At 38.8% G+C, this 72,089-nt stretch overlaps 1 protein-coding gene and 3 pseudogenes across 1 annotated transcript; all 4 read right to left on the reverse strand.

The window, feature by feature from the left end:
* Positions 1-2,439: 2,439 nt before the first annotated feature.
* Positions 2,440-43,868, reverse strand: LOC105718519 (zinc finger protein 724-like). The gene is given in 5 exon segments (XM_012454267.3): positions 2,440-8,178; positions 8,181-10,013; positions 23,514-23,609; positions 24,763-24,889; positions 43,634-43,868. Coding segments are annotated over 5 exon segments (2,376 nt in total). The 5' UTR covers positions 43,637-43,868; the 3' UTR covers positions 2,440-7,861.
* Positions 43,869-49,317: 5,449 nt separating this feature from the next.
* LOC105718441 (riboflavin kinase-like) lies at positions 49,318-49,844 on the reverse strand (annotated as a pseudogene).
* A 2,525-nt stretch (positions 49,845-52,369) lies between these two features.
* LOC105718430 (protein arginine N-methyltransferase 1-like) lies at positions 52,370-57,530 on the reverse strand (annotated as a pseudogene).
* A 4,533-nt stretch (positions 57,531-62,063) lies between these two features.
* Positions 62,064-62,808, reverse strand: LOC105718429 (complement component 1 Q subcomponent-binding protein, mitochondrial-like; annotated as a pseudogene).
* Positions 62,809-72,089: the final 9,281 nt, after the last annotated feature.

The following is a 72,089-nucleotide window of genomic DNA, read 5'->3' on the forward strand; positions in this document are numbered from 1 at the left end:
AAGCCTATTCTCTACACTTAGAAAATAAACTACTTCTTTCCGGTAAATCCAGTGTGGCAATTGTGACTCAAAATCATAAGCTATTAAAATATTAACAGTATCCATTAGATGAAAGTTTATGTATCTGCATGTTCAAATTATTTAACTTAATAATTCAGAAATTAATTTTTATAAACTATAAAACAAACTAAACATATAAAGTATTATCTTCAGTTTTTAAATATTATCATTCTTTCTTTTTGAGATGAAGTCTTGCTCTGTCGCCAAGTCTGGAGTGCAGTGATGCAATCTCGGCTCACTGCAACTTCCACCTCCTGAGTTCAAGCAATTCTCCTGTCTCAGCCTCCTGAGTAGCTGATATTACAGATGTGCTCCAGCAGATTTGGCTAATTTTTTTTAATTTTGGTAGAAATGGGATTTCACCATGTTGGTTAGGTTGGTCTCGAGCACCTGACATCGTCATCCTCCCACCTTGGCCTCCCAAAGTGCTGGGATTACAGCCATGAGCTACATGCCCAGTCAATATCATTACTTCTAGTTGACATACCACTAGCTTTTAGATGCTGTCTCTGTAGAAACTAAAAATGCCATGATTAACTGTGCTTTATTTTCTGCCTTCCTATTTTACACGAACACACCAGCAAAAGAAAGGCCATTAATGCTACATTTTTGTTGTTGTTGAGATGGAGTCATGCTTGTCACCCAGGCTGGAGTGCAGTGCTGTCATCTTGGCTCACTGCACCCTCCTCCTGGGCTCAAGCGATCTTCTGCCTCAGACTCTTGAGTAGGTGGGATTACAGGTGTATAAGCATGCTGAGCTAACTTTGTATTTTTAGCAGAGATGGGGTTTCACCATGTTGGCCAGGCTGGTCTCAAACTTTTGACCTCAGGTGATTCACCTACAGTGGCCTCCCAAAGTGCTGGGGTTACATGCATGAGCCATCGCAACTGGTCAGAAATGCTACATTTTGATTCAAACACACCAATACCCTTCTAGGGAGAATATATGTGTGAGTATATTAACTTGAAATTAATGCCATCTTTTGTTGAAGTAGAGACTTCTATATGGCAAATAATAAAGTGAAAAAATCTGATACTGCAATTGAATTGCAATTCAATTGAATTGAATCAGAAAAGTGTTCTACAAACACTTTCTAACTCATTGTTCCTTTTTTCACCAGAACAATTATGATGGAGTGAGCATTTGCAAAATGTACCTCAAAATAATAAAAGCTATCTATTACCAATTCTCAGCCAATATTATACCGAACAGGCAAATGTGGATGCACTCTTCACATGAACAGAAATAAGACCAGACTGTTTACTGTAAACACTCCTATTCAACATAGTTCTTGAAGTCCCAGTCAGAGCAATTTAACAAAGTGAAGAAATAAAAGGCATTCATATAAGAATAGAGAAAGTCAAATTATCTTCACTGATGACATAATTTTCTACCTAGATTCCACCAAAAGATTCCTAAGCCTAAAAATGACTTCATTAAAGTATCAAAATACAAAATCAATATACACAAATGAGTAGCATTTCTGCACACTAATGACATTGAAGCTGAGAACAAAACTAAAAACAGTTCTATTTACAATAGACACTAACAAAAATAATACCTAGAAATATTACATCAAAGAAGTAAAATAGCTCTGCAAGGAGAACTAAAAAATACTGCTAAAAGAAATCAGAGATGATATAAATATTAATGGAAAAGCATTCCATGCTCATGACATTGAATAACCAATGTAATTCAGATCTGCAGGCTGGCTAAAGTAACCTGCAGATTAAGTGCTATTTCTATCAAACTATCAATTCCATTTTTTATATAATTAAACAAAACTATTCTAAAATTTATATGAAAGAATGAAACAGTCCAAATAGCCAAGGCAACTTTACACTAAAAGTATGAACCTGGAGACCTCAAATTACCTGAGTTCAAACTGTACTACAAGCTACAGTTACTAGTATAATATGATTCTGTTACAATTATATATATATATATATATCTTCCTGGAACAGTTGAGAGAGCCCTGAAATAAAGCTACACTTCTACAACCAACTTATTTTTGACAAAGTCAACAGAAATAAATGAAAGGGAATTAACCCAGGTGAATAAACAGCCATGTTGCTCACACAAAGCCTGTTTGGAAGTTCTCTCTATTCAAAGCACATGTTTTTCAAAAAAGGAAAGCAACATTCTAAAATCAGTAGGATTTCTAAACACACTAACAACTATCTCAAAATGAAATTTAAAAATAATTTTATCCACAATAACTGTAACTAGATTTTGAAATAAATTCAACCAAAAAGTTGAAACACTTTACACTCAAAAGAGTATCAAATAAAAAATTAAATAATACACAAATGGAGAACTATTACACATTAATTAATTGGCATTAATATTGTTAAATATTTCTATTACAAATAATGATCTACAGATATAATGCAACCTCTATGAAAATACTAGTAACATACTTAAAAAGGTGACAGTTCCTTAGGGAAAAGACAGTATCTTTAATAAATGGTGTTGGGAAAACTTTATATCCACATGCAAAGCAATAAAATAAGATTCTCACCTCAGAATTTAAAATAAATTAGTTACTTAAATGTAAGTCTGGAAACTCTGAAACTACTACAAAAAATATAGACTAAAATCCTGATAACATTGGTCTGGAAAGTGAATTTTTAAATTTAACCTCAGAATCCCAGGAACAAAAGAAAAAATGGATGAGTCAGATTATTTCAAACTAAAAACCTGCGGCGCAGAATCTGATACAATCAACATTATGAGAAGACTGAACAATGGGAGAAAATATTTGCAAATTTTGTGTGTGATGAGAAGATAATATAAAAAAAAATGCAAGAAACTCAAATGACTACAAAACAGAAAACAAGCAACTATGAGAAGCAGGCTTTTTTTTTTTTTCAGATGGAGTCTCACTCTGTTTCCCAGGCTTCAGTACAGCAGCACAGTCTCAGCTCACTGCAACCTACACCTCCCAGGTTCAAGTGATCCTCCTGCTTCAGCTTCCCCTAGTGGCTAGGATTATAGGCATGCACCACCATGCCTGACTAATCTTGTATTTTTAGTAGAGATGGGGTTTTACTGTGTTGGCCAGGCTGGTCTCAAACTCCTGACCTCAGGTGATCCACCCACCTTTGCCTCCCAAAGGGCTGGGATCACAGGCATGAGCCACCATGCCAAGCCCAGGCTTAAATATTTTTCAAGAAAGACACGGCCAAGAGATAAACAGAAAAATGCTCAATGTCAATTATTGTCAGAGAAAGACAAACAAAAAATACCTATGAGATATTTATATAATTTACCTATGAGGAAAACAAAAATACTAAAACAAAAAGAAATACCTATGAGATATTTAGGTAAAATAAAAAGAAAACATTGGTAAAGATGTAAGGGAAATGCTTACACCCTGTTGGTTTGGATGTAAATGAGGACAACCATAAAAAAAAAAAAATAGGAATTTCTGAAAAAAAAATTAAAATTGAACTACCATATAATCCAGCAATTGCACTTTTAGATATATATTCAAAATGAGAATGAAGAAATACTTGCACTTCTCTGTTGTTTGCAGCACTCTTGACAATAACCCAAATATGGCAGCAACAGTTCAACATCTAATATAGAAGTGAATACTATATTCTATATATACAAAATGGAATATTTTTTACTTTTTTAAATAATTCTATTATTTTCAGTCACATGGATTAACCTGGAAGACATTATATTCATTGAAATAAGCCAGTCACAGAAAGACTAGTATCTCATGATTCCACTTACAAATATATTCTTAAAAACCTTAATCTCACTGAAGTACAGAATAACATGGTGACCACCAGGTGCCAAGGTAATTAGAAGAAAAGGGAGGTTGGAAACATGTCTGTTAAATAATACATAATTATTGTTGTATAGAGAAAAATAATTTCAAGAGATTTATTGTACAGTTTGATGACTACAGTTCATTAAAATGTATATGTATTTTTGAAAAATGCTAAGACAATGCCATGTGCTCTCACCAAAAAAAGCTAACTCTGTTAGTTAATGCATTTATTACACAGGGCTAAGTATTCGACAATGTATATATACTTCAAAATATCATGTTTTAAAAAATAAGTACCCATTTCATGTCAAGTTAAAAAATGTGTTTTTAGAACTTTATAGAAAGTTAACAATATTTCAAATATGATCTGTATTTGTCATAAACCTGCCTGAATAGTATTAACAATATATAGCTTTGTGCTATTCTGTCATTTGTCAATTATAACCATAGAAACTTCAATACTTAACATCATGCCCTGGACCCTGCACAGTGCCTGGAAGAAGCCGATTTACTTTAGGACTTTAACGTTAAGTTTGGGGCACCTGAAGTGTCTGGTGCTAATGCTAATGATATAAAAGACAGTAAAAAGTCAGGTGATCCCATGACTGCTGGTGGTGCCATGACTGGCCACTCTGTGAACATACTAAACAAATTTGCATGCAGAAAAACAGAAAATATTTTAATTCAAAAACTAGCATAATCTCCACATATTTTCCAGAGAAAATAACCAAGGAGTTGGCTACAGATTGGTGACTAAGTATAAAAATTGTATGCTGAACTTCACCTCCCAAAAATATATATAAAATTACAGTGAGAAATTCCTTCAAATTCTAATATCAATATAAAATTTCAAAGTTAAAATCTGCAGATGTTATTTTATTATTTGGCAATCTGTAACATTCACACTTAAATATAGAGATTTTGCATGAAAACATAAGTTGTGCCACAAGCATATCATGAAACATTAAAAATTTATTACCATTAACCGTTAGAAATTTAATTATAAAGATATATTTCATATTTGACACACTTTCTGTAAGAATCTTTTAAATTTTTTCTTTAACAAAAAAATGCTAAGTAATTTAATTCTCTCCCCCTCTGAATAGTGTATACCCTTTATCTGATGTCAAAGTTATACTGACAAGCAAACTCTCCAGTTAAAACCAACTTTTACTGCATTAAAAGTTTCAGGCCAGGCACAGTGTATCATGTCTGTAATCTTACCTCTTTGGGAGACCAAGGTGGGTGGATTACCTGAGTTCAGGAGTTTGAGACCAGCCTGACCAACATGGAAAAACCTCACCTCTACTAAAAATGCAAAATTAGCTGGGCGTTTTGGCACATATTTACAATCCCAGCTACTTGGGAGGCTAAGGTAGAAGAAAAACCCAGGAGGCAGAGATTTTGATGGGCAGAGATCATGCCCTTGCACTCCAGCCTGGGCAACAAGAGAAATACTCCATCTCAAGGAAAAAAAAAAAAAACCAGAAACAATTTTCTCATCAAAATCTACAAAGTACCATGTGAAATGACATGACATAAAAACGAAAGTGAGAAAACTGTAGCCATAACATAGAAAAAGAAGGTCTGTGATGCATATATAGTTAAAATACACATAAGAAAACAAACAAAACTGAAAATAATCAGAAAAAAAAAAGAAGCAGAATTTCTCTTTAAATTGAGCAAGTGTCTGCTTTGCAGCCTGGAAAAAATGTTCTCTCCACATGAAGAAGCAACATTATTTCTTTACCATTGATATTTTCCATATCTCACTTGAGCTGGCAAACTAACTCCAGCAAAAATACTTATGGCTTATTATGGAGCACCTGTTACATGAGAAGCAGTATCATGTTTGTTTGCTACATTTCTATATGAAAACATTCTCACTGGGTACAGTGGCTCACACCTGTAATCCCAGCACTTCCAGAGGCTGAGGGTCAGATCAATTAGGTAAGGAGTTCAACACCAGCTTGTCCAACATTGTGAAACTCCGTCTCCAATAAAAATACAAAAATTAGGTTGGTGCCATGGTAGGCACTTTTAATCCCAGCTAATTGGGAGGTGGAGACAAGAATTTCTTGAACTTAGGAGGTGGAGGTTGCAGTAAGCTGAAATTGAGCCACTGTCCTTCAGCCTGGGTGACAGATTGAGACTCCAGCTCAAAAAAAAAAACCCAGAAAGAAAAACCTAAAATCCTCATGATTCATGAAGCCTCCCAAGTAATTCCCTGAATAAATTGGCTTGACAGATAAATTTATTTATGCCAATTACAAAAAGTTAAAGGAACAATAACTAAAGAAGAGTAGGCTTACAGAGATTTCTCCAATTGAAAACAATAAAATGCTCTAAAAACAAAACAAAACATGGCTTACAATGAATACTTCTTATACTGTAAAACAAAAAACTAATTATAAGAAACAGGAAAAGTATGGGTCTGTACAATAATTAATTAAATAAAAAATAGAGTATAGATTTGCATTCAGCATTCTTGAGGTTTTTAGTTTTCTAGTAAACTAGTCAACGTATTAATTTGTTTTGATTCAATATTGCTCTTTGAAAATTGGTAAAACTCATACACACAAAAACACACTTACTCTACAATTCTATTACACTTAAGATATTTCATTAGACTAACATGTATATATTTAACTGTATGTGAATCAAAACTAAAAGTCTGTATGTGTAGGTGGTTCGCATGTTCAAAGAAAAATATATAACAAATTTTTTTAAATACTTGAGACAGAAACATATGAATTTTATTTATACTTCTATATAATTTTTATTATGAACATAAAAATACAATATGCCACATGAAGTAAACTGTGAGTTGAATTATTATTCACTTTCCAAAAATAAATCTGTAAGGTTTTTTAAATAAAAAAAGTATCCTTTGAATGCAACTACAACTCTCCAATTCTCTTTTCTTAAAGTTATATAGAAATAATTTATCTAACAACTTTAGTTTTGGATAATTTCTACACTCAACATTCCAATTTAGTGTAATGCCTGAAGGGTCAGTGTCTTACTTTTTTCTACTGTGAATTATTGATGTTGACATAGACTTAATTTTGAAGTAAATGTTGTTTTCATAGTTACTGCATCTGTAAACATATATTTTATGATGAACTCTCTGGTTTTTTCTTAGCTGTCATTTTTGAACAAGACTTTAGCTAAACTCATTACTTTTATTAGGTTTTTCTCCAATATAATATAAATTCCCTGATGTTGAATAAGTTTTGAGAAACTGCTTCAGGCTTTTTTTCTAATACAAAATTTGTACAATAACATCTATGAAACAAGTAATGGTACTACAACTCTCTTTATATTTGTAATGTTTGTCTTCAGAATGAATGCTCTTCTTCACTTTAATGGCTTATATTTTCTGAAAGCTATTCTGACAGTAATTGCACTTGCAACGCTTTTATTAAGTATAAACTCTTGGATGTTGAGTAAGATATGAGCAGGTATCAATGGTTTTTCCACCTTTTTTCATATTTGTAGAATTTTTCTCTAGTACAAATGTTTCTTGCGCAATAAAATGTGAATACTAGTTAATTCTTTTGTCACATTTTTCAAACATGTAGTTTTCTACAGTGTGAATGATCTTACCAACAATCAAGGTGACAACCATTTAAAGGCTTTGACACATTCTTCACATTTCTGGGGTCTAGGACCATTATGATTTATTTTATATTGTGAAAAGCATTGTCCCAACTTTTAGGTTTGTAGAGTTTCTCTCCAATATAAATTATGTCTGCTAAGAATTGAGGAGTTGTAAAAGGCTTTGACACATTCTTTATGCTAGTAGTATTTCTCTCCGGTATGAATTGTGTGTAATAAATGTTGAGAGCTTGTTAAAGTCTTTGTCACATTTTTCACATTTGCTGGAATTCTCTCCAGTATGAATTACCTTATGTTTAGTAAGGGTTAACAACATACTAAGGGCTTTGTCACATTCTTAACATTAGTAGTTTCCATCCATTATGTATTGTTTCATCTTCTGTAAGGTGTAAGAACTAGTTAAAAACTTTTCCACATTTTTCAAAAGTATCAGGTTTCTCTCCAGTATGAAGTTGCTTATGGTTAGTAAGGGTTGAGGGCTGCTAAAAAGCTTTCCCACATGCTGTAGTATGAATTATTTTATGTTTACTAAGTGCTGAGGATTCAAAAAAGCCTTTGCCACATTCTTCACATTTGTAGGGTTTCTCTCCACTATGAATACTCTTACGTGTGGTAAGGCTTGAGGACAGGTTAAAAGCTTTGCCACATTCTTCACATTTGTAGAGTTTTTCTCCACTATGAATTCTCTTATGTTTAATAAGGTGTGAGGACCAGTGAAAAGCTTACCACATTCTTCACATTTGTAAGGTTTCTTTCCACTATGAATTCTCTTACGTTTAGTAAGGTTAGAGGACCGGTTAAAAGCTTTGCCACATTCTTCACATTTGTAGGGTTTTTCTCCAATATGAATTCTCTTATGTTGAGTAAGGGTTGATGACCAGTTAAAAGCTTTGTTACAGTCTTCACATTTGTAGGGTTTCTCTCCACTATGAATTCTCTTATGTTTAGTAAGGTTTGAGGACAGGTTAAAAGGTTTGCCACATTCTTCACAATTGTAGAGTTTTTCTCCACTATGAATTCTCTTATGTGTAGTAAGGTGTGAGGACCATTTAAAAGCTTTGCCACATTCTTCAAATTTCTAGGGTTTCTCTCCACTATAAATTCTCTTTTGTTGAGTAAGGATTGATGACCAGTTTAAAGCTTTGTTACATTCTTCATATTTGTAGGGTTTCTCTCCCCTATGAATTTTCTTATGTGCAGTAAGGTTTGAGGACCAGTTAAAAGCTTTGTCACATTCTTCACATTTGTAGGGTTTCTCTCCACTATGAATTCTCTTATGTTTAGTAAGGGTTGAGGACAGGTTAAAAGCTTTGCCACATTCTTCACATTTGTAGGGTTTCTCTCCACTATGAATTCTCTTATGTGTGGTAAGGTTTGAGGACCGGTAAAAAGCTTTTCCACATTCTTCACATTTGTAGAGTTTTTCTCCAATATGAATTCTCTTATGTTGAGTAAGGTGTGAGGACTGGTTAAAAACTTTGCCACATTCTTCACATTTGTAAGGTTTCTCTCCACTATGAACTCTCTTATGTGTAGAAAGGGTTGATGACCAGTTAAAAGCTTTGTGACATTCTCCACATTTGTAGGGTTTCTCTCCACTATGAATTCTCTTATGTTTCGTAAGGTTTGAGGACAGGTTAAAAGCTTTGCCACATTCTTCACATTTGTAGGGTTTTTCTCCACTATGAATTATCTTATGTTTACTAAGGTTTGAGGACCGGTTAAAAGCTTTGCCACATTCTTCACATTTGTAGGGTTTCTCTCCACTATGAATTCTCTTATGTTGAGTAAGGGTTGATGACCAGTTAAAAGCTTTGTTACATTCTTCACATTTGTGGAGTTTCTCTCCACTATGAATTCTCTTATGTATAGTAAGGGTTGATGACCAGTTAAAAGCTTTGTTACATTCTTCACATTTGTAGAGTTTCTCTCCACTATGAATTTTCTTATGTGCAGTAAGGTTTGAGGACCAGTTAAAAGTTTTGTCACATTCTTCACATTTGTAGGGTTTCCTTCCAGGATGAATTATCTTATGTCTAGTAAGGTGTGAGAACTGGTTAAAATCTTTGTCACATACTTCACATTTGTAGGATTTCTCTCCACTATGAATTCTCTTATGTTTAGTAAGGTGTGAGGACTGGTTAAAGGCTCTGCCACATTCTTCACATTTGTAGGAATTCACTCTAGCATGAATTCTTTTATGTTGCAGTAGATGTAAAAGCATGCAAAATGATTTGTCACATTTTTCACATTTATAAGAATTCTTTTTAGTACATCTTATCTTAGATTTATTTGAATATGAAAATATAGGAAAGACTTTTACATATTTATAACATAGAAATGTTTTGCTCTGGGTAGCTCTCAAACATTTGTGAAGTTTATTATAAACTCTTTTGTGCATTTTACAATCATCCACACTTTCACAGTCCTTTCTTAGTGGTAAATTTTCATCTCCACAGTTTCCATATCTCCTCATTATCACCTTTTGAAATGGTTTTCTTATATCTTGCTCTGGCCAAATGTCTTGGGCAAAACAAGAACACATAGCTGAAAAGAAAATAAAAATAACAAATTACTTCACTTGCTAGACTAAGATTTGTATACTCTATACATCTAACCTATAAAATTATACAAACTACATGAGTAAGATGGAATAGAAAAGCACCACAGGCCCTACTCCCCTTATAGACATCTAAATTCAATGAAAACATACTGACCAAAACACATCTGTGGAAGATTTATAAATAAGTTACTTGTGTGCAGTACCCCAGGTGAGCACAATGCAAAGAATCACATAGAAAAATAATTCTGTTAAACTTATCCAGCAGAGCTCTTCCTGCTGCCAAAACAGAATGTAGTGCCTTTAGAAGTAAACTGCCAACTTGTTTTTCAATTTTACCAAAATAAATAAATAAATAAAATGAACCCCAGAAAAATGGTGACACATACATTTCTATTTCTAGCATCTAAGAGTCTTTTCACAAACTGGTTTCTGTCTTCCATGGCATTGAATACTAAAGAAAGTGGTGGCTAATACGGTTTGGTTCTCTATTTCCACTTAAACCTCATTTTGAATTGTAGATTTCATAATTCTCACTAGTTGTGGAAGAAACCTGTTGGGAAGTAATTGAATTATGGGAACGGGTATATCCTATGTTGTTCTTGTGATAGGAGTCTCACAAAATCTGATAGTTTTTATAAAGGAGAGTTCCTCTGCCCATGCCCCTTCTCTGACTGCCACCATGTAAGATATCACTTTGCTTTATCTTTATTTTCTGCCACAGTTATGAGCCCTCCTCAGCCATGTTGAACAGTGAGTCCACTGAACCTTTTTTCTTTATAAATTACACAGTCTTGGGTATGTCTTTTTGGCAGCATGAAAGCAGAATACTATAATAGCATTTTTTGGAATGAAAGTTTGAATCTGCTAAGATCTAAGGTAGATGCTACAGCAGTAGAGAGACTGCAGTACTACAGAGAGAAAACACATGTAGCAAACGAGGACTGGCCATTAAGCAGAAGCAGTAATAAATTTCTTTAACTAAAAATAAACATAAATTATCAGATAAGATACATCCTAAGAACATGTCTGAGAAATTCCCAGAATCTCTGGCTAAAACAATAGGTTTTAATTTATGCCAGAAAAAAAAAGCTACATTACAAAGACTATGACAGGTAGATTTTTTTTTTAATGTCCAAATCTCAATCAAAATTGACAATGAATAGAAAATATTACAGCAAAATAGCCCCATATAAAAATTATAAACTGTTCAGAAAGGAAACATAAAAAATGAAGATGTATAAACTGATTTTTTAAAATTTAAATAAATTAAATAATAGTGAGAAAGAGGAACACAGACAACTATTAAAAATCTAAAAATTAGAATAAGCACAAAAATATTTAAAATATCAAAAAATTGTAAAACTAAATGTGCAAAAACAAATAACTAAAAAATTCTGGAAGAAAAAATAATGTAAAAAGGTAGAAGCTCCATAAAACTAACTGGGATATGCACATAGATATTTATTTATTTATTTATTTATTTTATTTTTTCTTTAGGGAAAAACACAATGTGCAAAAGGGTATGAACATATAGTAGGAAGGTGTTTTCTCAGATGACAGTAGATGGAGCCAGTGTGCTCCACTATCTAAACAGTTTTCCAACATTTGTCTGAATATATAAAGCCCTCAGGTGACTGGATAGACAATATAGAGCTCAGTTATATTTACAACTGTAAAACCATCACCCAGAGTTAAAGATTGAAAAATAAAAAGGCATTAAAATCTAGTGAAGCTGAAAAAGTTATCTATATTGCTTCATTGCCCCTGTGAAAAGCCCTCCTGCACAGTCAGCAAATGAGCTAGATGAAGGCTGTAACTGATTTGAGCCTGAAAGCAACCCAGCACTTTTCCCAATGCAAGTTCATATATATATATATATATATATATATATATATATATATATATATATATACACACATTTTTTTTTTTTTTTTTGAGAGAAAGAAGGAAAGGGAAAGAAAAAAGGGGAGAGAGAAGAGGATTCTTGCTCTATTGCCCAGGCTGGAATGCAATCTAAAAATAGGTATTAAAAACTTCTTTTATGCTGATAACTGTGCTTAACAATGGAGACAGGAAGGAATAAGGGAAGAAAATAACAAACAGCCAACCAATATTTCATTTAAGTCTGTGAAATGCTATGCAAATGCTGAAGAATGATTTACTTCCAGTTTTCCAATTATGTGGTCACTTTCAAAATAGGTGTAATGTGATACTGAGAAAAATGTATGTTCTGTGGACCTGGGGTGGAGAATTCTACAAAAATTCATTAAGTTTACTTATTCCGGGTCTAAGTTCAAATCATAGATGTCCCTATTAATTTTCTATGTCATTGATCCATCGAATATTAACAATGTGGTGTCAAAATCTCCCGCTATTATTGTGCAGGAGTCCAGGTCTCTTTATAAGTCTTTAAGAACTTGTCTTATGAATCTGGGTGCTCCTGTATTGGGTGCATATATATTTATAATCATTAACTCCTGTTGCTGCATTGATCCTTTTACCATTATGCAATGTCCTTCTTTGTTTTAGTCTTTGTTACTATTAAAGTCTATTTTGTGAGAGACAAAAGTTACAACTCCTTTTTTTTTCTTTTTTTTGCTCTCCAATTAATTGGTGAATCTTCCTCCATCCCCTTGTTTTAAGTCTTTGTATATCGTTGCTTGTGAAATAGATCTGGATACAGCGTACCAATGGGTTTTGACTTTTTATTCAATTTACCTGTCTGTGTCTTTGATTGGGGCATTTAATCCATTTAAATTTAGAATAAATATTAATATTTGTGAATTCAATATTGTCATTTAATGCTAGCTGGCTATTTTGCCCATTAGTTGATGTAGATTCTTCATTATAGAGATACTCTTTATGTTTTGGTAAGTTTTTGGGATGACTGATACTGGTTGTTCCTTTCTGTTTGTAGTGCTTCTTTCAGAAGCTCTTGTAAAGCAGGCCTGGTGGTGATGAAATCGCTGAGTGCTTGCTTATTCATGAAAAAATTTCTTTTTCCTTTGCTTATAAAGCTTAGTTTGGCAGGATATGAGATTCTGGGTTGAAAATTCTTTTCTTTGAGGATATTGAATATTGACCCCCACTCTCTTTTTGTTTATAGTGTTTCTGGTGAGAGCTCTGCTGTGAGTCTGATAGGCTTCCCTTTATGGGTAATGTGACCTTTCTCTCTAGCTGCCCTTAGAATTTTCTCCTTTATTTCAACCCTAGTGAATCTAGTGATTGTGTGTCTTGGAGTTGCTCTACCTGAGAAATATCTTTGTGGTGTTCTCTGGATTAGCTGGAGTTGAGTATTGTCCTGCCTTACTAGATTAGGAAAGTTTTCCTGAATAATATACTGAAGAATATTTTCAAACTTGGATTCATTCTCTTTATGACATTCAGGATACCTATCAATCATAAATTAGGTCTTTTCACATAGTCCTATATTTCTTGGAGACTTTGCTCATTCCTTTTTACTCTTTCTTCTCTAGTCTTGTCTTCTCATTTCATTTCATTAAGTTGGTCTTTGACCTCTGATATCCTTTCTTCTCCTTGATCAATTCGACTGTTAACACCTGTGCATACTTCATGAAGTTCTTGTATTGTGTTCTTCAGTTCCATTAATTCACTTATATTCCTCTCTAAATTGTCTATTCTCATTAGGATTTCTTCAAACCTTTTTTCAAGGTTCTTAGTTTCTTTACATTGGGCTAGAACATGGTCTTTTAGGTCACTAAAGTTCCTTATTATCCACTTTCTGAAGCCTAAATCTGTTAATGGAATGCACTTGCTCTCCATCAGGCCTTGTTCTCTTGTTGATGAGGAACTGTGGTCACCTGTAGAAGGAGAGGCATTCTGATCTTGAGTATTCTCAGCCTTTTTATGCTGGTTTCTTCCCTTCATTGTGAATTCATCCACCTGTCATCTTTGTGATTGCCTACTTTCAAATTAGGTCTCTGAGTGGACGTCCAACTTGTTGATTCCCAGCACTGAAATCTGAGGAACCCACTATGCCGGCCAAAACAGCAGCATCAAGATTCGTGGTGCTTTTTTGCCCCGGGAATCTCCAGTCTGGCTTCCCTCTTGAGTCCCTTCTTCAATCAGGTAAATGGGTGACTCTGCCTTCCTGGAGCTCCAAACATCGATCAGTCCCATTTACTTTGCACCAAGAACCTCCATGCCTGGGCACTAGCAAAACCGTGATGCCAGCCATAAGAGTTACCCTGGCAACCCGTGGGGCTCCTCCACTGGGAATCTTCCAGTCTGTGGATAACAAATATTTGTCTGAAAGTGTGGCATCCTCTCGTTCTGTGCGTTTTCTCTGGGAGCTACAATCCCGAGCTGCTAGTGATCAGCCATCTTGGATCTCTGCACATAGATATTTATAACAAACACATATATAAATACAATTTCAAAAGTCACAGATGAAAAGAAAATCTTGGGTGCTGCAAGAAAAAAGTGACGTGTCATTTACAAGCATAGTCTTATGAGATAACCAGTGAATTTGCCAAAAAATTTGCAGTACAGAAGGAAACTCTGAGTTCAAAGTCCTCAAAAAAAAAAAAAAAAAAAAAAATCTGTTAAGTGAGAATAATATCAACAGGAAAACTGTTCAACAAAAATTAAAATAAAAAAAAACCTTCGAAAATAACTAAATTCTGAGAAAGTATATTGGCACAGCATGTGTGCTATATATTGAAGAGGATAAAATGAATTTCTTTCACTGAAAATAACATGATTCAAAAAGCAACACTTAATTATTTGAAAATACATTGTTCTGGAAAAGATATGCACATACAAAAAAATTGAATTCCTTAGCATTATCATGATAGTGCAAGAAAATTTATTCTTTAAAATTTATAAAAGCATAGAAATGTTTATAAACATCTGTTAATACATATACAACATAAAAAGATATAATTAATAATACAAATAACAAATGAGAGCAAATGTAATGAGGAATACTTGCTTGCAACTGAAGCTATTTTTTTAATAAGATTAAAGTATATTGTTGTATCTTTTAGAGGATTTATGCAATCTCCAAGGTAACACAAAGAAAATATCTGTATAGATACATGAAAGAAAATAAGAAAGTAAAAGCATATTAATACAGAAATTAAAAAGACACAAAGAAGACTAGAAAGAGAGGAAATGAGGAAGAAAGATACAAGAAAGAAATAAAGCAATAAAATAACATTAGTAAGTCTTTCTATTTAAGAAAATTATATATATGTATATTCACACACACATATATAATTAACTTTCCAATCAAGAGACATACTTTCAATAATGAGATTTATGAAACATACTTTAAAAACCAACACCCAACGTAACTTTCTACAAGTCAGTTCAGATTTCATGACAGAAAAAAAACAAAACAAAACATGAAAGTGGCAAAATAGTAGATGTTCCATGCAAATATTGACCAACTGAGAGTAGAACAGGTCAAAATCATATACAAGCTATATTTTAAGTCAAAAACTATCATATTTTTAAAAATTTATTTTAAGTCCAAACTCCAAAGATACAAAGAAAGATATTAAGTAATAACAGAGTTGTTCACTGGGAACCTATGACACATTTGTATGTATGTTTATTTGGTGTGTGTGTGTGTGTGTGTGTGTGTGTGGTGTGTATCTCACATTAAGGTTCCAAGTATATAAAGAAAATATTGACAAAACTGAATAATCACAGAGCATATATAAATACAGTAGGATGTAATAATTTGATTTTATAATGAAAATAAAATGTTGAAAACTAAAAATCTATACTGATAAAATCAAGTTGGATCATTTTCTTGAGCCATATACAAAAATAGTTTAAATAAAATACTTAGACACAATGAAATAACAAATCTCTTCGAAACAAAATAAGGGAAAGACATGACATTGGTCTTGGCACCATTTTCTTAGATATAACATTAAATGCAGGACCAACAAAGAAAAGAACAGAAACATTGAACTACATTATAATTCAATATTTCTGTACACCAAAGAAAACATTCAATAGAGTGACAATACCTTTTAGAAAATGAGTAAAAATACCTTTTAGAAAATGAGTGAAAATATTTACTAATATTCAGAGTTAATATTCAGAATATACAAACAACTCTTAAAATTTAAAAACAGTTGAATAACTAGATTTAGAAATGGACATATAATTTAACTAAACAGAAAGATGCATTTGAGAGGGTATTAAAAAATTAGCAATTTGTAGAGAAATGCATAAAAATTATAATGAAAACCGAAATCACCTCACACCAATTAGAATGGCCATTATAAATCTTTTAAAAGCAGCAAATCCATTGATGATGCAATAAATGCAACACATGCTGATTGTTGGTGGAAGACAAAAATATAGTCATCATTTAAAAATGTTATAAATGTTTCTCAAATAATTAAACATGATTTGAGAAATTAAATTAAACCAAATACAGCAATTCCAATTATGAATCTATACTCAAAGTATGCAACTCAGGACCTGGAAGATATATTTAGCCATCTATGTTTATTGAACCAGTATTCACAAAAGCCAAAAGGTGGAAGCAACTCGGTTGTTTTTTGATTTATATACACACCACAAAATATAACATATACATACAGTGGAATATCATTTAGCCTTAAAACAAACTTGTCACATTTAAAAATCTTGTCAGATTTTAAATTAAACCTTGAGAATATTTTATTACCTAAACTAAGCCAGTAAAAAAACAATGAATACTATATGATACCACTTATATGAGATATGTCAAGCAGTCACATTTATAAAAACAGAAAGGGGAAGAATGTTTCTCAAGGGCTGAAAAGAGGGTAAAATGAGCAGTTGTTACTTAACAGGTTTTCAGTTTTCATTTTACAAATGTAAAATTTTTTGAAGTTTTTTGAATAACAATGTGAATATACTTAACATGCCAGAAGTGAACAGTGTTTTTCTTGTTTGTTTGTTTTTTTGTTTTTCAAAGACAGGGTAAGGCCAGGTGCAGTGGCTCATGCCTGGAATCCCAGCAATCTGGGAGGTCAAGGTGGGTGGATTGCCTGAGGTTGGGAGTTCAAGACCAGCCTGATAAGACATGGAGAAACCCTGTCTCTACTAAAACTACAAAATTAGCTGGGCATGGTGGTACAAGCCTGTTAACCCAACTACTCAGGAGGCTGAGGCATGGGAATCACTTGAACCCAGGAGGCAGAGATTGCAGTGAGCCAAGATCACACCATTGCACTCCAGCCTGGGCAACAAAAAAGAAACTCCATCTCAAAAAAAATAAATAAATAAAGATAGGATATCACTCTGTCATCCAAGATTCCAAGATGAAGTGCAATGGCACAATTATGGCTCAATGTAGCCTGACACTTTCAGGCTCAAGTATTCTGCCCCATCAATCTCCCAAGTTGCTGGGACCACAATTCCAGCCATGCCTGGCTATTTTTAATTTTTTTTTTGCAGAGAGGGATTCTTTATATATTTACCGGGCTGGTCTCAATCTTTTGGGCTCAAGCACTTAAATCAAATACTTTGAAAATAATAAAGCTATGATGCCTTTTAGCTCATGGCTATCACTCTAGTGGGATGGTTAGCACAGGAAAGTATGGTCTTATAAATCTCATAGTAGGCCATTGCCTCTGGGAGGAAAACATAAAGTGACACCAGTTCCCACCTAAAGTCAGAGACGTCTGACACTCTAAGATTGGATCCCAAAAGGGGACACCCCTGGCAGAGATTCTGAGGCCTAGTAATAAACCTTACTTAGAATTGTCTCTCAGGCTGGGCACGGTGGTTTATGCCTGTAATCCTAGCACTTTGGGAGGCCAAGGCAGGCAGATCACCTAAGGTCAGGAGTTCAAGACATCCTGACCACATGGAGAAACCCCGTCTCTACTAAATGTACAAAAATTAGCTCATCATAGTGGCACATGCCTGTAATCCCAACTATTTGGGAGGCTGAGGCAGGAGAACTGCTTAAACCCAGGAGGCAGAGGTTGCAATAAGCCGAGATTGCACCATTGCATTCCAGCCTAGGCAACAAGGGTGAAACTCCATCTCAAAAAAAAAAAAAATTCTTACATTTGAAATACCGCTTCACCCCGAACACTGTATGAAATGTAGAGTTTACCACTGAATGGGAAAGTGAAATGGCATTGTAGGTATATAGGCTTTTGTGCTATGGTTCTAAGCAGTGGGCGTAGTCAGCATGTGATGCTGTCCTTTGGTGCTGTTTGGTCCCAGAGTTCTTTGGAGTCTGGAGAGGTTGGGACTTTAAACTGCCTTACCCAAAATTTTGGTTCACAGCATTTATTGGATTAGCTACTGGGCCAAACCAAATAAAACCAGGGAGATTGTACTGCTGTGTCATGTCTAGGGTTCCAAGCTGTTAGATCTTAGTTTGTGTGTACACATGTCTAGATGTGTTTGTTTATATACTTATTGTTAAATGTTGTGTCTGCCAAATTGGTCCGTAAGTAAGAGTGCTCATGCAAGTAAGTGTAAGCAATTTTTTTTTCTTTCTTTCTTTTTTTATTTATTTATTTGTTTGAAGACAGATTCTCACTCTGTTGCCCAGGCCTGAGTGCAGTGGTGCTATTTCAGCTCACTGCAACCTCCATCTCCCTAGTTCAAGGGATTCTCCTGTCTCAGCCTCCCGAGTAGCTGGGATTACAGGTGTGCCACCACACCCAGATAATTTTGTATTTTTAGTAGAGATGGAGTTTCCCCATCTCTACTAAATTTAGCCAGGCTGATCTTGAAATTCTAACCTCAGGTGATCTGCCCACCTCGGCCTCCCAAAGTATTGGGATTAAAGGCATGAGCCAATGCACCCAGCCAGCAATTTTTAAATACATGTGACTTAAATATAACTTAAGTAAATAAGCTAGCTTTAAAATTATTGCTAAAATAAAAATAGAAATGTCTATAAAATGTAGACATACTTTTCAAATTATGCAAGTAGAAACTAGGTTGGTTAAATGCTTCAAGGTCACTAACTGCTTCTTTGGACTTTTAAAGTTGTTTGACTTTCCTGCTTTACAGGTTGGTAAGAGCTGGAAACATATGCCATGTCCCTAGCTAGGCCAGAAACAGTCAAACCTGATCTGCACCTAAGTATGTAAAACTGAAATAACTTACCAGGTATTTCACCAAAATTAAGGATTGCTAACAGTTGCCATTATAACATGTAATTGAGACTACTGAAAACAGATTTGCATGCAAGGTGTGTAAAGAAAGTGAACTATGTCTTTAATGAAAGAGTGTAAGAAGGTGTGAAAATGCAAATTTTTGCCTAGTTTAGAGAGTTAAAGGATTGTTTTTAAATAAGATAAACATAAAGGTTTAAACAAGTTATGGAAAGTGTGTAAAAATTATAAAGAGGATCTATGTGTCCACATATTGATTAAATTCAATAAAATATTATTTGGTTTTTCCATAAATTGAACATTGGAATAAAAGTACAACAAGGGTGTCTTGAAGCACTGACCTACTCTTTAACACAAATTTGTAAAGGGTTATAAAAGTTTAATAAGAATTCCACCTCATGATCAAACTAGTTAAGATTGGATGAAATTATCTATAAGGTTTCATTTAAAAAATTGGGGTTGACAATAATAGACTAATCCAAGTGTGAAATTTGGCCTTCTTTCCCTTGAAAAAAGATTTTTCTTTGACTTATGAATAAACCATCTAAAAAAGAAGGAAAATACAAGAAATAGATTGTTTGAAATACTGGATCTTCCCTCTTGCAGAGTTTTTGCTTTAAAAAACAAAACAAAACAAACAAACAAAAAAAACTGTGTCTTTCAAACAGATGACTTATGGTAACGTAAATTTCTATTAAGTGTTTTGAGTCTTTAAAGCTTCCAAATTGTCTTTTTTAACCCCTAGCTTTTGGATGCTATAGAGGGCCCCTGGGGCATCCAAGGGAGAGATAAGCAGGATTATTTGACATGTTTATTGACATAGGATTGTTGATCAGGTAGTGTTTGATTTTCAGGTAATATTTTAGTGAAAATGTTAGTGTGTGTTCCAAAAATTGTATGGGATTCCTGCAATTAAAGTTATTGTGTTAGGTTATTGTAAATCACAAAGGTAACTAAATTTCCTTTGTTAATCATATTTTTCACTGTGGAAGGGCAGGATCTTTCCTCCCAGGTGCAGCAGCAGCAGCAGCTGCCTGACTCATGGCTACAAACCTGGGCCTCCTGCTACACAAGGACAAGCAGGAGCTCTGCCCCTTTTGAGTTGGTGGGGTTGGAGCTCCCTGGGTGCAACTGCAGCCACCTTCTCATGTAGAAGACATGGGCATCTCTGCTGCCTACAGCCTTGGGGTCCCAGGAAAGTGCTCCCCCATTTCTGCTGGCTAGGAGGTTTCTGCTCCTGCTTCATGGTCTCACTCCTCTCCCAGCACCTGCACACTCCAGTCTCAGAGCAGGGTTGGAGCCAAGCCCATGGGTCATAAATGGCAGTAGGAGGTAGACAGATTTCTTGGCAGAAAAGAGTAAATCACTTGTAGAGTGCCACCTTTAGGGGCCCACAGACCAGAATGGGGACTTCTGGTGCATCCTCCTGGCCTGCCTATGTCCACCCATGGACCAACTATAATGACCTTACACCCCTCTGAGGTGCATAAAAGCCCTGGCCTCAGACAGAGAGGGCAGAGGACACAGAAATCATGTGATGATCAGCTGCAGACGCTAGCTACCTTCTCTGCTGGCAGCTTCGGAGATCTTCAGAGACCTCTGAACACCCTGCCTGCAGAGAGAAGCCTCTCCTCAGGGCCTCCTCTCTGCTGAGAGCTAAACACTTGATGGGATGACCTGCCTACAGAGAAGAGCTACCCACTGTGTGTCCCCTCTGAACTCTTCTAACACTAAATAAATATCCTCTTTGTTTTCTTCACCCTTCACTTGTCTGCATACCTTATTCTTCCTGGATGCAGGACAAGAACTCAAGCAATGGGACCCCAGCCACAGAGGGTTTCCAGGAAAAAAAAACTGACACCTCAAAGATTCTGTAACACATGCATAACATGTATATTCTAACATATTGTCCTAAATGTCTGAATCTAATGTTGCAGACAAATTTGAAATAGAAGACAGAAAGTTGAAATTGATAGAGATAGTAACATCAGTAAAATGGAAAAATAACAGGTGCTCTATTTTCTGATTCCCCCAGAGCAAGAAAATTTGTCAGCCATCCCTGACAAAAATGCCTACATACTGGAGTCAGACATCATGGTTCATCCCTATGACAGCTACATGGTACATTGAGGTTGGAGAATTGCTGCAGGGAAGTATTTCAAGACCAGGCTGATTTATGTGGCAAGACCCCATCTCAAAGATAAGTGCCTTTAATAGAGCTTTGAGATCCAGGAAGGAAGTTGTAAAACTCTGCTAAAGCCCAAAATTGAGGAGTGTTCCTTTCAGAAGGCAGGCCTTCATTAATGTAGCAAATTACAGGACCTCTGCTCTTGGCTAAAGACCAGGAAGTGAATGGTCCACCCAACTTGGTCTCACTGAGAATTGTGAACTTACTCTGTAACCATCCCAAACTCCTCCCAGCAACCATCTGGGAGAGGCCTTCCACTCCAGAGGCCTGGAGAAAGATACAAATTAAAGATCTGCAGGCAGGCCGGCAGACCTTGGCCTTTACTGTGATCTCTGAAGCTGTTCAATGACTCGGTTTCAGCTTCCTGGACCACAGTTTATGGCCAGATATGACTACATAGAAACCCACACAGTGACCTAGAAAAATCCTATTTTGGGCCGGGTGCCGTGGCTTATTCTTGTAATCTCAGCACTTTGGGAGGCTGAGGTGGGTGGATCATGAGGTCAGGAGTTCAAGACCAGCCTGGCCTAGGTGGTGAAACCCTGTCTCTACTAAAGATACAAAAATTAGCCAGGCATGGTGGCAGGCGCCTGTATTCCCAGCTACTTGGAGGCTGAGGCAGAGAATTGCTTAAACCTGGGAGGCAGAGGTTGCAGTGAGCCAAGATTGTACCACTGAACTCCAGTGTGGGTGACAGTCTCAAAAGGAAAGAAAGAAAGAAGAATCCTCTGGTATTCAGTGAAAGCCATACTGATCCACATCCTGATATAAGGCCCACTGCAGACACCTCCCTTAGTGTCTGCTCTAAAAATCAAAGTCCTGAAGGATATTCAGTCTGTCTAAAAATAAAATGGAAATTATAACTACCCAAGCTCCTTGTCACAAGCCAACTAAAGGTAGACCCTAATGTACACTCAGAAGTCTTGTGACAAACCAAACTACAAACCTTCTCCACTACAAACCCAGAGAGCATCCCATTACCCAGGGGGCCTAGCAAAAGAAAATCTTTATGTTCTGAAACCATTTTACAAAAACTTGAAGAGGTATTTGCTCCTTCAAATTCACAGGCACCAATGCAAAACTATATTGTGCCCATTGTCAATGCTTCTATTTTAACACAGCACTGAAACCACGTGGCAGAAGAATCAGTCAAAAAGTTTTTAAAGACATTGAAAATGAAGACAAATAAGTAAAAAGTTGCTGTTTCTAGATTGTATAGTCTTATATATAAAGAACTATAAAGACTACATTAAAACCTGTCTAAACTAATAAATATACTCATTAAATTAGAAAAATAAGACAAAATTAAATTATAAGTTATGTTTCCATACACTTAAACTCTCTGATATAATAGAAAAATAATCTGTTTGGAATAGTATTAAAACAGTAAATTTCTAAGAAAAAAGTTAAGCAGATGTAAAAAATATTTGCAAGATATCAATAAAAGAAATAAAATTAAATTTAAATTAAATAGAAATTAAAGGAGACCCAAATAAATTTAATTTTTTTATGTCTATGGATTCAAATAATATTTTTAAAGTGCCATATTATCCAAAGTAATCTACAGATTCTCTGAACTCCTTATCAAAATTTCAGTGGTATTTTGCTCACAGTCATGAAAAATGCAATTCTAAAATTTATATGAAACTAGAATAAACTTTGAATAGTCAAAGCAGTCTTGAGGTAAAAGAACAAAGCAGAAGGACATCATACTTCATAATTTCAAACTATATTTCAAGGCTATAGTAATAAAATGTGGATGGACTGTGTAGAAAAATGAACAACAGCAACAAAGATGGGACATAAACCACCACTCACACATTTCAGGCATGATGCTAAAAGAGAATTTAAAACAAGAGTTTAACATAGAGGTTTCTAACCATTATGCAGATATGTGTGTGTTGCCCAAAACAATGGAGAAGCAGTCAGATTGTGCAGTCTCTTATACTTCATGAAGAGGACTTTGGACTCTTGAAAAGATCACCAAAGAGAAAGCAGAATCTTTGGAAAATTTAAAAACATAAGACAGAAGGTACCTTTGTGTGAGAGCAAAATACAAACTCCTCAGGCCTCCCAGAAACTATTTCCCTTCCTTTGGAACACAGTTTCCCAAATCACATTTTAAGGACTAACTTTTGCTTCAACTTTTGGACCTCTCATCTGTTGCATTCGTTCTCACATACCTAGGATTTTGGCTACAGTCTCATGTCTCTTCATATTCCAAGGCTCTTTTCCTGGCTCTGGATAGGTGATCAGGTCTGGCTTAGAGAAAGCAGCACCTGTTTTATTAAAAACAAATAAGGTAACATGAATGTTGTTCATATTCTCCAATTCTCAAGCTAGTAATTTGCTCAATAAGAATGATAGAATACAATATCTTAGTAAATTAATTCCAAAATAATAATTTATAACAAAAATGTTTAATATTTAAAAAATTTTTAATTTGTATTTTTTTTGTTTTTGTTTTTGAGATGAAGTTTAATTCGTATTGCCCAGGCTGGAGTGCAATGGCACTATCTTGGCTGACTGCAACCTCCAATCCCTGGGTTCAAGCGATTCTTCTGCCTCAGCCTCTCGAGTAACTGGGATTACAGGCATGCACTACCATGCACAACTATTATTTTGTAAGTTTAGTAGAGATGGGGATTCTACATGTTGGTCAGGCTGGTCTCAAGCTTCTGACCTCAGGTGATTCACCTCCCAAGGTGCTGGGATTACAGACATGAGTCACTATGCCCGGCCTAAATTTGTATGTTCTTAATTTCACTTTCTAGTACTACTGAATCAACAACTGGTGGTGGAAGGCCAGACACAGTGGCTGACACCTGTAATCCCAGCACTATCAAAGACTGAGGCAGGTAGATCACCCTGTGGTCAGGAGTTAGAGACCAGCCTGGCCAAAATGGTGGAATCCCATCTCTACTAAAAATACAAAAAAAAAAAAAAAGTAGTTGGGGGTTGTGATGAGTGCCTGTAATCCCAGCTACTCAGGAGGCTGAGGCAGGAGAACTGCTTGAACCCAGAAGGTGGAGGCTGCAGTGAACCAAGCTTACACCACGGCACTCCAGCATGAGAACAGAGAAAGATTCCATGTCAAAAACAAGACAAGACAAAAAAAAAAAAAAAAAAAAAAAAAACACTGGTGGTGGTAATTAGATTTTAAGGTGTAGGAAACAATACTTTAAGCCACCAACTTTCTGTCATTACCAATAATCTACAGTAAAAAGTACAGAGCAGCTTAGGAATGTGGAAAATTCAGATAAACATGAAACATCTTGAAGATATTCCTCTCTAAACAAATTTCCAAAAATTTTTTCAAAACAGGAATCTTAAACTTATTTATACAAAGCAAATATAACCAAAAACATTTTACAAATAAAATAGAATAAAACCTTTAGGGTATTTATGAATGCATATTGAAGTTATTCTCACCGAGGAAGACCAGGTTTCTGTAGTTCTCTAGCATCACATCTCTGTATAAATTCTGTTGTGCAGTGTCCAGGCATTGCCACTCTTCCAGAGAGAATTCTATGGCCACATCCATAAATGCCAATGGTCCCTGATAAACACACACACACACATACACACAAACATATATTTATCAAGCAGCCATGGGCAGAATTTTTAATTTGACTCAAGATGAAATGAGAGTAAAAAGAAGTGCTTCTAATTTATAGGACTGAATTATAAAATAGTTCTCAACACAGAAATATATTCTAATGTATTCTCTAACTCTGTGTAAAAAGAGTGGCATAATCCACAACATCAGCATATATATAGTAGTTTTCTGGATTACAAAGTATAAAATTCAGGGCATAAACACAAATGTACATTTTTAAATGCTGTATTTGCATCAAACTAAATGAGCTGTGCATATTTTTCAGATGGAAAAGACATGTTAAGTTAGAAGATACCCCTCCAATTTCAATGTGTACAACGAACTGGAGATCTTGTCTTGCAGATTATTTTTTTCAGAAGATTAGAAATAAAGACTGATTTCTGAATTTCTGTTAAGTTCACCAGTAATGTAACTGTTTTTGGCCTGATAAGAATATTTTGTCAAACATCCAGTAAATGAAAGAACCTGTTTTTCCCAGTTTCTCTCTCCCATAAACACAAGTAAAGAGATTTCTACAAATTGGCCATGGAATTCTAATTAGAAGCCTGGGCTGATAACCACTTAGCTAAGAATTACCTCTCAAGTTTGAATGACCTTATACATCTCTTGGTAATTTTGGCCCCACTTTAGGTTATGTGATTCCGGAGGTTTGCAAAGGGTCCATAAGTGTGTGTTTTAACTAAGTCCACTGTCAGTGCTGATGTTGCCCCTCCAGCCTAATCATTAGAATTAGTTTGAGAAAACAGGCACAGCACAGAATCCCTTACACTCAGCTCTCGTCACAACACAAATAATTTCAGTACAAATGAAGACAATCAATCTCCATCCTACAATATCATATTATTTGCTGGATCTTTACGAGAAAGTAGTAAGTCTGCATTTGGAAAACAGCATGTACACAGGTATTAATGCAATGTTTATTAAGCAAGTACTATGTGATCAAGAGTACATTACAGAGAACTGTGCTGGGAATAACATATCATGAGATTTAATCTTCATAACACACTGGGGTTGGCACTACGTGTCTAATAATTTCTCTTATTTAGATAAAGGGCCCAGCATTTTTGTTTTCTTTTCTGTTTCTCTATCATTGGCTATTAAAAAAATGTGTAGAATAAAAGCTAAATATAGTCAGATGAGAGGGATACAGAAGAGATTAATGTAGTTTAGAGAAATTATTATTGTATTTATGATTATTTTCTTGTTAATGCTTTAACAACTACTGGATCTGAAGGGATAGAAAACAAGTTGCTAAATGGAAAGTCTCTGCAAGCACTGGTTATAATAGAAAATTTAAAAATTAAGACAACATACATACTTGATTTTTTCCATTTATCTCCTTTTGTGTTTCAGGAAATTGTGCACAACAGCTCTAGAAAGGTAGCAGGATTCAGCCGGGCACAGTGACTCACGCCTGCAATCCAAGCACTTTGGGAGGTGGATTACGAGGTCAGAAATTTGAGACCAGCCTGGCCAACACAGTAAACACCATCTCTACTAAAAATACAAAAATTAGCTGTGTGTGTGTACACCGGTGCTAGGGAGGCTGAGGCAGAAGACTCTCTTGAACCTGGGAGACAGAGGTTGCAGTGAGCTGCGGTCACACCACTGCACTCCAGCCTGGGCTACAGAGCAAGATCTATCAAAAAAAAAAAAGAGGAGATCCAAGATGGCTGATCACTAGCAGCTTGGGCACCTAGCTCCCAAAGAAAGCACAGAGAACGAGAGGATGCCACACTTTCAGACGAATATTTCTTGCTCACGGACCAAGAGATTCCCAGCGGAGGAGCCCCACGGGTCACCAGGGCGACTCTTGTGGCTGGTGTGGCGGTTTGGCTGGCGCCTCAGAGTGGCTGTTCTTGGTGCAGAGTCCAGAGATTCCCGGGCAGAAAACCTCTTTACAAGAGCTTCAATCTTAACACTGCTGTTTTGGCCGGCGCAGTGGATTGCTCAGATTTCAGCGCTGGGAATCAACTAGTTGGACGTCTGCTCAGAGACCTAGTTAGAAAGTCGGTAATCATAAAGACGACAGAGGGATAAATATATAATGAAGGGAAGAAAGCAGCCTAAAAAGGCAGAGAATACTCAAAATCAGAGTGTCTCTCCCTCTACAGGGGATCGCAATTCCTCATCAGTAACGGAACAAGGCTTAATGGAGAACGAGTGTGTTCCAGTAACAGAAGCAGATTTCAAAATGTGGGTGATAAGAAACTTCCGTGAATTAAAAGAACTTGTTCTAACCCAATGCAAAGAAACTAAGAACCTTGAAAAAAGGTTTTTGACGAAATGCTAACGAGAATGGACAATTTAGAGAGGAACATAAGTGAATTGATGGAGCTGAAAAACACAACACGAGAACTTCGCGAAGTATGCACAAGTTTTAACAGTCGATTGATCAAGCAGAAAAGAGGATATCAGAAGTCGAGGACCAGCTCAGTGAAATGAAACGAGAAGACAAGATTGGAGAAAAAAGGATAAAAAGGAATGAGCAAAGTCTCCAGGAAATATGGCACTATGTGAAAAGACCTAATTTACGTTTGATAGGTGTACCTGAATGTAATGAAGAGAATGAATCCAAGTTGGAAAATACTCTTCAGGGTATCATTCAGGAAAACTTTCCCAACCTAGCAAGGCAGGGTAATATTCAACTCCAGGTAATACAGAGAACACCACAAAGATATTCTTCAAGAAGACCAAAACCCCAAGGCACATAATCGCCAGATTTATTAGGGTTGAAATGAAGGAGAAAATACTAAGGGCAGCCAGAGAGAAAGGTCAGGTTACCCATAAAGGGAAACCTATCAGACTTACAGCAGATCTCTCAGCAGAAACCCTACAAGCTAGAAAAGAGTGGGGACCAATATTTAACATCCTTAAAGAAAAGAACTTTCAACCCAGAATTTCCTATCCAGCCAAACTAAGCTTTATGAGCGAAGGAAAAATTAAATCTTTTGCGAACAAACAAGTACTTAGAGACTTCACCACTAGCAGGCCTGCTTTACAAGAGCTTCTGAAAGAAGCACTATACATATAAAGGAACAACCAATATCAGCCTTTCCAAAAATATATCAAAAAGCAAGAACATTAACACAATGAAAAATTTACATCAACTAATGGGCAAAACAGCCAGCTAGCATCAAATACCAGTATTAAACTTATATATATTCTAATTGGATAAAAAGCCAAAACCCATCGGTATGCTGCATCCAGACTCATCTTACATGCAACAATACACAAAGACTCAAAACAAAGAGGAGGAAGATTTACCAACCAAACAGAGAGTAAAAATAAACAAATAAACAAAAAGCAGGAGATGCAATTCTCGCCTCTGATAAAGTAGACTTTAAAGCAACAAAGATCAAAAGAGGCAAAGAAGGACATTACATAATCGCAAAAGGATTAATGTAACAAGAAGAGCTAACATTCTATAGATCAACGAGACAGAAAATTAACAAGGACATTCAGGACTTGAACTCAGACCCGGAACAAGTAAACTTAATAAACATTTATAGAACTCTCCACTTCAAATACACAAAACATACATTACCACCTCACACCTATTCCAAAAGTGACTACATAATTGGAAGTAAATCACTCCTCAGTAATCGCATAGCATTTCATAGGTTTAAATTAAATATTGGTTGGCTGTTTGTTTGTTATTTTCTTCCCTTATTTCTTCCTGACTACATCATTAAGGTTAATTATCGTTATAAAAGCGGTTTTCAAAACTCATTACTAAATTGTATTCTAGCCTGGGCAAGAAAGCAATACTCCCATTCTCTCTCTCTCTCTTCCTTTTTCCTCCTCTTCTTCATTCTTTTTTTTCTTTCTTTAAAAAAAAAAAGAAAGAAAGAAAGAGAGAAAGAGAGAGGAAGGAAGGAAGGAAGGGTACCAGAATTCACCACCCAAAACTCTGATTTTCTCTAATCAGTTCTCTGAGGCAAGACTCCAAGGTGGGGCCAGATCTAAATGAAGCCCCCAAATAAGGTTAATCTGAACAGAACCGGGTCAGGGAGAGTACCCTATGTAGAATTCTGTGCTCTATGCCTCTGGGGGGCATCTCCAGTTCTGTTTTTTCTAAGTTTACCTAGGAGAAACTTGAATGCCAGAGTTTGTGTAATTTTAATCTTTTTCAGCCACTGTGTTGTCAATTTTATAACATATACTAATAAGCAATTAAAACAAATCTCTTAAGATTTTCCAAGGTAATTTCTAAGAGGATAAATAAGTATTCCTAGCAAGGTAAAATAAATACAAATAGTAATAACAACTATTCTGTCCCTAAATATCTCTTAAGATGATGACATCAGAAGTCGCAAAAATATAAAGTGGCCCCAGTAAAGCCTAAGTTTTTTTGCACACATCTATTTATTGCACCAACCATATGATTCTTTTTTTTTTTTTTTTTTTCCTTTTTTGAGATGGAGTCTTGCTCTGTCACCCAGACTGGAGTGCAGTGATGTGATCTTAGCTTACTGAAACTTCTGCCTCCCGGATTCAAGCAATTCCCTGCCTCAACCTCCTGAGTAGCTGGGATTACAGGCACCTGCCACCACACCTGGCTAATTTTTGTGTTTTTAGTAGAGATGGGGTTTTACCATCTTGGCCAGGCTGGTCTTGAACTCCTGACCACCTGATCCATCCTCCTAGCATCCCAAAGTGCTGGGATTACAGGTTTGAGCAACCGCACTTGGCCCCAATCATATGATTCTTAATTCGACAATGTATTTTGTTGCTAGTCTATACTAAAATTTCCTGGATGGTAAAAACCATAACTGTTTCAATTATCTGAATGGCCATAAAAAATAAAAAACACTTTATCTGTTTGAGTCTCCAGACCTTGTTTTTCACCCAACTACCAGGAAACTGGAGAAATTTCATCTGGATACTAAAAACATCTTTTGTATGAGGGGAGGAACAAACATAGACAGACTCATTTCCCTTACACTGAGACTTAGGAGAATTAAACGCTCTTGTCTGACTGACACAGTTCTGCTCTGGACATCCTCAGATTTCTCAACAACACTGAGGTGACTGTGAGAGGGCTTCCAGTGAGCCTGGGCTGATGGCCCAATGGTAAGCAAGGCAGAGAAACTCACGCTTATTCTAAATAGAAAACAGAACTGCCCTGGCGTAGCTTTAGAACCTGGATCGCCTTGTCCTGACTAGGTACCTCTTGGGTAAGAGGAAAGAGAAGAATACTGTACTAGAGAATCACATTTTACAGGTAGGTGTAGTTGTGATTATGCTCTGGATACACTGTGGTCTTGGTTTCTCACTCCTAAGATGCCTTTTTACACTTGCAGATTTTGCCATCAGATTCGGTTTTCACATAATTACAGCAGGTCACTGGATAAGAGCTGAAAAGCTCAAAGTGCCACATTCTCAAAAAGAAACTTTAAGATGTCGATGTTGACATCTCACAATGCAGAAAAGGCCTCTTGTTGGTTTTCAGTACATTTTTAATTCTACATCTGGCCCTGTTTTGTAATACCAGGCAGAGGCCAGAACTTATGTGCAGATTGTAGGTGGGATCAACCAGGCTCTGCATTCTTGGGTGTTACAGCAAGTGGAGTACAATCAAATGAGAAAGCCCCTCTTACAGGCTGCTCTAGTACATTCTAAGTGATATGTCTACCTAAAAGAAAAAAGATGAGTCAACATGAATATGAGTAGACAGTGTATTTGGGCCAAACATGAGGACTGTAACTTGAAAGCAAACATTCAAGTTGCCTGGAATCTACACTTTAATTAGCAGTAGTAACCAGTGAATTTGTAAAGGTAAAAATAGAAGGATAGAGAGTGGGCTGATACAAACATTCTTATTTATTTATAGAAATAACAATTATTGATTGAATATACATTGTCAAGATTTAGGGTTTGGGTTATAGTGTCTGGTGTGACATTAGTAGTTTAATTTATAGCTATTGTCATTTAATTAATGGCAACAGCAAACAGTTTTAAGAGATGAATATAGTTCAAAGGTGAAAAAAAGACAAAACTGTCCTCTCATTTTAATGTCTCTCTGAGTTTGACAACTGAATTTGTATTTCTCAAATAAAAGGTTTTTGTCCCCCAAAATCTCAAGATTCAGAATTTGGAACTGCAGGTTTAGGGCCTGGATTGTTGAAATAGTAACAGATGTTACCTGCACCTTTGTGGGCATTTTAGTAAGAAGAAATTTGTGGGTGTTTTAGCAAGAGGAGGAAGGGGAAAGTGAAGATTCTCATGTCAACATGTCATTACTCTGATTGGGTTTCTGGGCTTGCCCCATGGTCTGTGAATGTTTCAGGTCTGAAACACAAGAGTCACTGAAAGAGGTATTATGATTGATTGCTGCCCTGTGAAGTTTGTAAAAATCTGATCTAGCCTCTCCAGAAGTGACTGTAGGAGACTACAGATAGCAAATACGCAGAGACACAATTCTGCCTGTGTATTCAGGGGACAGCATGCACTCTGCAGCACAATTATGAGTTTACTGGAAGGTAGAGGGGGAAAGTCCTTGCTAGAGTTAAGCTTGGTTCACACCTTATATGTTTATATCATTTCTGATGATTCTAGACAGTATCTGGAAAGTATAATTAAGAGAAAAATTTTCTCCAGCCCCAGAGAAACTCCACAATAATAGAAAAGAAAAAAACTGTTTTATCATACCATTAAACTGGAATGTGACATATATCAAAGTCAATCTGCTTAAGAGATTGCAAAGACAGAAAAATGGTCACCATAATTAGTCCACAAGAGAATTTAGAGCACCATGTCACACATAGTTCATTCTAAACTCACCTGGTAACTAAGGTGGCCATCCATGTATGCTAATTACTTATATTCAATAACAAAATCAACTTTTCACATCTTCGTGACAGAAGGCAATTTTGTAACTCGAAGGCAGGTGCCTGAAGGTAGACACGCTCACTCTCCAACATAAATGGTTGAATAGGGTGCTACCTTTCTGGCTTTTTACATTTTAAAGCAATGGCTCTCTACTCCCTGAGCACTAGTCTATGGCCCTCCTGCTTGCCCACTCCTGGTGGCTAGTGTCCTCTCTTGATTCCTACCATCCAACACAGAAGCACAGCTCACAGCACAGAGCTTACAGTGACATCTCACATCGTATGTGAACATCAACTGCCAAAGCAGCACTCCAGTGCCACATTAGAGAGTGAAGCCTGAGCTGTAGGAGATCCTGCAGTCCTCCTGGGTAGAAATGTAGCTTTGAAATAATAGGAACAGGAGCAGCATTTCAGCCTCAGATTCTATTTATAATGGTGTCATAGAAAAAATACTGCTGGATATCTAGCATAAGTCTAGATAGAGACAGATCCAAGAGCTCTCACTGTGACCATGAACCTCATTCACAGATGCCATGAGGTACTAAAAGGGCTTCTGAAAGACACCCAAAGCTTTAAAAAGAAAAAACAGCTCTCAGTCTGAGCAAGATTACATTGGAAAAAAAAAAGTTAAAAGCATCTTAAGAAAAAACTCAGATTACATACAAGACTAAGTCAGCCAGAAAATATTTTTCCAAAAGAAATTTCTCTCTAAACACCCAAAGTGTACAGCTACTCTCAGCATGAAACATAAGCACTATGAAGAAAGGGGTCACACTCTCAGCGGAATTTTATGTGTCCTTTTATCTCTGTTGCTCTCTCATCTCCGGCCATTGAATGGGGAATCTATATTGGAATACATTTGACAATTTCCACCATTTTGATGAAAAACTGGACTCTGACTTTGTTCATATAGTGGAATATATTTGAGCTTGGACCATAGGTAACTGAAGAGCTATTATAGTGTTTGGGTGGCCACACCACTTGTGTTTATTTGTCCTGTAATTGCAACATTCAAATTTAGTAAAATAAAAGACACTAAACTTACACTTACCTATAGTTATTCCTATTAGATAAATTAGTAAGTGTGTCAGACTAGTATCTCTTGTAACAATTTGGTAGTAAATTTGCTCTGGATACTAGATATAAATATCTAAGTATAAATAATTTTAATGTAGTAGTCATAATGCATGTAGGATTTTTAAAAATTGTCTTTAACCATAATTCAATTAAAGCAATTTATATTTCAAAAGTATTAATGACAATATTAAAATAACTATTTAAGAAATGTATTCAGTCCAGGAGTGGTGGCTTATGCCAGTAATCCCAGCACTTTGGGAGGCCGAGGCAGGTGGACCACCTGAGGTCAAGTGTTCTGGACCAGCCTGGCCAACATGGTGAAACCTTGTCTCTACTAAAAATACAAAAAATTAGCCGGGTATGGTGGCAGGCACCTGTAATCCCAGCTACTCAAGAAGTTGAGGCAGGAGAATCGCTTGAATCCTTGAGGTGGAGGTTGCAGTGAGCCGAGATCATGCCATTGCAGTCAGACCTGGGCAGAAAGAGTAAAACTCCATCTCAAAAAAAAGAATATATATTCAAAGTAAATAACATTATGACCTTATATTCATACTATTTTTAAAAATACTGCTTAATTTATGTAAATGCATGTTGTTTAGAAACACTATACATAACTATGCTAATTGTTCTAAAGTAATAAACAGAAGTCAAAGTACAGCTACAGACTCCACTGTTCAGTTAATATACTGAACTGCTTTTGCAGTGTAAGTACTTCATCCTGCAAATATTCAATAATTACCTTGGATAATCACTTTTCTATCAAACAAACTTAAGCAGCATCTTTTAGACTTTATCATTCTGTAATGCTAAATTTAATCCTGACCTTGTGTTCAACTTTTGTGTTCTCTTACAATGAGCTTTAATCTAAACAAAGCTATGTCTACTTTAAAAGACTAAAAATAGAAAACATAAACCTTTGCCAAAGCAAAAATAAAAAGCAATGAATCTAAGGTTCTAAATGAATACAATCCTGAGTCAGTAAGAATGAGAAAGGGTTCACTTAGCTGTTACAGTTACTTACATATATTTTCTAAAAAGCACAGAACAAACCTACATATAATCTAAATGCTTTAAGAGAGATGAGCAAAATATTCTCCTTGATTTTTAGATAGGATAATAAAGCCACTTATTTCTCATTTATGTTTTCTCCTAAAGCAGCCAGGTCTCTGGACATGTTTTTGAACACTTGAACATCTGAATTTTAGTAGACACTGGATTCAGGCGTCTAAGGAGTAGCCTTGGGCACACGGTGCACTTGGAAGAATGTTTATATTTAAAAAAGCAGAATAGAAAAAGTGTTATAAAAAGTTCATGGTTGCACATGAATAAAGCAAGTTCTTAGAGTCCTATAAAGAGATTTAGATTCTGACACAATAACAGGGGTAGCCTACAACATCCCACAGACACTATTAGACAGATTTTTGAGTCAGAAAATTAACAAAGATATTAGGACCTAAACTCAACACTTGACCAAATAGTCCAAATATACATCTACAAAACTCTCTATCTTAAACCAAGATAATATACACTCTTGTCATTACCATGTGGCACATACTCTAAAATAGACCACACTGATGGGCACAGTGGCTCAACCCTGTAATCCCAGCACTTTGAGAGGCTGAGGCAGGTGGATCACCTGAGGTCAAAAGTTTGAGACCAGCCTGCCTGACATGATGAACCGTCTTTACTAAAAATACAAAAATGAGCCAGGTGTGGTGTTGGGCACCTGTAATCTCAGCTACTCAGGAGGCTGAGGCAGGAGAATTGCTAGAACTTGGGAGGCAGAGTTTGCACTGAGCTGAGATTACATCAATACACTCCAGCCTATGTGACACATTGAGACTTTGTGTCAAAAAAATAAAACTGACCACACAATCAGAAATAAAACAATTCTCAGCAAATTCAAAAATCTCAAAAATCATATCAATCACACACACAGACTACAGGTTAATAAAAATATAACTCAATTTAAAAAAAACACTTGCTATCATACAGTTACATGGAAATTAAACAACCTGCACTTAAATGACTTTTGGGTAAATAATAAAATTAAGGCAGGAACTAAGAAATTCTTTGAAACAAATGAGAGTAAAGATACAACATAACAGAATCTCTGCAACAGAGCAAAGACAGTGTCAAAAGGAAAATTTATACCATTAAATGTTCACATCAAAAAGGTAGAAAGATCTCAATTTAAACTTAATATCATCAATAAAAGAATGTACATCTATTTTGTATTTTGAAACTCTGCTAGAGATGTTTGTCAGTTTAAAGAGCTTTTCCACTGAGACTGTAGTTAAATAAATCACTAGCTAGATAAATGAAGAACGAAGATTCAAACTTGAAATGGCAAAAGGGTCATTATAAGTGACCCCACAAAAATATAAATAATCATTGAACTCTACAGTAAACACCTCTATGCACACAAACTAGAAAATCTAGAAAACAGTGGATAAATTTCTAGACAAATACATCCTCCCAAGATTAAAAAAAAAAAAAAATTGAGTCCCTGAATAGACCAATAACAAGCTCCAAAACTACATTTGTAAATAAATAAATAGCCAGCCAACCAAAAAAACAAAAAGCCCAGGACCAGACAGATTCACAGCTGAATTCTACCAGACATACAAAGAAGACCTGGTGCCATTTCTACTAAAACTGTTTCAAATAAATTGAGAAAGAGGGACTCCTCGCCAAGTCATTATATAAGAACAGCATCATTCTGATACCAAAACTTGGCAGAGATAAAACAAAAATAGAAAACTTGAGGCCAATAATTTTGATAAACATTGATGAAAAAAATCCTCAATGAAATACCAGCAAACCAAATCCAGCTGCACATCAAAGAGCTAATCCACTATGTTCAAGTAGGTTTTATCCGTGGGATGCAAGATCGGTTCAACATACAAATTAATAAATGCTATAAATCACGTAAACAGAACTAAACATAAAAAAACACAAAATTATCTCAATAGAGGCAGAAAAAGCTTTCAATAAAATTTAACATCTTTTATGTTAAAAGCTCTCAACAAACTATGCATTGAAGGTACATACTTCATAATAATGAGTTATCAGTGACAAACCCAAAACCAAAATGCTGAATGAAAACAAGCTGAAAGTATTTCTCCTTGAAAACTGGAGGAAGACAAAACTGCCTTCTCTCACCACTCTTATTTAACATGGACTCAAATTTCCAGCCAGAGCAATCAGGCAAGAGAAAAAACATAAACATTCAAACAGAAAGAGAGGAAGTCAAACTATCTCTGTTTGCAGATGACATGATTTTATATTTAGAAAGTCCTACAGTCTCAGTGGAAAAGCTCTTTAAACTGACAAGTATATTTAGCCGAGTTTCAAAATACAAAAGAGTTGTACTAAAGTCAGTAGCATTCCTGTACATCAACAACAACCAAACCAAAAGCCAAATTAAAAAAAAAAATCTCACTCAAAATCTCAGGAATATGGCTAACCAGGGAGGTGAAAGATCTCTTCAAAAAGAATTATAAAACACTGAATTAAAAAGTCAGAGATGACACAAACAAATGGAAAACCATTTTATACTGATAAATAGAAAAGATCAATATTATTAAGATGGCCATACTGCCCAATGAAATTTACAGATTTAATGCTATTTCTATTAAACCACTGACACCATTTTTAGCAGAACATCAGTAACAACAACAACAAACTATTTTAGATTTCATATGGAACAACAACAACAAACAAATAGCCAAGACAATCCTAAGGAAAAAGGATAAAACTGAAGGCATTACATTACCAACCTCAAACTATACTACAGGACTACAGTAACCAAAGCACCGTGGTACTGGAAAGGAAACACAACACAACACAACACAACAAAAAACAAACAAACAAACAAATAACAGACTTATAGACCAATGCAACACAATACAGGCCTAGAAATAATGTCACACACCTCAAACCATCTGACCTTTAACAAAGCTGAAGAAAAGAATTTAGGAAGAAATCCCTATTTAATAAATGGTGCTGAAATAACTAGCTAGTTTCAGACTGAAACCAGATTCCATCCTTAGTCCATATACAAGAAAATACTTAAAATAAATTAAAGACTTAAATGTAAAACTTAAAGTTGTAAAAAATAAATAAATAAAAACACTGACAGATAATCTAGGAAATACCATTCTAAACACAGAAACTGGCAAAGATCTCATGACGAAGTCACCAAAGCAATTGCAACAAAAGCAAAAATTGACAAATGGGACCTAATTAAACAAAAAGCTTCTTCATAGAAACGAAAATCATCAACAGAGTAAACAGACAACCTGCAGAATTTAAAAAAAAAAATTTGTAAACTATGTTTCTGTCAAGGATCTAATATCCAGAATCTATAAAAAACTTAACCAAGTTTACAAGACAAAAAGCAAACAACCTCAGTAAAAAGTAGGCAAAAAAATATGAACAAATGCTTTTCAAAAGAAGACATACCTGTGGCTAACATGTATATTTTTTAAAATGTTCATCACTAATTATTAGAGAAATGAAAGGAAAAACCACAATGAGATGCCATTTCACACCAGTCAGAATGGCTATTATTAAAAAGGCAAAAATTAACAGATGCTGGCAAGGTTGTATAAAAAAGAAAATGCTTATACACTGCTGGTGTGAGTTTCGTTCAACCACTGTGAACACCAGTGTAGTAATTCCTCACAGAACTAAAAACAAAGTTATCATTTGATCTTGCAATTTGATAATATAAATTTTTCTTGCAAAAGACACATAAATCGGGTGCAGCGGCTCACACCTGTAATCCCAGCACTTTGGAGGCCAAGATGAGAGGATTACCTGAGGTCAGGAGTTCAAGACCAGCCTGAACAACATAGAGAAACCCCATCTCTACTAAAAATACAAAATTAGCTGGGCATGGTGGTGCATGCCTGTAATCCCAGTTACTTGGGAAGCTGAGGCTGGAGAATTGCTTGAACTAGGGAGGCGGAGGTTGCAGTGAGCCAAGATCACACCACTGCACTTCACCCTGGGCAAGAAGAGGGAAACTCCATCTCAAAAAAATAAAATAATAAAATAAAATAAAAAGACACATGCACATGCATAACCATGGTGGCAATATTCACAACAGCAAAGACGTGGAATCTGCCAGGTGTGTTGGCTCACACCTGTAATCCCAGCACTTTTGGAGGCCTAGGCAGGCAAGTCACCTGAGTTCAGGAGTTCAAGACCAGCCTGGCCAACATAGTGAAACCCTGTTTCTACTAAAAATATAAAAGAAATAGCTGGGCATGGTGGCATGTGCCTGTAATTCCAGCTACTCTCGGGAGGCTAAGGCAAGAGAATCACTTGAACCCAGAAGGTGGAAGCTGCAGTCAGCAGAGATCTCACCACTGCACTTTAGCTTGGGCAAAAGAGTAAAACTTCAGCTCAGAAAACAAATAAATAAATAAATGCACAAAGACATGGAATCAACCTAAATGCCTAGTAATGCCAGATTGGATAAAGAAAATGTGGTATAGACAGCCATGGTGCCTCCTGCCTATAATCCAAGAACTTTGAAAGACTGAGGGGGATGGCCTGAGTCCATGAGTTCAAACCCAGCCTAAAAGACAAAGCAAAATGCCATCTCTACAAAAAAGTCAAAACAAAATATTAGCTGTGCATAGTGGTGTGTACCTGTACTTATAGCTACTTGGGAGGCTGAGGGAGAAATATTACTTTAGCCCAGGAGGCTGAGGCTTCAGTGAACCAAGATGATGCCACTGCACTCCAGCCAGGACAACAGGGTGAGACCCTTTTCCCAAAAACGTAAAATAACATAAAACAAGATTTAATACAAACAAAATATGTACAGAAACATTATGGAGTACTGTGTGGTCATAAAAAATAGCAAGATCATGTTCTTTGCATCAACCTGGATGGAGCTGGAGGCCATTATCCTTAGAAAACAAATGCAGAAACAGAAAGCCAAATGCACGTTATTATTTAAAAGTGAGAGCTAAATAATAACACATGGACACAAAGAGAACAGACACTGAAGTCTAGCAGAGGGTGGAGGGTTGAGGGTGGGAGGACAAAGAGGACCAGAGAAAAACACCTGTTTGGTGCTATTGTACCTCAGTGACAAAATAATCAGCATGTCAAAGCCCATGACCCAATTTTACCTGTATACCAAACCTGCACATGTACCCCTGAACCAAAAATAAACATTAAAAGGAAAAAAAAACCATGGATGGGAGAGAGTGTAATGCAGGTGGAAAAGAGAGTTTGTGCTACAGATAGTGGCCCAGGTGGAGCTGCACTCGGGTTTATTTATGTGTCTGTGCAGGCGGGTGAGATTATAAACAGATGGCCCAGAACCCTAGGCTGGCAAACAGGTTGCTGCTGCAGATTCAGTGTCTGGGGGTAGGGGTATGCCAGGAGACTTCTAGATACTTTAGTAGGTTTTTGGCAAGAAATGCTAGGGTCAAAAATGCTGTGGTGCAATTCCTAAATGTGTCTAGTCCTGGGAGTGCTGTAGACACAGCAATGTCTAGTGGGTATGTTGGTGAGTGGGTAGAAATCCTGTGGTGAGAGCTGTGGGAAAAGGGGGTCTGCTATCAGAATTCCCTTCTTCTAAGTTTTCAATAATCTGTCACCCTGGGAGAAGACCTGGAATCACAAGACAGTGGGCAGTGTGACAGCCTGTGTGCAGGAGAGTAGAGCCTCCCATTCCCAGACACCCAGAGTTCCACTCCAAGTCAGGCCAGGCCAGGTCAGGCCTCTGTGATATCTTCCTTTTGGCATCAGTTCTGTGAGGTTTGCTGAACACCAAGCAATTCTCCAACACCAACTCATTGTCTGATATTTTAATTCTGACACCACCCAGAGTCAGCACAGATTCTAATTCAGGGCTCGGTCCCACAGCATTGTCCTTACTGCGTATGTCACAGAACTTAGCAAAACACTGTATCTTTTACCGGTTTATTATAAAAGATACAACCCAGGACAAGTCAAATGGAAGAAATGTATAGAACAAATAAAAACATGGGCAGAAATGAAGCACATACGTAATCCAGGTGAATGTGATTAATAGAACTCTCCAGCCTTTGTGTTCTCCAGGAACAGTTTGTGGAAAGAAACACCCTTCTCATTATGACTAAGATGGCGCTCTCGTTTCTTACCTTTCACATAGCCAGACACAGGCTCTCCACATGTTCTTCCTTTTTTCATTAAAAAAAAATCAGCTGAATTTGTCTTCAGTGACCAAAATAAAATACTTTATCAAACTTTACTCAAGTTTATCTCCTTTCCACAGACTCCTGGACTTTGAGCTACCCTCAGTCTAAGCCAACATACAAATGTATGTTATGTTCCTCGTAAGAACATGCTGACTTAAGGGTAAAACACTCTCTGACCTAAAATCTGATTATTCACCCTCCATTTGCCAGTCCCCTCAAACCTTCTTTTTAATCGGCTTTGCTCCTCCTTATGAAAGAAAGCCCTTGTCTGCCTAAATTTTGCAATCTTTATAGATCTTACAGTTAGTTGGTACTGCCTCCTGTTGCAATATTCCTTTGGAATTCAGTTTTTTATTTTTTACTTAAATCTAACTGCTTTATTTTACAAAATCTAGAAACTACCTCAAAACAGTAACAACTTCATCTTCAGTAAGACTCTCCCAGTCCCCTTCCATCTGCCTGTGGACCCCCAGCTTTCCAGGGCTCTGAAGCTTCTCTGAGTATAAAGGCTTCTTCCACGGCTGAGGTGAGCAGCTGAGACGCCTGCACAGAAGTTCTCAGAAAGAACTAATTGGGGCTTTAATAACCTCTTTGTGCAGGTTTAATATTACCCTTAGCTCAGAGTCACTGGGCTCAAGCTTTAATTTTCATCTCAGAGTAATTCACTTGGCTTTTGAAACTAAGTGTGTGTACAATCCAGAAAATTACTCAAACACAGTATTAACATAAGATGAAGAAATTTTAAGGTGTCTACATTTCATACCTCGATAAGAAAAACAAAAGTATCTATTTATTTCAAACAATAAATGTATTATTGGATAATTTTAATTAAAATTATGTAGTAAACAATTAGTCACATGAAAACACTTCTAGGGGGTACCAAGTTTCATCTAATAAAATTTAGCATGAAACTCAGAAATCGTGATAACGGGATAGAGAACAGAGATAGTCACTGTCACAAATGTACCCTGCAAGAAGAGGACCTAATGTTTTCATGAATCTATGTAACTCACCAGATATCCATCACATTTTCTTGTGGAAAGGCATTCATTTTCTACAGCCAAAATGGAAGAGAGATTTTTTCCTATTCTTTTCCTTCATAGCTAGCATTCTGAAAGTGAAGCCTTAAAATTCTGTGTGAAATCACCAAGCCATAAGAAACGCACCCGAGAAAACTTCAAAACTCATGTTGGGAAAGAAAAAGGTAAATGAGAATTTTTAACAAATGTATGATTAGATCTTATTTTTTGTTTCTGAAACCCACCTCTTCTACGCCCTTTGTAAATCTTGTTTTTTTTTTTCCCTTTCAAGTCCTACTAATAAAATGCAACTTACAATTAAAAACTGAGTCCAAGTAAGTGAACAAATCTTTGAAAGGTGACAAGCCCAGAGAGTGGCAGTGGTGATTAAAAAACAAATCTGCCTTATTCATGTGTCAATTAAGGCTATTCAATCACTTGAGCGACTCTCCACCCCATCCTCTCACTGAAGTGCTCAATAACCACCTGCTCAGGAGACTATGTATGACTGCGCACGACCCAGTGAGTGATCCAGATGCATTTTACTCCACAAGTTCTTACACCATCTCACTGGGGTCAGGTTGTTTCTGACTTTTGGGATGCCATTTTTTTCTTTCACAAATTTTTCAATATTTTTCTTTAACTATATTTATTTCACTATTTTTCTGTCCCCTTAAAAAATCCAGGGGTCAGAAATTATTTCTATGTTTTATCCTCAATACCAGCATCTGATTGGCTGAACAGCAATGTGTCTCCAAGAAATCAAAGCTGGGTCAAGTAAAGACAGTTTCAATGTCTCAAGGGGTTAGCTTTTCAAAAAACAGAGTACACCAGGAGATGACTGTCAGTCCCACCACATCCACCTGCTTCCTTGAGAGGCTACACTCCATACCTCAGGTTGTCCTATGAGAAAAAATAACCCGGGAGCTGGTATTCACTAGACACTCCAGCAACATAACCTTGGCGGGAATCTTGGTTTATCCCAAAACAGTACTGAAACCCAGGACCAGGGTGACTGAGGACAAATGACCCCAAAATGTTCTAAGGGAATCCCTGACCCAAAAACATTCTGATAAGACCTCTGCTCCTGGGGAAGATAAAAAGAAAAGAGAAATTTTTTTTTTTTTTTTTTTAACAATACAGTGTCAGGGATTTATTCTTTATTCTCAGGGACAATATTTTTCAAAGAGAAAACACATCTTTGTAAAAGTCCCATCCAATGCTTTGTCAAAAAATGATTAACTAATGGCCATGTGAGGTAGTTCACTCCTGCAATCACAGCACTTTGGGAGGCCGAGGAGGGCAGATCACTTGAGGTCACAAGTTTGAGACCAGACTGGCTAACATGGTGAAAATCTGGCTCTACTAAAAATACAAAAGTTAGCCGGGTGTGATGGTGCGCATCTGTAATACCAGCTGTTCAAGAGACTGAGGCAGGAGAATCGCTTGAACCGGGGAAGCAAAATCTGCAGTGAACCGAGATCACTCCACTGCACTCCAGCGTGGGTGACAAAGTGAGATTGCATCTTATTTTTTTTTTTAATGACTAATGAAAATACCGCATCTAAAATGTACACTAAAGGACAAGGAGTTGATAATGTGAATTAGGGAGGGGAAATTGGCATCTGGAAATGTTAAAAAGAACTGGAAATGTAGTATTTTACTGCCAGCCAGAGTTAGGATGAAAGAATGCAGGGTGGGAGTGGAAGGTAGACTTGAGAGGTTGCTTGCGCCGCACGTGAAAAATGCAGGGGAAAATCACTTTCCTGTGGTGTGAGAAAATAACTAAGTGGCAGGCAATGAGACTGACGCGGCCCTAGTCTGGATTTTTCACTTAAAAATAAAATCTAACTCAAGTGCATTTGTTTTGGGGGGTAAATTACTACATTGAGAGAAAAAAATTCAGACTTAAACAATTATAAACTGTCAATTAACCTCTGATTTCATAACCAGGAAATTTGGAAGCTCAGAGTGGAAATTAAGAAACTACCTAACTGTATCTAACCGATTAATGAATGTGGGTTTCTCTTAATCATGTACCTTATAAAAAGTCTTCTCTTAAACCCTGTCGCATGGACCACAAACTACAAACCATAGCTGGGTGCTCTACAATTTTTGAACCACTGTTTGAATAAATTATTTAATATTTTTGTGATGACTCCAATAAATTTTTTATAAAAGAGGGACCAAAAGCTCTTCCGATTCCTGAACCCCGCACTCCAAGTCAGGATTCTCCCCAGGCGACCCTTTCATGGTCCCTGCACAATCCGGGAGAGATGCGGCGTGGTGGGTGCAGAGTTGCCCAAAGGGGGCTCCAGGCCGGGGCACAGTCACTGTGCAGGCAAGAAACAGGACGCCTGGGGTCCCGCCTGTCCGCCCAGCCGCCATCTTACGGCTGAAGGGGACTAAAGGTCGAGCTGCGCCAAGGCGGACTCGCAGCCTCAGATTTTGGAGCTGACTGCTAGGGGCCTGAGAACCGCTACAGCCACTTCCCACCGCTTTCAGCCAGCCCCTTCCCACTCTCTGGATGTCAGATCCCGCACTCACCATTTTGAGGTTTCCAGCGGCTCCTGGCGTCTCAGCTGTGGATCTCTCAATACCTGAAGGTCACAGAGTCACATAGACTGTATCTCCAGGAGCGGAGGACACAGAGCAGCAAACGACGCAAAGCAGCGAAGATGAGAACCGGAACTCTGACTGCAGGAGGAGACAAAGAACCCGCCAAATCCCGGAAGCCGTCCTGCACTTTCCAGCTGCGTGTCTTATTGGACGGTTCCTAGTTCAGAGTCTCTGACTAGGTAACGCTCAAGGCCCGCCCCCTTTAGTCCCTGAATGACAGAAGATTTGACCAGACACTGGGCTAAATGAAGAAAGAGTGACAGCCTGGGCTGCAACTTTTTCAGGAAGGGCTTCCTCCCTGAAGGGAGCGAGGTCCAACCAGGAGGGTATTTGCATTTAACCTTGTGTAAAAAGTGATATGCATTTATAAATAACATATTATAAGGCTATTCACAAATGGAAAGAATCTAATAACAATTATTTAACAATTTCAGATTTTATGACCTTCCTGGCTTCTGGTCCTTAGAGCAGGCAGCCTGAGATTTTAAAAAAGAGGCAATTCTCTGAAATAAAATGTGAGCCAAATGTGAATTTTACAATTTCTATTAGCCAAACTTTTTTATTTTTTATTTATTTATTTATTTTTTTTTTTTTTGAGGCTGAGTCTCACTCTATCACCCAGGCTGAGTGCAGTGGCGTAATCTCGCTCACTGCAACCTCCGCCTTCCGGGTTCAAGCGATTCTCTTACCTCAGCCTGCCTGGGTAATTTTCGTGTGTGTGTGTGTGTGTGTGTGTGTGTGTTTAGTAGAGACAGTTTCACCATGTTGACCAGGCTAGCCTCGAACTCCTGACCTCAGGTGATCTCCCCTACTCGGCCTTCGAAACTGCTGGGATTACAGGCGTGTGCCACAGCACCTGGCCTTATGTAGCATTTTTAAAATAAAATTTTTCTGTGGTTTCATTTCTAGGCAGACTTTTTATTGAATAGTGTTTGGATTTTTTTGGAAGCCTCTTTGAAGGATTAATTTGGGGTTGCATTAAAAGGTTAGTTGGGTGCCAGTTGCACAACCAGTTTGCTTTATTTGCATCTTGGAGGTATTTTTTCTAGAGCAGCCATAGTGTGCTGTGGGAAGTGGAGCTGGGCAGCGTCCTTCCCTGACTGTATTATTTTGCCCTTCTGCTTTGTGCAGTGCTGAGAAAACCTCGGGCATTGATTATCTACACAGTGTCTCTGGGGACATTATTGACCCATCGCTGACTGCCTGTGACTCTTGATTTTTACACAGCCTCCATGACATGCATAATAATACATGTTGTCTTATTGCTACTCAGCTCTGGGAGCTAACTGATGTGGCTTTAGAACACCACAATGTTTCTGGAGAGCGTTTATTGCATATGGGGTAAAATGTTGTAGCAATTTTAGAATTCCATCCTGTGTTGTTTTAATAGCTACCTCTATATTAAGATTCTACACACAGTTAAATTTTTACTGTTTTAAAAAAGCCAGGGCTAGAGTTGCATATATTGTCAACAAGAAATTTAACATGATTAATATAAAATCTTATACTTTTAAAATATTGGGATACCGAAGACAATATTTTGTATTAACATTACACTTGACATGTTGTTATAACATGCATCTTCAAAATTAAATTTTAAAACATTTTGAAAGGATTATGCTGTGATTTGTTACTATGCTAGACATTACAGCAAATGGGGAGGATTTGGGGGCTTAAAGTTTCTGATTGTATTTTAGTATGTTTCTAATTTCCTACTGTCAAAATGTCTTCCAAGATACATTTTAACTTCTCTATATCAAGTTACATGAAATTGAGTAAAACTGTCCATTAGTCACCCTGAAAGATTTTTTTTAATTGAAGCTTTAATAAAAAGTGGGTTTCCTTGAATGTGTAGCTTTTTATTTTATATTGGAGTCTTCATATATTTTATTAATATTATATTACTTTAATTTTTATTATTTCCCAATCCACAATTCACATTAATATGGTACAAAAATTTGTACCCTAAGTGTTGATGGAAATTATAGCATTTCAAAAGCAGCTCAGAGATCCTAAGAGGCTTTATTCTGTTGGTAGGGTGAATAAAATGTATACCCTACCAATAGTATAAAGATAATTTATTTAAGGATTTAAGATAGTTTAAATATTTTAATGTATTTTAATTACTATTACTGTAGGAGAGGCTGTCAAGCTAAAAAAAACAGCAGTTAATGCTTGTGTTGGACAGTTTTATAGAACAGATAGGTCATAAGCTGGGTTAATATTGTTGTTGCTTTTTAGTAAAGTCGTATAGCGTTTTCATGAGAACAAAATTTTCTTTAACAAATCTTACTTTCAATAAATTTAAACTTTGGGGATTAAAATAGAGCTAATTTCTCCTTATTAGTATGTGTTCAACTTCATGAAAATGTCTACTGTGCCACTGACAGCAATACGTTCAAATGATTAGTAGGTCACACCTTTGAAGTATTTAAAATTTGACAACTTACATCAGTGAATTTTGCAATTTTAAAAAAGAAAGAGAAAAGGATCTTTCTTTTAAACTGTCATATGATCAAACTACCAACACTCTTCAAAAGCATTTTGAAATGTTCATTCCTTTGTTTTAGTTTATGGATTTAGTTTTCATGTTTTCTAAAACTTTAGTAGTAGATTTTATGTTTGAGTGATACATAGTTTTCTAAATGTGTGCTTTTAAAAATATCAAACCATTATAAAATTAGGATTTTTTTTCTTTGAGATGGGATCTCACTCTTGTTGCCCAGGCTGGAGTGTAATGGTGTGACTAGACTCACTGCAACCTCCCACTTTCCAGATTCAAGCAATTCTCCTGCCTCAGCCTCCTGAGTAGCTGGAATTACAGACATATGCCACCACACCCAGCCAATTTTTGTGTTTTCAGTAGAGACGGGGTTTCTCCATGTTAGTCAGGTTGGTCTCAAACTCTCGACCTCAAGTGATCCACCGCCTTGGCCTCCCAAAGTGCTGGGATTACAGGCATGAGCCACTGTACCCAGCCTAAAATGAGGATTTTTTTTTTTTTTTTTTTTTTTTTTTTTTTTTTTTTTTTGAGGCGGAGTTTCGCTCGTTACCCAGGCTGGAGTGCAATGGCGCGATCACGGCTCACCGCAACCTCCGCCTCCTGGGTTCAGGCAATTCTCCTGCCTCAGCCTCCTGAGTAGCTGGGATTACAGGCACGCGCCACCATGCCCAGCTAATTTTTTGTATTAGTAGAGACGGGGTTTCACCATGTTGACCAGGACGGTCTCGATCTCTTGACCTCGTGATCCACCCGTCTCGGCCTCCCAAAGTGCTGGGATTACAGGCTTGAGCCACCGCACCCGGCCGGATTTTTAAATTAAAGCTTTTGCGAAGGTGGCTTCAGAGGGTGGGGTGGTACATAGTGTAGCCTTAGTGGGTTGATCTGTATGACAGATCTGTACAGAACCCCGAACAACAAACTTGCCCCTAATTTGAATCTAGTTGTTTCTCAGCTCATTTTCTTTCCATTTATGTCCACTTGATGTGAATAGAACCCAATGAGAGAAAAAAACACAGGGAAGGCATTCCACTTCTCATCCTTGCAAATTAGTATTGTTCTTTTAAATTAAATAATTGAATATCCTCTCATTTTTTATGCCAAACCCATGATATTTTAAGACACAGGATGACAGTAGATGCCACTAACCATCTCGAAGTCTCAAGCAGAGGCCTTTTTAAAATCAAGGTGCAGTTCAGTAACCTTTGAAAAAACAAAGGTTACAAGACCCCATTCCTACACTTTTTTTTCACTTAGCCAAAATTTATTTCAAGGCCTGAAAACATTCAGACTAATCAAAATGGTACTACTGTAACTTCTTATAAAAATTTTGAAAAATATAGACACAACCCCTCAAACACCACACTATCCGATTCTCAGAAGCAATGGCTATTTAACAAGATGTAAAGGGACGATAACATATCAATGAACTTTCACACACCGAAAGAGAGCATTTAGTAGCAAGCTTGTCAGACAAAACACAAACATTTTCATATTTCCCATGTTTGTTATTAACTTTGCTTCATGAAGCCACTGATAGCCGAGGTTTCTTTCAAGTATAGGATTTCTAACATTAAAAACTGTTTTTTTGACACATTTTTATAAAGAAATGAAAAGTAAAACACAGTCTGACTATATTTATGAGTCCCTCTTCTCCAACAGCTTTAGATGTTTTTCTGAATACTTTTTACACAAAATAAAGTATTTTTATTAAATCAGTTCTAATTTATTTATGCAGATTAGGGGAAATGGTTCATCATAAATTAACTTTGAAATTACCCTCTATGTTTCTATCTCTATCCCCAGTCACCACCAAATCTGTTGCTACAGTGAACAATGATGCAAAGTACTGTCTGAGGGGGGCCAAAGGAATCTGTACTCTTAATTTCCCACATATTAGTTAGTTGGAGGAAAAATCCACGATATGAAGGCTATTTAACTAAAACTTCATGCTTTTCCCTCAAGCTATAAGTACTTTTTAGACTAGCATTAAATTATATTGTGCAAATACAACTACACCAGTTTAGATTTGTCTTGGAACAAAATTAATTTCAAGGCCTTAAATATTAAAAATAAATAATTTTCTAACTATTTCATAGTTCAATTGGCTCTTAAATAGTTTTGCTAGGGAGGGAAACATTTTGTGTTCTTTAAGAAACTGGCACATGTAAAAGAATATGTGTTCACTTAAATCTTGAGAAAACCTAAAGATGAAGTCTGTTTTGTTTTTCCTAAAAAAGGAAAAAACAACCAAAGAAAAATGTTGAAGAACAAGAATATTTATCCTGAAAAAGAAGAAGCATTATCCAACAAAAAGGAGGCATACAGATTTGAAAACACTATTTTACTGTCTTCAACAACAAAAAACAGATAGAGGAAGTCCAGAGGACTTAGAATTGAAGCAGCTCTATACAAAATGAAGATGGTACAATGATGTAACTTCAAAGAAAATGACTGAAACAAAATTTTACAAACATCTTCATGTTTGTAAATTATAAATGCACAAAATACTAAATATACAAAGTCTGGGTTTCTTCCCTGTAGGTTTATGATAAACTATCAATTTTCTATATAATGCATTCCCTTTTTGTTTTTCGTTTTTAAATAGAGATGGGGTCTTGCTATGTTGCCCAGACTAGTCTTGAACTCCTGAGCTCAAGCAATCCTCCCACCTTGGCTCCCAAAGTGCTGGGATTACAGGTGCAAGCCACTGCAGTTGGCCTTAATGCATTTACTTTCATAAGCCTTCTTTGTTTACAAGTATACACTATACAAGTACATACAGGCTGGTATTCTACCCTGAAAATTTCATTTTTCATCTCAAATTAGTGACTTGCCTTTTTACCCATACTTATACACAAGTAATACCTTTCCAGTGGTACATTTTAATCAATACATACTTTTTAAATCTTGATTTTTAAATGAATCTTTTAGTGCTATGACATGATGGGCTTCATTTAACAGTCGAAGCATGATATGGTAACTACATTGTACTATTTAATTCACAACTGTAGGAAAGTGTTTGATTTTTAAAACATAACCAAGATGAGGCTGGACATTAATAAACACAAACACTAGAAAAGAGTGAATGAATAAATAAGACAATTTTTCATCAGTGGCCATTCATTGTTTTGCTTTTGGAAACCTGGAAGAAATTGTCTTCTTTGATTTTCAAATGCTCTGGTGAATCTAGTCGTTTCTTAGCTTCCTCAATATCACCTTGAATTGCTGAAATAAGTGACTCTAAAGAATCAAAGTTCTTTTCTGGTCCGAGGTAGCCAACAATGGCCACATTGAGGATTTCCCCATAGAAGTCCTCTTTGAAAGTGTGCATATGTGTTTCCATGGACTTCGTATTCTTGTACTATGGGTTCCAGCCTGTGCTCACCACCATCTTATGGACATCTCCACTTCCAACACTGGCCCAACCATAATTAATGCCAGTGGATAGATCAGTTGGAAGATTATCTACCACTTGCTCAGGAAAATTAGCTGTGGGGATGCCCAGCTGCTTGGAGCCACGGCCGAAGCCATGCACCACTTGGCTGCAGCACAAGTAAGGCAGATGTCCATAATGCAGTCCGCTCCAGGCATGGGCTGCGGCCAGGTCCACACGTCCTGCAGAGCCGCCATCGACGAGGTGCCTGGACCTCGGTCCAGCTGGGGGGCAGGAGTGTGAGCTCTGCCTGCCGTGGGGAGCACCAGGGGCCGGGCAAAGCCAGCGACACACCGCGGCGGGTCCCTGACGCCGCGGACCCAACAAAAGCCACCCAGCAACTCCGGAGCTGCGTCTCTCTACATTTTTTTAATTAGCTAGGTGTAGTGGTGCATGCCTTTATTCCTAGCTAATAGAGAGGCTGATGTTGGAGGATCACTTGAGCCCAGGAGGTTGAGGCTGTCGTGAGTCATGGTGTCACCACTATATTTCAGCCTAGACAACAGGGCAAGACACAGTCTCAAAAAAAAAAAAAAAAAATCAGGGTGAATGTGTGACAAGCCACTGTCTATAGGTAGATGAGAAACAATCAAAAAAGACTTGAAAGGGGCAACAGGAGGAGAAAAACAAAAAGAGGGTGGTGTCCTAGACGCAGGTGAGGTTAGACGTTACCTTTCTCTGGAACTCCCTGGAAGGACTACGTGACCGTCAACACATGATTAGCTGGAATAACCTGATTGCGCAATAGGAGAAAAAAATGCAAGTTGCTGGAATCACATTTACAGATATACTCAAATACATTACATGTCCGGGTAAAAGGCTTTTGTAGGTGCTCCAAATGTATATCCTCCTAAATTTGAAAACCACAGCCATCTCTGAACCAAATATTCTCTACTTAGAACTTTAGTCCTCAAGTGAAAGAACAGATAGTTAAATACTTTATAAAGTTTTTAGTATGATAATTTTCAAACAATTTATTTTTGACAAAAACAGGAAGGGCAACCATCACCCCACATCCCTGAGTGAAATAGGAAGATTTGGAAAAGTGCACAAAGAGGGCAGGGACATGAGGTCCAGACTTGAAGCAGCTTCTGAGAAAGATCTCACTCCAAGGGCAAGCTCAAGTCCATGGGTGAAATGGCCAGGATGCCGTCCTGGAAGGGAAAGTTGGCAGAGCCCTTTGAGGAGGGGAGCCCTCCCCGACAGCAGCATCTCCATCAGCCCAGTGAGATCAGAGATGGGATGATGAGATACCGGAGAGCAGAGGGCAATAGACACCCAGAGAAGGGGACAGAGACCCAGACAGAGGAGCACAGGAATGAGAGGAGACAGAGTCCTAGAGGAAGGAGGAAAGATGGAGACTGAGGAGGATCAGAGCCTGAGGACGAGTATTAGACTGAAACCTAGAGAGAGTGAAGAGTGAAGGCACAGAGTCAGAGAAGGTAAAGAGGGTGCTGGGATGTGCATGATTCAGGGCTGTGGCTTGTGTGCAAATTCTGATTTTAACACTCTGCATGATGGAGACTTTCCACCCCAGCAAGACAAGGATAACAACAGAGCCCCATGAGATTGTAGTGGGGGCTGAATGGGATCATTCCATTGAAATCTCTGGCAGAGGATATGACCCACCAGGGAAGCTCACCTGCTATCAGTCCTATAACTGGATGTTGAAGTAGGCCATGAGGGCATGCGGGTAGTCATTCTGCACTTCACCTGCAGGCAGAAGGGGGAGGTGAAGGTCCAGTCTTCCACCTTGATGGTGTATATGTCCCCCTCCTGCAGGACAGGAGCAGGAAAGCTCGGAGATGTGGCCTCATCCCCACTTCATTTCCTCCTCCCTCAGCTCCCCAGCACCTGGAGGGCCCATAACCTTGCTGTCCCCTTTCTGCTGGTCCTCACTCACTGGTTCCTGACCTCGGCTCCTCACTCACTGGTTCCTGACCTCAGCTCCTCATTCATTTCTCCTCCTGCCTGTCTCACTCCCAACAAACCACCCAGGTTCAAACCTGGGTTCCTTGTTCCCTTCTTTCCCACACCCAAACCTGGCAGCTCCACCCTAACTCTGTCCAGTGTCCCCTCCTGCCCCTGCATCTGGCAAGACTTCACTTGAACGCAGGTACCCTGCTTTGCCCTCTCACCAATCTCTTCTTGAAAAGTCTACCAATGTCATGACCTCAAACACTGACCCAAATGCCAATCTAAAACCCTGCACCAGTTCCCTGTGTTCTCAGGAGGGTGGCTTGGGTGGGGTTCCTGCCCTGCCAGTCTCCTCTCTGCCACTTAACAACTTCCTCTGCCCCCGATACCAAACGTCAACCCCGCAGGTCCAGCTCAATAAATACTCACTGTCACCATTCTTTTTTTAAAAAACAGGTCTCCAAAAGAAAACAAAGAGAAACAAACAAAAAGTGTTGCCCAGGCTGGAGTGCACTGGGAGGATCGCAGCTCAATGCAGCCTTGAATTCCCAGGCTCAAGTGATCCTCCCACGTCAGCCTCCTGAGTGGCTGGCACCACAGGTGCAGCTCTGAGCCCAGCCTGTCCCCATGCTGTTTTGCAATGTGCCTGTGTCCTGGCCCATCACCCCTGGGTTGTGCCTTTCAGTGCACATGCTGCAGGCTTTGAGCTGCCGACTTTGGTGTATTCCCCAGAGGATGTGCCACTGGACACGGCCAGCAGCCTCGCTCACCAACGTTCCTGGAGCCCAGTGCCAAGTGCCAAGCATGGCTGTCACAAGGCAGAACTCACAAAGATATTTAAAGGACAAAGTGGCTTTTCTGGTCCTCTAGCACCACCTCTGGCTGACAGGTCAGGCTCTGAGACCTCAGGCCAATGTTCTGGCCTCCGAAGTCCTGCACCAGGTCCAAGGGATGGTCTGTCTTTGGTTTCAACCCTGGGGGCACCTGGTCATGCCCACACCCTCACCTTTATGCTACTTAGGGTCCACCATGTCCACTAGGGGCTCCTTGAGGGCCACATCTTTGATGCAAGACATGTCAATGCCATGCAAGTCCTCCCACCTGCAGGAAGCAGGCAGGGAGGAAGGTGAGCCCACAGCAGTCCACTCATGGCCTGGCCCACTAGCTCCCTGGGCTGCCCTCACAGTGGATCTTGTAGACTTTGGACTGCTGGTCCTCAATGGCCCTCACATACAGTGTGGCTTGGTGTGGAAGATGATGCCATCGGGTGCCTGCAGAGGGTCAGGGTGAGGGCAGAAAGGATGGGGCCTGGCAACATTGCCCAGAGTCTTGCCAGTGTGACCTCCTACTCTGGTCTGAGCCACCATCATGTCACAGCTGCACTCACACTCACCCTCTGGTCTATTTGCCACAGGGCCACCAGAGGACTCCCAGAAGCACCTCAGTCAGCTCCTGTCCTTCAGAAGTTCTGAGGATTCTGAGACCCTCACTGGCTGCCCTGAGAGAAAAAGCAAAGTTGCATGGCTCCCATAAGGCCCACAACATCTGCACACCCCCTACCACCCCTCACCTCTACTCCTACTTTTATTGCCATTCTAGACCCTCCTTCCACTCTAGCCCTTCCAAGGCTCCACATGCAGCAAGTACACACCTGCCCTGGTCGTCCCTCCACCCAGAATGCTTCTCTTCCCAGATCTGAGTGGCTCCTTCCCGTGCTTCATTCAGCTGTCAGTCACCCCTCCCAGAGAGGCCTGCTGAAACCCGAGCACCTGGGCCATTGCCCTGCTACGGTTTTCCTGTCCTGATGAACCCCCAACACTGCACCATCTCCCTGCCAGCATCCAGATCCAGCGCCTGTTACACCTGGCTTGGGTTGTGGCCTTCTGACACCTTGCAGCCAAGCCCCCATATTAAGTCCTGTCTGTGGGAAAAACTGAGTGTGGTTTCACCTTCTCCCTGGACTCCAACACATGTGAGCTGCACCCATTCTGCTGGGGGCCTCACCAGCCACTTATCCCCAGCATAGAGCACGGTGTTGAGCATGGACAAGTAGAAGAGGAAGTAGCCCATCCACTCACTGATGATGAGGTCCACCTTCTGCACCGGGAGCTCCACCTCCTCCACCTTCCCCTTATTATGGTCACCACTATAGAGTGGAGAAGGGCAGCCAGATCAGCCCCCAGGAGCCCTGCCCTTCACCTTTCCCAGGGTCTAGAGCCAGGAGGCCCCACCAGGCAGCCTGGATTTACAGACCATAAAGAACTTGATGAGCTGAAGCCATAAACCTTTTAACACTGTTTTCAAATTTATACATTAGTCTAGATATTTTTGAGACAGGAGCAGAAATTTTATGTGAACGGTATCAGGTGATGTCAAGATTTTGTGTTTAATTGAGTGGGCTTGATATAATAAGTAACAGCATGGTCAGCTTCTGAAAACAGCCTTGTGTATTAGATAAGACACACAGAGACAGATTTACCAGGGAAATTGCATTACAGTAGAAATCTGCTTCAAATGGAGAGAACATTTAAAGTTGAGTGATGAGGACTTCCAGGTTCATTACAATAGTCTCTGTAATAAAATCATGTCAGTTGCCAGAGGGAAATCTACCACCTTAACAAGTTTCCCACCCTGCCAACCTTGCTGGGGCAATTTAGCAAGAGCTACCAAACTTACTAACTCATACTTCACTATGTCACCAAGGGTGGTCTCAAAGTCCTGGGTGCAAACAATTCTCCTGTCTCAACCTCCCAAAGTGCTGGGATTACAGGCATGAGCCACTGAGTCCAGGCACTATCAACTAACTTTTGGGCCAAGCAATCTCTTTTCATAAATTGACCTCACAAATAAATTAGTTTGTGTATAAAATGACATTATGTGCAAAGGATGAAAATCTCAGAGCAGGCTGTGTGCAGAGGCTCATGCCTGTAGTCCTAGCACTTTGGAAGTCCGAGGTGGGAGAATCTCTGCTTGAGCCCAGAAGTTCAAGACCAGCCTGGACAACATGGCAAAACATCACCTCTGCAGAAAAATTTTTTTAAAAGCCAGATATAGTGGCACATGCCTGTAGTCCCAGCCTCTCAGGAGGCTGAAGTGGGAGGATGGCCTGAGCTCAGGAGGCAAAGGTGGCTGTGAGCCATCACTGCACCACTCACTGAACTCCAGACTGGACAACAGAGCCAGACTCTGGTTCAAAAAAGAATGGATGCTATTCTCCAGACCACCCCACAGGCCCCCAGGAGTGTCTTCTGAGAATATTTTGTCCCACTGAGCCCTCCTGTGGAGATGGCACATGCACTTGGCAGACAGGACAAATGTGCTGTGTCCATGTGGCCCCTGTAGTCAACCCCCTTCTCCCATCATGACCTCACCACCCTCACAAGGCAGGGTCCCTCCAGCCTCACTCCAGACAAGATGGAACACCTACCACAAGAATCTGGGCATAAAGGAGCCACCAACCCTTCACTCTGACAATAGAGGGAATCCTGATGGGTGGCAGCCGATCTGAGGGACCATTCCCACAGCTAGGGTCCCTCTCTGTTGCCCAGGCTGGAGTTCAGTGGTGCAATCATGGCTCACTGCAGCCTTGACCTCCTGTGCTTAAGTGACCCTTCCACTTCAGCCTCCCAAGTAGCTAGAACTACAGGCGTATGCTACCATGTCCAACTGTTTTAAAAAATTTTGTGTAGAGATGGTGTCTTGTCATATTGCCAGGGCTGGTCTCAGACTTCTGGGCTCATGTGATTCTCCCACCTCAGCCTCCCAAATTGCTGGGATTACAGGCATGAGCCACCACACCCAGCCAACTGTTGGTTTTATTTTACTGAATGCTTTAGGGTTATAGTATTTACCTTTAATTTATCACAGTCTACCTTCAAGTGATATATACCACTTTGCTTATAGTATAAGACCTTTAGTGTGCTTCCATTCATTCCTGCTCAGCCTTTATGCTCTTGTATTGCGCATTATACTTTTATATATGTTACAAACCCCAAAATACATTGTTATTTTTACTTAAATAGTTAGTTATCTTTTTTTCTAGAGAGAGGGTCTCACTCTGTCAACCAGGCTGGAGTGCAGTGGTGCAATTGTGGCTCACTAAGTCTCAACCTCTCTAGGCTCAGGTGATCCCCCCACCTCAACCTCCTGAGTAGCTGAAACTAAAAATGCATGCCACCATGCCAGGCCAATTTTTGTGTTTTCTGAGGAGATGGGGTTTTGCCATATTGCCCAGCTGGTCGCCAACTCCTAGGCTCAAGTGATCTGACTTCCTCAGCTTCCCAAAGTGCCGGGATTATAGGTGTGAACCACTTAACCTGGTCTAAACAGTCAGTTAGCTTTTAAAGAGACTTAAATAGTAAGAAAAATAGTCATATATATTTACCTGTGCTGTTACCATTTCAACACTCTTCATTTCTGATTCCATATGGCATCATCTTTCTGTCTGAAGGATGTCCTTGAACATATCTTGTAGTACAGATTTACTGGTGATTAATTCTTTCTGTTTTTGTATGTCTAAAAATGTCTTTCTTTTATCTTTTTTTGTTTTTAAGAGATAGAGTCTCTCTGTGTCATCCAGGCTGGAGTGCCGTGGCAAAATCATAGTTAACTGCAGCCTTGAACTCCTGGGCTCAAACAATCCTTCCAATTTCAGCCTCCAAAAGCACTGGAATTACTGGTGTGAGCCACCATGCCCGGATTCACCTTGTTTTTTGAAAGATATTTTCATGGGTATAGAATTGTACATTGTCAGGTTTTTTTTAAATTTCTTTTCAGTACTTTGAAGATGTTTCTTCCCAGTCTTCTTGTTTGCATTGTTTCAGATGAGAAATCTGATGTCATCCTTCTCTTTGTGTGTGTGTGTGTATTTGGCATCTTCCATTTTTCCCACTGGCTACTTTTAAGATTTTCTCTTTAGCACTGGTTTTGAGCAATTTGATTTTGATATGCCTTGGTATAATTTTCTTTATGTGCTTGGGGTTCTTTGAGCCTCCGGGCTCTGTAGGTGTCTGGTGTTCTTCGAATATGGAAAAATCTTGGCTGGTATTTTTACAAATGTCTTTTTTGTTTGTTTGTTTTTCCTGATTCTCTCCTTTATTTTCCTTCATGGATACAAATTACTCATAAATTAGGCTGCTTGAGGTTCGATGACTTGTTGAAACTGTTTTTTTTTTTTGGAGTTTCTTTCCTTGTGTTTCGTTTTCAGTTGTTTCTATTCTTACGTCTTCAAGTTGACTAATACGTTCTTCTGCAATGTCTAATGTGCTATTAATTCTATTCAATGTATTTTTTATATTGTTAAAAGAACACTTCTGACATCAAACATGTGGGTTTTTTTTCACATCAACAACCAGTTCTCCAACTCTCCAGACACCAACTGGCTGTCTAACAATTCAATTCAGTTCTGATGCTAACTTCCTGGCATTGGTGTCAGACCCCACAAGTTAAGGGCTTGGTCCCACAAAATTGCCTGCACTTCAGACACCAACCGAAAACCCCAGACCTTCCATAATTGTGACTGATAGGATATAAAGCAGGGATTTCCAAAACTCCTTCTTCATGTTTGATAATTTGTTAGAATGGCTCACGGAACTCAGGAAGACACTTTATTTACCATTACCAGTTTATTATAAAGACTGTAACTCAGGGACAGATAAATGGAAGAGATTTATAGGACTAGATGTGGAAGGGGCACCCTACTAGCATACTGGTACCCTCCTAGTATAAAAGTATGGACTTCCATACCAGTCCAGAAGCCCTCCAAACCCTTCATTCAGGGGTTTTTATGAAATTTTCATTATGTAAGCATGACTGATAAAGACTTCGGCTAGAGACTGATGATTATCTCAATCTCCAGGCCCTCTCCTCTTTCCAGAGGCCCATGATGGGGCTAACAGCTCTCATCTGAAGCTACCTAGGGGCCCACTGAGAGTGGCCTCATTAGCATAAACTCACAGGTGGTTGAGAGGCATATTATGAATAACAGGATGATCCTCTCACCTCGTTATTTAGGCAATTACAGGAATTTTGTGCCAGAAACCAGGAACAAAGATCAAATTTATACTTCTTCTTCTATCACAATATTACATGTAAAGTTATAATAACAGTGTTAATGTCCTTCACTGCTAATTCTAACATCCTTGTCAGTTCTAAGTCAATTTTCATTGATTGATTGTTCTCCTTATTATGGATCTTTTTTTCCTGCAAAGGCATTTCTGGTAATCTTCAGTTGGATATCAGATATTGTGTATTTATCCTTAATGGTTGCAGAATATTTTTATATTCCTTTGAGTCACCTGGAGCTTTTGTTCTGGGATTTGTCACTTTCTTGGCTATTGTGAATAATGCTATAATAAACATGGGAGTGCAGATATCTCTTCAATATATTGATTTTATATACTTTGGATTTATACCCAGTAGAGGGATTGCTGGGCCATATGATTGTTCTATTGTTAACTTTTTTAGGAACCTCCATGTGCCCTTGTATAATTTCTATGCTAATTTACATTCCCACCAACAGCCAGCAAGGGTTTTCTTTTTACCACGTCTTCACCAACACTTGTTATCTTTTGTCTTTCTGATAACAGTCATTCCACCAGGTGTGAGGTGGTATCTCATTGTGGTTTTGATTTGTATTTCACTGATGATTAGTGATTTTGAGCATTTTTCTCATATACCTACTGGCCATTCATACGTCTTCTTTTGAGCAATGTCTATTCAGGTTCTTTGCCCCCTCTCCTATTTGAGATAAGATTTCACTCTGTCACCCAGGCTGGAATGCCAGTGGCACAATCACATCATGGCTTACTGTAGCCTTGACATCCTGGGCTCAAGCAACACTTCCATGGCAGCCTTCCAAGTAGTTGGGACTTCAGAGATGAACCACCATGCCTGGCTAATTTTTTGTATTGTTTTGTAGAGACAGAATTTCATCATGTTGCCCAGACTGGTCTTGAACTCCTGGGCTCAAGCAGTCCTCCTGCCTCTACCTCCCAAAGTGCTGGGATTACAGGCAAGAGCCACTGTGTTTGACCTCATTTTTAAATTGGATTTTCTATTGAGTTGAGTGTTCTATATATTTGGGATAGTAACTCCTCAGAGATGGATGGATTGCAAATATTTTCTCCCATTCTGTAGATTGTCTCTTCACTCTGTGAGTTGTTTCCATTGTTGTGCAGATGCTTTTTAGTTTCATGTCATCTCATTTTCTTTTTGCTTTTGTTTCTTCTGTCTTAAAGATCCTATCCAAAAAACTCAGTGTCCAGACCAGTGTCATGAAGATTATTCCCTATGTTTTCTTCCAGTTGTTTCATAGTTTCAGAACATTCATGGAAGTCTTAAATCCATCTGGAGTTGACTTTTGTATATGGTGTGAGATATGGGCCTGATTTCACTCTTCTTCAAGTGAATATCCAGTTTCCCCAGCACCAGTTTTTGAAGAAACTGTCCTTTCACTATTGTGTGTTCTTAGCATCTTTGTAGAAAGTCAGTTGGCTATAAACACATGGATGTATTTATTGGCTCTCTATTCTGTTGCATTGGCCTACGTGTTTGTTTTTATATCAGTACCACGCTGTTTTTCTCACTATAGCTTTATGATAAATTTTGAAGTGGTTTAGTGTGACACCTCTAGCTTTATTCATTTTCCTAAAGATTTCTTGGATTGTAGAAGTCTCTCTCTCTCCTTTTTTTTTTTTTTCTTGTTTCTTAGATCCAGAGACAGACTGCATATTCTGGGTCTTCTGTGATTTCATGTAAATTTTAGAATTGTTTTTCTATTTCTGTGAAGTAAGTAATTGGTATTTGATTTTTAAAGACACAGTATCACTCTGTCACCCAGACTGGAGTGCAGTGGCACAATATTGACTCACTACAACCTCTGCCTCCTGTGTCAAAGCAATTCCTGTGCCTCAGCCTCTGAGTAGCTGGGATTACAGAGATGTGCCACAACACCCAGATAAATTTTATATTTTTATTAGAGATGAGGTTTAACCATGATGGCCAGCCTAGTCTCAAACTCCTGGCCCCAAATGACCCATGCACCTCAACCTCCCAAAATGCTGGGATTACAGGCATGAGTCATTGTTCTGGCCTCATTGGTATTTTATGTTTTTGAGACAGAGTCACTCTGTTGCCCAGGCTGGGGTGCAGTGGTGCCATGATCACAGCTCACTGCAGCCTCCATCTGCCGGGCTCAAGTGATCTTTCTGTAACAGCCTTTCAAGTAGTTGGGACCACAGTTATGGACCACCACGCCCAGCTTTTTATTTATTTATTTATTTATTTATTTATTTATTTATTTTATAGTATAAGGGTCTCATTATGTTGCTCTGACTGGTCTTGAACTCTTGAGCTCAAGAGATTATCCCACCTTGGCCTCCCAAAGTGCTAGGATTACAGGTGTGAGCCACTGCACCCAGTTATCACTGCTATTTTGATAGGGATTGCACTGAACCTGTTTGGTTATATAAAATATTTTACTTTCTCAGAAACAGTTTGATGCTTTTAGGTCTTGTTTTCATGATTTGTTGAGTTCTCTATCCAATGACCTGTGAGCTATGAGCATTTCAACTTTGGCTGGTGAGATCAGCCACTGTTACCCACCCTGTGTGAGTGCACAGCATCATTCCCTACAATCCTTTCTGATGATCTTTCTCAGCCTCAAGTAGAGTCCTCACACATATGCAGTGATTGATACTCTGCTGAAGATGCTGAGAGGACTGTCTGCCAATCTCTAGTGTTCTCTCTGTCAGAAGTTCTCTCCTCTCTCATTCTCTGTCTTGTAAACTCTAGCTATTCTGGTCTCTGTGGACTCTCAACTCTGTCTCCTCAACCTGGGGAGTCTTCAAGTCTCTGCCTGGGTTCCACTCCCTAAGCAGTTGTCTGGAAAATAGGTTAAGGCACTGAACCTGGAAATGCCTAGGAATTGTTACAGTAGGTAGTCAGGTGGACATGAGAGACTCTCCACCCACAGGAATGTCAGGCGACTATCAGGTGATGGTCAGACCACTGTTACACTGTCTCTCTGAAATAACAATTGGGCCAGGTGCAGTGGTTCACACCTGTAATTACAGCACTTTGGGAGGCTGAGACAGGTGGATCAACTGAGGTCAGGAGTTCAAGACCAGCCTGGCCAACATGGCAAAACCCCATCTCTGCTTAAAATACAAAAATTAGCTAGACTTGTTGGTGCACACCTGTAATCTTAGCTACTCAGGAGGCTGAGGCAGGAGAATTGCTTGAACCCAGGAGATGGAGGTTGCAGTGAGCTGAGATAGCACCACTGCACTCCAGCCTGGGTGACAGAGTGAGACTCTGTCTCAAAAACAAAAATGAAACCAGAAGCAAACAAAAAAAAAAAAAATAAGATAAAAATAAAGTAACAATTTGTCGCAGTGGACCCAAGGGAAAGGCAGTCTCCCAATGGATAGAAACACTTGAAGCTGGTGATCAGCAGCTTCCTGATAAGATCTCAGTACTTGGGCAAGTGGACTCAAGCATGCAGATTAAGGAAAAATGGCAGAATCAGGGAGAAGGGACACAACCCCCCAGAAGCATGCCAGTGTATAAAACCGCAAGTCAAAGGTTGAATGGTGCACTTGATCTCTCAAGTTGCCCACCGGGTTTTCTTCCAAGTGTCCATGACTTCCTTTCACTCCTGCTCTAAAACTTGTCTGGATTTCTTCCTCTGCCTTAGGCTCTTCAGTCAAATTCTTTCTTCTTAGAAGGCTAGAATTGAGATTGCTGCAGACCAGAGTTGCCTCTGCTAACAGGCTCACCTCATTTGCATTCACTGTCCTTCATTTTCTGATGTTCATTGTTTTCAGTACTGTTATTGCATGAATTTTGTCCAGGTCTATTGTTTCAAGCAGGAGGTAAACCTTGTCCCTGTTGCTCCACCTTGGCAACCAGCAGAAGTCCTTTTCCCCAATTTTTTTTTTTTTTTTTTTTTTGAGACAGAGTCTTGCCCTGTTGCCAGGCTGGAGTGCAGTGGTACAATTTTGGCTCACTGCAACCTCCGCCTCTTGGGTTCAAGCGATTCTTCTGCCTCAGCCTCCCGAGTAGCTGAGACCACAGGCACATGCCACCATGCCCAGCTATTTTTTGTATTTTTAGTAGAGATGGGGTTTCACCATGTTAGCCAGGATGGTCTCAATCTCTTGACCTCATGATCCGCCCACCTCGGCCTCCCAAAGTGCTGGGATTATAGGCGTGAGCCACCACGCCCAGCCTTTTCCCCCAACTTCATACATGTACTTTGCTCTTCTTTTTCTCATTGCTTGAGATAGAGACTTAGCTCAGAAATTTTTCAAACTTTTTGCCTTGATTTTTTTAGAGGAGATAAATCAATTTTATTCTCTATTATGTTATACAAAAATGTAGAAATAATAGATTTGCACTGAAAAAATTGGTAATAAATGAGAGTACAAGAGAAATTATTTAAATTTGCTAATTTTCCCCATGATATTAGGATAATATTCATTTCAAAGCATATGTTTCTGGCTTCAGAGGAGTATTCGTTCACTGGCTAATGCCTGCCATAAAACTACAGCTTTCGGCGTGTCTCTGCTTTGCTGGCTTTTGACAAATCTTTTGAGGTCTTCAAGAAAAGTAATGTACTCCTGGAGCTCCAGGGCTGTGCTGAGGTCCACCAACTCACCTGCAAAAGTGTTGTCTGCCTCTTGATCTGCAAGAAAATTCATTAGATGGTCATATGAAGCCCAGTCCAGGGAATTTGTGTTGAGTATATTAGCATCCTTCCATTCAGACTTGCCAGTGGACTGAAAGCTAACTTCCTTAACAGAGAAAATGTTACTCTCAGCCTTCTCTTCTTGTCCAACCCCGTCCTCTGGATAGTGACAGTCCAGCAAAAGTCCTTCTTACCATGATTCTCTATAACTTCAACCACGAAATTGAGAGTTGATGTCAATTTAGGCTCCTGTTCTTCAAGCTTCTGTTCTTGTGAGAGTTCCTCCTCCCTGTCAAATTTTGGTGGAATACTGTCAATGTTGAAAGTGACAGTAATCTTTTCTGTGGCAACTTTCCACACTAATTTAGCTTCTGTTCCATTCAATTCCAGCTCCCATCCTTCAGATAGTGTAGAGAGGGTCTTATTCTTCTGGATATTTCTTTCCTCCTTAATTTCATCATTCAGGAAGTCAACAAAAGCTCTGTCTCATTTGGTGCGCAGCCACAGCCTCAGCCCTGAGGCCTCAGGAGAAGGGACCACCCTTCAGACCTGGTGGACATGCTGAGCAGCCAGAAGCACCAGGCGCATGGCCCAGGCACTCGCTGCAGGAACTGAAGGCGAGGTGGGCACACAGGAGAAGAGGTTGGCAACAGGTTAATACAGATCGTGGGGCACACTGCGCACCAGAGTCAGCATCACGGATGGGGCTGCAAACACATGTGGAGGCAAAGGACGACCCGGGCCTAGGTGACTTTGGTAAGTTTCTAATCCTAGGTACTAAACAACAGAAACACAGATTGTAGGAACTCCACATACATACATTCATTACTTTTAACACTGCTGGATTTGTTTAATTTCCTAAAGTCAAAAAAAGGCAATCCATCTTGTGAAATGCTTATTTGTGTGTGCGTGTGCCATCATAGACCTCATTATTTAAAAAGTTTCCTTAACTGGACAAAAATGGATCTCAACATGGACATCTGTATGTTTTTAAACTTTTTCTTGTTGCACCTTTTAAAAATTGCACATTCTTTCAGCGTAATATGGAGATAGGAGAGAAACACAGAAATTAGAAAAAAAGATGACGACAGATGAAAATAAAAAGGGGGAACAGACAAGTAGGGAAAATAGATGACCTCTACAGAAATGGCGTGTAACCCCTCAACTATTTCTGGATCTTAGTTAAAATTTCCACAGAATGCAATGCATGGCTGGTCATGGTCCACATGCATTCACCAGCCACCCCACTGATCGGGTCACTGCCTGTGTTAGCTACTCTATAAAATGGTAAAAACAATATGTAACAACACCATAGAAGAAAACCTAAGTAAGTGTAAATACAGCTTTTTGGTATTGTTAACAATGAACGTGTCTAAAACCAGGGTTCCAAGAGACCATCCAGTTTTTCTCCCATTGCTGTAGAAAATGCGTGCCCTAACTTCTGAGCATCTCTAGAATGTCACTTCTTTTTAACCTAGAACCTCACAGCATTTTGGTCTTGGTTTGCTATGGCACTACCCTGGCCGAGGGTATTTTCTGCTTCTCTCTTTCCCTGAAAGTAGATTTCAGTGTGACCAGCTGATAATGGAGCAGAGGTAGAGTGGCTTGTTCTCTTTCCGAAAGAAAATTGTTCTAAAGGCAGCAGATTTTGTGTCCTTTTATTAACACTACTGACTCTCCTGACCCTGTCTCCAGCTTTAACCTCCTTTTTTTCCTTTCCTTTCCTTTCCTTTTTCCTTTCCTCTTTTTCCTTTTCTCCTCTCCACTCCTCTCCTCTTCTCTCCTTTACTTTTAATTTTACTTTTTCTCTCTTTTTTTTTTGGCAACAGAGTCTCACTCTGTGGTCCAGATTGAAGTGCAGTGGGGTAATCATGGTTCACTGCAGCTTTAGCCTCCCAGGATCAAGTGATTCTTTCATCTCAGCCTCTTGAGCAGGTCGGACCACAAGTGTGCACCACCACATTTGGCTAATTTTTGTATTTTTGTAGAGACGGGGTCTTGCCATGTTGCCAAGACTGGTCTGAAATGTGTGGGCTCAAGCCATCCTCCCACCTTGGTCTCCCAGAGTGCTGGGATTACAAGCATAAGCCACCAAAATAGTTCAATAATTACTAAAAACTGTGCACTACTCTAATATCATAAAAGCAATAATATATATAGGATGTTGGAAATTACAAAGGGCTTTCAGGTCGATTTTTGTTTGTCCTCTGTGATAACACTCTGGGATGTGATATTGATCATTCTCATGTCACAGATAATAGAGCAGCTGCTCAGGAGGTTGGACATCTTCCCAAGGTTGTGTAGGAAGTAGAAGCACCTTTAGCTAGGTCTTCCCTCCAGGGCCACACCCTTTCTTCTAACATGTGCCTAAAAGCAATTTTATTTGTTACAGAAATAAGAACTACTTTTCACTTTTCAGTTTAATGAATGTGATTATATGTAAGCTTAAAATAAAAAACATGAGCCAGGCATGGTGACTCACGTCTGGAACTCCAGCACTTTGGGTGGGGCAGGTGGATCGCTTAAACCCAGCCCAGTTGGACCAGCCTGTGCAACATAGTGAGACCTCACGTCTACCAAAAAAAAAAAAAAAATTAGCCAGGCGTGGTGGTGTGCATCTGTGGTCCCAGCTACTTGGGAGGCTGAGCCAGAAGGATTGCTTGAGCCCAGTAGGTTCTAGGCTGTCATAAGCTAAGATGGTGCCACTGCACTCCATCTTGGGTGACTGAGTGAAACCCTGTCTCAAAAAATAAAAATAAATTTAAAAATCTTAAGAAAGAAAATGTATTGCTATTATTCAAAGGAGTGAGTTATGTGGGTAGGGTAAAGTCTAGAAATCAGTTATTCTATTTCAGCAGTCCCCAGCTTTTTGGCACCAGGGACCAGTTTTATGAAAGATAATTTTTTGTGGACAGGGGCTGGTGAAGGGATGGTCTCAGGATGATTCACACACATTACATTTATTGTGCACTTTATTTTCATTGTTATGATTACATTGTAATATATAATGAAATGATTATACAATTCAACATAAAGTAAAATCAGTGGGAGCCCTGAGCTTGTTTTCCTATCTGGGGGTGATGGGAGACACAGAGAACCTGCACAGTTCACAATAGGGTTCATGCTCCTATAAGAATCTAATGCCGGCACTGATCTGACAGGAGGCAGAGCTCAAGCAGTAATGCCTGGTTAATTTTTGTATTTTTAATAGAGATGAAAGTCTTGTTATGTTGGCCAGGCTGGTCTCAAACTCCTGACCTCAGGTGATGCACCCACCTCGGCCTCTCAAAGCGCTAGGATAACAGGAGTGAGTTACTCCACCCAGCCAATCTTAATCCAGAATCAAAAAACTGAGGTCTGTTGCTGGAGAAGAAAGGGGATGTTGCCTGCATTGACCAGTACAGTGCACTTCATCCATGTCTCCATTTCTATCTCCCACAACTGCCAAGGCCAAGGGCTACCTCCCCATTTTTGCAGGACATAGAAACGCTAGTCTCAGATTGTGCTGTTGTGGAAAGAGCAGCAACCAGGTGAATCACTTTATTGACAGGGAAAGAAGCTCAAGATTATTTTGTGTATTTGGAGAATGAAGAGTATTTGTAATAATCATATTCTAAAGCTTATATCTCTTCTGATGTTAAAACTCAGCAGAAAGCTGCAACAGAAACTTGGAGATAATAGGCCAGAGAACTGCTGAGTAGCATCAGAACCCAGCAAGTAGGCTGCTTTGATGGGATTTACTGAATTAAACAGATAACAAGGAGATGTATTCAGTGCATGTGTTACTTGGCATCGACTATATCTGAAGTCCTAATCACAGCAAAGGGATCTGAGCATGGAAGAAGAGTGCACTGAATCCACAGCTACTGTGTTCTCCAGAAGGCTTGTTTTTTGTTTTATTTTGTTTGCTTTTTTGTTTTTTTTTCTTTTAAGACAGGGTCTCTCACTCTGTTACCCAGGCATGTTCATAGCTCACTGCAGCCTTGACCTGCTGGGTTCAAGAGGTTTTTCCACCTCAGCCTCCCGAGTACAAGTGGCTAATTTTTAATTTTGTAGAGACGAGCTCTCCCTCTGTTGCCCAGGCTGGTCTTGAACCCCTGGGCTCACAAAATTCTCCTGCCTCAGCCTCCCAAAGTGCTGGGATTACAGGCATGAGCCACCACCCCAAGCTAATTTCTGTATTGTTTGTAAAGATAGGAGCCTTGCTATGTTGCCCAGGCTAGTCTCAATCTCCTGGGCTCAAGTGATCCTCCTGCCTTGGCCTCCCAAAGTGCTGGGATTACAAGTGTAAGCCACTATACCATGCTCCAGAGAGTTTTTTGAGGGATAAAGAGACATCTTTAACTTTCTGTTGGAATGTTGTGATGTTTCTCATTTCTTTCACTCTTCTAACATTCCTTCCGGCCCCTTCCCCCACTTTTCCTCCAACAGTCTCTTGAGTAGGATTTGTGGAAAATATGTTCGGTTGTTTTTAAGTTAGACTTTTATAAGTATTCTCAAGAAATCAGGAGTTATTTGTGTATTTTGGAAGCACAATTTAAAAAACTACAGCAGTCACATAATAATTTCACTGTTAGTATAGCTTCATAAAGGATATTTGCACTCTTAAAGCATTTAGAGGAACAAATTCATCTAAATAAATTAGGTAAAGGAACAATTATTCCTTTATCTAATTGTTTCTAGAGATAAAGAAACAATTCACATCCCAGAGCTCCCTAATGTCCTAGAAATGGTGCTTTATGTGGGATAGATATCATTCTCAAATGTCACAGAGTCCTCCCTTCGTCTAAAGGTCACATTACCCAGGTATCTTTCTTTTCTTTTTTCCTTCCTTCCTTCCTTCCTCTTTCTTTCTTTTTCTTTTTCTTTCTTTCTTCTTTCTTTTTTTTGAGACAGACTTTTTCTGTCACCAAAACTGGAGTGCAATGGCACAATCTCTGCTCACTGCAACCTCCACCTCTCTGGTTCTAACAATTCTCCTCCCTCAGCCTTCTGAGTAGCTGGAATTACAGGCATGCACCACCATTCTTGGATAATTTTTATATTTTTAGTAGAGACAGAGTTTCACCATGTTGGCCAGGCTGGCTCAAACTCCTGACCTCAGGTGACCCCAGCCTCAGTCTCCAAAGTTCTGGGATTACAGGCATGAGCCATCACACCTGGCAGCCACATGTCTCTTTCATACCATCTTGCTCTCAGGAAAAGGGGCACACTTGAGTTCTGGTCAGAACCCTCCTCCTAACCTCCATTCTGGCCTTGATCTCATTCTCTACAGCTATAATAGCAGTAAGTTGAATAATCCTCTGAACAGAGAGCTCCTTCAGCTCTGGGTTTTCATGGTTTCAAGAGCATAAATAAAATAAGAGTGCCACCTAAATTTTATAGAAACGTGACACTCAACTGTGTCTATCCTGTGTGTGTGCATGCATGTTTCAATATTCTGGGAAGATGAGAATTACAGTGAATGTGCTTCCAAGTAATGAAACAAACAATAAAACTGGGTACAATATGGCTGACCATCTCAATGGCAACCTCTGTTGACCCTGTATGCATGTTTTACTCATTTTGGTAAATCACACTTCAAAATAGAAATAATCTTTTGTTGATAATTGTGCATTTGTAACCATCAGTTGTTTGCGACCATGATAACTCTGCTATTGTTTCTCCTCTGGAATCTTACAAAAAGCTGGGAAGAAGTTTGCAGGAGAAGACACCAGGAGAGGGATGATTCATTTTAATCTTTCCTGGAACAAATGGGTGATAACTTCAGAAAAAAATGACTTCAGTATCTACTTTCTCCCACCACCCCCAAGAGCTTTCCATGGTGAGGTAGAAAGGCCTGAGTTGACCCTGTCCTTTAAGCACTGCCATTAGGTAGGTGCTGCTTTTTTTTTTATTTGATAACAGATCTCACTCTGTCACCCAGGCTGGAGCACAGGGGCACAATTACAGCTCACTGCAGCCTCCATCTTTGAGGATTAAAGGATCCTCCCATCTCAGCTGCCTGAGTAGCTGGGACTACAAGCATACACCACCTTTCCTGGCCAATTTTTAAATATTTTGTAGAGATGGAGTCTCACTGCTTTGCCCAGGCTTGTCTTGAACTCCTGGGCTCAAACAATTTTCCCCCCTTCATCTCCCAAAATGCTAGGATTGCAGGCATGAGCCACCACACCCAACCACCTTCTGTATTTAAATGAGTCTGGGGGAATCTTTTGGTGAGAGGTTCTGTTGTTTTATGCTTATTTGGGACTCTTTGAGGGTGTCAATTGCTAACGACTCATCATAGTAATTTAAGAACTGCTGTGAAGCATCTTCATCAACATTTTAATCATTAAACCAGATGGCTGTGCAAACTCTAACCTGGCAAATCTGAGGCTTCCTAAGGTTACAACTAAGACAGTGAGTTCTGGATTCAGACCATGGCTGGGTGCATGACTCAGGACTGTAATCCTGTTGACTTGGGAGGCCAAGATTGGTGGATCTCTAGAGGCTGGGAGTTCAAGAACAGCCTTGCTATGTTAGCAAGACCCCATCTCTATAAATAATTTGTTTCAAAAATTAGGCAGAGGTGGTGACACATGCTTGTCATCTCAGCTACTCAGGAGGCTGAGGTAGGAGAATTATTGCTTGAGCCCAGGAGGTTAAGGCTGCAGTGAACCAAGGCTGCACCACTGCACTCCAGCCTGAGTGACAGAACAGGACCCTGTCTCAAAAAAATAATTAGATTCAGGCCACAACATCTGCAAGGCACCAGAATTTGAGAAGTTGCTTCTCTCCATGGAATGGCATTGATTTTCATCCTGGTATTAGAAAGGCATTAGTTCTCCCTAGGGAAGTAGTGAGCATCCCTGGCACCTGCCCCATGTGCTGTGAAAATGCTTATTATAAGAAGGAGCCAGACAGGGCCTGAGTAACTCAGTCACCCATGAGCTATGATAAAGATGTCATGGTGGCCACAGGAAGCAAGATTGTTTTCCCCTTGTACATTGCAGGGGACTGGAGTTTGAAGGTGTGACCTGTGCTGTTGCCCCAGAATCTGGCGCTTTCTCAGAGGCTCTTTTCTTATGATATCTGAACAACCACACAGAAAATGTGAATTTGTTATTTTCCAAAGCTATTGTGAAAAAATGATGCTTTGGGTTTGAATACCCATCACAGCTTTCATCTCACCAAGAAACCCTAGCCCACGCTTGTGCAACCCTCCACCTGTGGGCCACATGTGGCCCAGGACAGCTTTAAGTGCAGCCCAATACAGATGTGTAAACTTTCTTAAAAGGTTATGAGATTTTTTGCCTTTTTTTTTTTAGCTCATCAGTTATCACTAATGTTAGTGTATTGTATGTGTGGCCCAAGACAATTCTTCCAATGTGGTCCAGGGAAGCCAAAAGATTGTCCAGTTCTTCCTAGGCTTTTCCAAGTTAGTGTTTCCACATTTCCCAGAGCAGGACAGTCTGTCACACCAGCCTCCAAGGCCAGCAAGGGTTTTAATCACAGACTGAGAGCTATGGTCACTAAAGTGTTCAAAAGTGATCATAACTTATTCAAGACTCTTGGGGCTTAAGCGTTCCAGGAAACATCTCTGCCATCTGTCTGCCTGCTTTCCTGCTGTTTCTGTTACTCCTGAAATTCCTATATCATATCCCATGGTCAAGACAACTGATCTTTGTGGCTACTAGAACTTTCTCTTTTTTTTCTTTTTGTTTATTTTCCTTTTATTTTCTCCTTCCCTCCTTCCTTCCTTCCCTCCTTCCTTTCCTCTCTTTCTCTTCCCCCTTTTCTCTTCTTTCTCCCTTTCTCTCTCCCTTTCTCTTTCTCTCTCTTTATTTTCCCTTTCTTTTTTTTCTTTCTTTTTTCTTTCTTTCTTTCCCTCCCTCCCTTCCTTCTCTCTCTCTCTCTTTCTTTCTTTCTTCCTCTCTCTCTTTTTTTGACAAGGTCTCACTCTGTCACCCAGGCTGGAGTGCAGTGGCATAATCTCAACTCACTGCAACCTCTGCCTCTCAGGTTCAACCAATTCTCCCACCTCAGCCTCCCAGGTAGCTGAGACTGCAGGTGCGCACTACCACACTCAGCTAACTTTTTGTATTTTTAGTAGAGACGGGGTTTCACCATGTTGGCCAGGCTGGTCTGGATCTCCTGACCTCAGGTGATTCGCCGGCCTCAGCCTCCCAAAGTGCTGGCATTACAGGTGTAAGCCACCATACCTGGCCAATAATCTTATTTTTAATCAGCAGATTAGCAATCTTGATTTCATCTGAAACCTTATGTCTTCATTGCCATGAGTTGTAACATATTCCCAGTATCTGTGAATTAACATGTACATTTTTAGAAGACAATATTGTGCTTACCAAAACTCTACTAATTTTATCGCCTAAAAATGGTCCTGGCTTTCTTCAAGTTTACTGTCCACCCAAGAGATCTCTTATGAGACTCTCTTCCTACCAGTATAAGATTGCCAACACTCAATTGTCAAGAAAAAATCACCACTTTAATCACTTTATGACAAACATGAGGTTGCATCAAAATAATCCATGTCGATCTTTCTTCTGCGATGTATTACTAACTTACTACAAAGATACTCTCAAATGCCTAGAAAAATACTCTCTCCAATAATAAAGACAATTCCCCTAAGGTTTTCTCAGAATATCTCCAATAGCAGAATATCTTGTAAAAGTTCACAAAAGAATTTTGCAGTTGCTATTTCATGTTACTTAGTTTGAACAGGCATCACAGTTTAGCAACTGAATTTAATCCAGGACTTAGAACAGTTTGGCTTCATGACATAGAGAAATAGAAACCACCATATTCACTAAGATTCCGTTAAGGTGGGAGTGTGTACAACTATATATTCCTGGTCACTTATCACTATACTGCTCCATAAATATGCATAAGTAGGCAATGTCAAATTTTTGACAGTTAGCATTTCTGCATAATAATCAGCAATTAATGGCTGAAGTAAAAATCGCTCTAAAGCTGCCTCATGTATATGATTTTGTAGACTTTAGTGTCTATGTGCTGGTATAGTTGGATAAGAGATTTCTTCAAAGGCTTACTCTAGCAAGAAAACACATTTATTTTAGGAGCAAGACCCAAACAACAAAGAGCTCCTCCCGGCATACATTGGCATCCTTGGCACCCTTTGGTTCTACTGACAATTTGGAACCAGAAGCAGTGATGGGATCACATTAAATTAATAGCTTAATGTTCTTCAAATATTAAACTCACACTCTGGTATTGAGAACAGAATAGTTGGACATGGACTGATAATATGTGTACATATCAGCCTGCTATCAATCATCCAGTAAAGGTATGAAGGTGCTCTTTTATATATATATGGTTTAAGTTCTGGGGTACATGTGCAGAACATGCAGGTTTGTTACATGGGTATACACGTGCCATGGTGGTTTGCTGCAACCATCACCCTGTCATCTACATTAAGTATTTCTCCTAATGTTAGCCCTCCCCAGTCTCCCCACACCCTGCTATTCCTCCTTTTGCCTACCCACCCTCTGACAGGTCCTGGTGTGTGATGTTCCCCTCCCTGTGTCCATGTGTCCTCACTGTTCAACACCCACTTATGGGTGAGAACATGTGGTGTTCGATTTTCTGCTCTTGTGTCATCTTTGTGAGCTTGATGGTTTCCAGATTCATCCATTTCCCTCAAAGGACATGAACTCATCCTTTTTTATGGCTGCATAGTATTCCATGTTGTATATGTGCATATTTTCTTTATCTAGTCTATCACTGATGGGCATTTGGGTTGATTCAAAGTCTTTGCTATTGTAAGCAGTGCCACAATGAGCATAGGTGTGCATGTGTCTTTATAATAGAACAATTTTTA

The sequence above is a fragment of the Aotus nancymaae genome, unplaced genomic scaffold (assembly GCF_030222135.1).
Source record: "Aotus nancymaae isolate 86718 unplaced genomic scaffold, 86718_ANA_hifiasm-v0.15.2.pri h1tg000049l, whole genome shotgun sequence".
Classification (NCBI taxonomy): domain Eukaryota; kingdom Metazoa; phylum Chordata; class Mammalia; order Primates; family Aotidae; genus Aotus; species Aotus nancymaae.